Below are 60,948 nucleotides of genomic sequence, written 5' to 3'. Positions count from 1 at the left end.
GCATGACAAGAAAGACATCTTGACCTCCTCCTAGAGCCTATCTTGGCTTGCTTTCTTGCTCTCTGAGGTTTCTCTCAACCTCAGCAACTTTAAGATGCATAGCCTTCAACTCCCAGAATTTAGTTTTCCTTTGGTTCAATTCTGTTTGATTCTTGGGGACTGGCTGCACAGGTTTCTGCAATTTTCTTGGCAAGGTTTTTTATAGGTAGTTTGCCCTTGCCTCCTTTCCAGGGCTCTGAGATGGGGCTAGAGCTCATGGTGTCCCACTTTCTAGCCTGATACTTTAACCATTGCACCAAACTGGCTGAGAAACGCTGCTGTAGAGTAAATATTGCTGAATTATGGACCTACTTTGCAAGTACAGCTTGCAATGGCCATTTTCTCCAAATTCAAAATCTCATTCATTTTGCTTAATTTTTAAGCTCAGCAATGTTATTCATTGAATTTATTTTTAGATTTTTTTGCTAAATGGAATAAAATGCTTAGCAGCTAGCTGAAACCATCTTTGTCCTATCAGTTTCCAACTGTGGCCCAGGATTCAGATGGCTGATAGTGACTTAAAGGACAAAGACTGGTTGGAAAAAGTTTACCACTCCCATTCATTTTTTTTCTTCCAAAAAAGGATTTATCAGTCAATAGCCATTAAGAAGGGTCTAGCTCTCCATGGCACACTGGAGAATTGGCTGCCAGTCAGAGGCAGCATTGGACTGATTAAATAGAAAGTACTTTCATCTGTTAAACCTCCATGTTGTTAATTTCGAGCCATGGTATTCTGAACATCCCTCAATTCCCAACATACTACTGTGGCTTTAATAATTTACAAAATAATACTAATAATAGAAAATGAGAACAATTGAAATGTTAATAGTTTTAGAATGCCATAGGAACATTGATGTTTCATCTAAATTCAGGCCTTTGTGAGCTTCATATAGAACGAAATAAATTAAAATGCAGAGTAAACTGAAAGAAACTTACCAACACCATATTTCCATCCACTATTTTTCTTTTGATAGTAGTGTGATTGCCATCCCACTTCTGTATGTGAATGAGGGTGTCATTATCCTTTGTTACAAAGCTCTAAAAATACACAGGAGTTTATGGAAAAGATATTTTCTTTCTCCCTCCTTGTTAAATGAATTCCTTCTTTTCCTTCCATACATCCTATTTTTCACTAGCTGACATTTATTTATTTATTGGTATCCCGCCTTTATTATTTTCACAAATAAATCAAGGTTGTGAACATATCCAACACACCTTCCTCCTCCTATTTTCCCTATAACAAGAACCCCTCAGGTGAGTTGGGCTGAGAGAATGACTGGTCCAAAGTCACCCAACGGGCTCTCGTGACTAAGGCATAATTTGAACTCACCATCTCCTGCTTTCTAGCCTTTCTAGTCCACTTAGCCACTAGACTAGACTAACATTCTAGTAATTATCCAGTTATATGGCAAGTTATTCTATCTCTTCTTCTTAAACATGGAAATAAAAACCTAGGAATATTTACCTTGGCCAGCCTGTTATCTATAGTTCTTTCCTCAAACTCTTGGTCCAATTGGAAGGAGATCTCATTAACTGTAAACATAGTTTCTGTTCTGATGGTGATGACATCTTTGTCCATAGTGATAATTATTTTGGGTTTGGCTAGAGCACCCAGTTGTCTCTGGGCAAAGTTTATTCCTACAGAATACAAAAGATGAAACACCATCCAGTATTTTAAAGGCCTTTCTAGAAACAACTCAGGTTAGAAAATGGCAACCTATCATATAGAATAAACAACAGATAAAGTAAAAGTAAATACAATAGAAAATATAAAAACAGATGAATTAAAACGTACTGAAATTAAAATGGAATTACACATTGTGTATTGGTATAGCAAGAGAGAACAAATGCACTCTTTTTTTAAATGGCCAAAGGCTGATGTCGTGATTCTTCTTAGTCCTATTTTTTGCAGGTGAAATACACTTCATTCTTTTACTGTATCTCATAGCATTTGTTCCAGTGTTCGGTAACAGAGACAAATATCAGATATTCCTTTGTATAGGCAAGATCCAAAATCACAAGTTTACTGACTTACTTTGGATCAGTTACTCATTCTCACTCTTTGTCAATCCAACATACTTCAAATGTTTTTATGGAAAAAAATGGGACTATAGTGCATTATATATCCTACTTTTTGCTCCTGGATAAAAAGGAGGCTATAAATCTAACTAACTGGCTGACTCTGAAAATTTAGGTTTTTCCTGCAGTGTGTTTGCTTACCCAGTTCTTTCTTATAGTCATCAAAGTTTTCACTCAAGATTAGTTTCCATGTTCCCAAGAATTGCTGCACCATCGTTTAAATATGTTATAGAAAAAACTGTGAATAGATCTGTGGAGTAAACATGACAGAATGTTCAAGAAAAAAGGAACACTTTGGATGGATTTTCACAATGCTAGTTCTTCATTTCTTTCGGCCAGCTGTATCATGGACTTGTGTGAAGTTATGTTATTTGAATTCCTCCAAGGAACTTCCCAGTTTTGTATTATAATGGACTAGAAGCAGGGAGAAATCAGTCAGGAACTAAGGCCAACACAGGATAGAAAAACGCACTCCATTACTAAGATGTGTAGTACTTCTTAATTTGCAGTTAGCCATTCTTAATGGACAAATAACTATATATTCCATTTCCATTTTTTTTCCAATATATTCCAATGAGCCTATGAGCCTTTACACTCTATTGGTCTGTATTTCCTGAAAGAATCTGACTACCTATGTGGACTGTTTGGTACTGAAGATACTGGCTATAAGCAGAGTGCAAATATATCATTTTTCATTCTAGTTTGCTCAGTAATCCAGGATGGCTGGGGAGCTGTACCAAACCCAAACGTGTTTAGATTCCAGTCATTTTCCCCCAAAACCTTTCATGGCAATACTGATGATTATTTTAATGCTGGCTTCAGATATTTCCCTGCCATTGTGGTGTTTTATTTTATAGCTGTAAATATTTATAGTTCTGCTTTCATCCACATTTAAATATTTTATTATTTATTACTGCCTTGGAAACCTTTGGCTGAAAGGAACCTTAAAGAATGAAATGAAATGAAAATAGTACTTACAGAAGTACTGTTAAAACTTTGGTGACAAAAGAAATAGAAGTACACACCACAGTTTGGTTTTATTCCAGTTTGTTGAAAAAAGTTATAATGGCTTAACATTACGCACAAAGCAGGCTAATGGCTATTTTTAACAGTAGGACTTTCCATTACTTTGGTAGACTCAGGAAGTAAGTTCAATATAAACAGGATATTGCATTGCATTGGTCTCTTATCTGTTAAGGGTCAAATTGGCCTCTTAATCTGAGTCACCTAAGAAGCTGGAATTTAAAGCAAACAGAGATTTCAATAGCCTTCATTTACTTTTAAGAGTTGCATAGCAGGCAGCAATTCAATAATCTTTGCATTTGAGGCAAAGCAATTTTTTCTGGATTTCTAAATAATGTTTATCAGAAATGGAATGTGACTGTCCTAGGCTAAAAAAAACAAGAGGATCCTGAAAAAGTCAAGATAGCAGCTGTAATCCAAGTCCTAACCATTTTTGCACATATTGATGTATGTAGACAGAGAGCTTCAATCATGGATTTGTGGTTCCCATCTTAACTTTAGCCACACCCTGTTGCCATCCTTGCAAAAAGAGAATAGAAAGAAGGAAGAATAACAATATTGGCAAATAAGTGAGTGGAAGCCAGTTCACTAAAAGTGAATCCTCGTTGTTAGTTTGTGTTCTGTGCACTAAAACAAAAAAAATATTAGTCTCCAGCTTATCTTGCAAATCTCACGGTTCTCCTGTTTTGGATAGAGAGATCAAATTTAGGGCCTGTTAAGTTGTGTGTGGACAACTCGTGCCTCCTGGTGAAGAATGCTGTGAATTCCAGCCCTGGGGATTTGTCTTGCCACCCTGTGTTTACCCACGTCTGGACCCTACTCAAGATCTTGTCTGTTGGTGTTTTGGCTGCAATGTCCCTGGAACTGAGGGGAAATTCTGGCAGATCTTGGATGGCTAATATTTGGGCTGCTGGTGTGGGATCTGGTTCTGTGTGGTTTAAAGGAAGTCTGCTTAGACCGTCAGCATGGCCCATTTCCTTGTCCGGCTTGTGCACTAATTTGCACGAGTACGCCGATAGAAAAATGGACCATCGGAGCATTCTGGGTGACAGAATTTGCGGGGTCTGTTTGTCTGTTGTAAACAGGCTTAGTAATGGTTTATGGTCTGTGAAAATGGTGAAATTCCTACCATACAAATAGTCATGGAATTTCTTTAATCCAGCAACTATTGGCAGGACTTCCTTGTCTATTTGGGCATAGTTACGCTCGGCCCCAGACAATGTCCTGGAGTAATATGCAATGGGGACTTGTTTGCCATCCCCCTCTAAATGGCTTAACACAGCCCCCACCCCATAAGGGGATGCATCACATGCAATGCAAATTGGTTTGTTTTCTATGAAATGAGTGATTGTCGCATTGCTTGTTAGCAGATCTTTTAGGGCCTGGAAACTGGTGTCATGTACCTTGGTCCAGTTCCATGTGGTGTGCTTGTCCAGTAGTCTGTGCAAAGGTTCAGCAATGGATGCTTTGTGGGGTAAAAAGGCATGATAGAAATTGAGTAACCCCAGAAAAGCTTGCAGCTCCGCCTTATTTTTAGGCGTGGGAGCCTCCTTGATTGCTTGCACCTTAGATGCTATGGGGTGAACCCCCTGAGCATCAATTCTAAACCCCGAAAATTCTGTTTCTGGCACCCCAATGCTGCACTTTTCCCTTTTGAGCTTGAGGCCAGCAGCACGAAATGTCCCTAAAACTGCCTGCAGTCGTCCTGCCAGAATCTCCTCAGAGTCCCCTGCAATGAGGACATCATCGAAATACGGGCATACCCCTGGTATACCCTTAAGCATTCGCTCCATCACCTCCTGAAAGATGCCTGGAGCTAAACTAACTCCGAACTGCAACCGGTCTACCCGGAACGCCCCCTTGTGGGTTACTATAGTCTGTGCATCGGTGGTCTCTGGGTTGACCAGGAGTTGCAGATAAGCCTGGGCAAGGTCCAGTTTGGCAAAGATAGCGCCTCCCTGGAGTGATGCGAGGATGCTGCTGACCGTGGGCACTGGGTACGCATGCGGGTTTAACGCTTTATTGATTGTGCATTTATAATCAGCGCAGATCCTCACCTCGCCATTTGCTTTGAGTGGGGTCACAATGGGGGTTTCCCACTCAGCTCCCTCGACTGGCTGCAAAACTCCCTGCGCAACTAGCTTGTCGAGTTCCCGCTCAATTTTGTGCTTTAATGCGAATGGAACTCTCCAGGGTTTGATTCGGATGGGCTGGATGTTGGGGTTTAATTTGAACGTGATTGGTGGTCCTGTGTATTTTCCCAGCGTTTCATCGAACACGTCTGCAAATGCCTTGCATACGGACTCGATGCTGAGAACCTGGGTCTGGTGAATTCCGATAATGTGGATTCCCAGCGCTTGAAACCAGTTTAACCCTAACAGTCTGGTCCTTTGTCCCTTGACCACTAGGATGTCCAAGGGCCCCTGGAACTCCCTGTACCGCACAGAAAAGTTAGCCTCCCCCCAGACATCTATTGGGGTGTTCTGAAAATCGGTTAGGGTGATGCTAGATGACCTCAAGGGAACCCGCTGGCTGCTCCACCTGCAAATTAACATATAAGTCTCAAAAGAAATGACAGAGACTGATGAGCTGGAGTCCAGCTCCATTTTACAGGGAACCCCTTGAAGATGCACATCTAGCTTGATTTTGGGGGTGAGGAATTGGTGAGCCCCCGTGTTACAAACTGCCCATCTGCTCTCAGTGTAGCTGATGGGCGCAATACGATTCGGAGCCCCAGTACCTGTCGGCAGGTGAATTTCAGTGTTCACCTCGTGCAGATTGTCACGATTTTGGCTCTGGCAGACGGATGCGATGTGTCCCGTCTTGCCACACGCTCTGCATTTGGCTAACCTGAATTTGCAGGTGGCTCAGTTATGATTTCCTCCGCACGCTGCACATAGTTGTTTAGACCCCCCGCACTTGCATCCGGAGCATTTCTTCTCCTGGCAGGTGGCGGTGGCTGCTGGCTGTTGATCCCTCGGGCTATCCTGCTGCCCCGATGGTTGGTTTGCCTTCAGGTGTAGTGCATCTACCTCTGCCGAAAGTCCATCCTCACTGCTTCCCCCGGATCCACTCGTCTGATGAACAGTGGTGCTCGGGCTGTTGTGGCTGGCTTCGCCCATCTCTGGTTTCTCTTCTAGCTCCCAGGCCAGTACTTCTTCCTGGACTATCTTGAGGGTCAGGCTCAGTTTGGCGAACAATTTCTGCCACAATCTCCGGTCCCTGAGTCCGAAAACGATTTGATCACGCAGCCTATTCTCTAGATTTTCGAAGTTGCATAGACGAGCCACCTGCCGGACTGCGGCTATGAATGCAGATGCCGATTCGCCCAGCTGCTGGTCTCTTTTTACGAACTGATACCACCACGCTACTTCCAACATGTGCAGGTTGAAGTGTTGGTTCAGTTTGGCAATGAGGTCGCCGTAAGTCACAGCACCGATGGCTGTCAGCGAGCACAACCCCACTGCCAGGTTGTAAATGTCCTTTCCGCAAGTACTGAGCAGCGCAGCAACTTTCATGTTCCTGAAGAATTCCAGCTGCCCCACAAACGCTTCCCACTCTTCTGGCTGAGCGATGTTAAAAACAGGAGCCTGACCGACCTGAGCCATTGCGTCCGATCCAGCTGGTCCTGCTTCAACTTCAGGTGAGTTACCTGGCGATGTGGCTGACTGCGGGTGTCTTACCACTAATTGAAACAGGATCCCACCTTCGTTGCCACTGTTAAGTCGGGTTCGCGGATCGATGAGACGCAGGCGTAGGTGTGTGTATAACCTTTATTGGTGGTAGCGTGATCTGAACTGCCAGGCAACGGCTACCTGGGCATGCTTTATACCTGCCCAGCTGAATGCCTGACTAATAGGTTTGAACCCTGGTTTCTCGCTGGCCAGGCGGCCAATCCCTTTAAATCCGGCTTTCCCGCCAAACGTAGTTCCTGCACGGAGCTGTCCAGCTCCGCGCTTCCTGTTGCAGCTGCTACACATGTATGCCAGCCCAGCATACACTACAGGGCCTGTAGTATTTTTTACTGTACTGTACATCCAAAAGAGGTCACAAGGATCTTGGATTTCCAGGACAATGACATTTTACAAAATGAAAAATATAAGAAATGTACATTATCATCACAAACCAAGAATAAATGAAACACCTGTCAAGAAAAGCTATCACTACTCCTTCTTTAAATCTTAAATTGTTCACCAAGATAGTATTTTGACCTTATTTTTAAATCTTTCTTCCTTCTTCCCACCCTTCCCCAAGATAATTGGTATGCTCCTTCAAGGAAGAGCAGAGGCATTCTTAGAGAACATGGCCGTCAAGTGTGAAAGTGCTCTATATACTGTAAATGTTAACTTCCAGCAGGAGATGATGGTGGCCCAGATGTTCTGCTTATAACCTTCTCATGGCATCTAGTCAGCCACTACAGAAGAAGAATACTGTACTGGTTCAAGAAGCCAGTAGTTTGGCCAGCCCAATTCTTAATATTCTCTTAAAAGAAAGGAGATTTCTGATTAGAAAACAAAAACTTGTTGGTGTCTGCTGTATGGAATAATTAAATGCAAATCCACAACAGAAGTGGAAGAAAAAGGGTGACACGTTTTTGTTATCCCTGCACGTCAGTATGACTCAGGTAATCAATTAGCAAAGTTGTTATGAAAGTTTAGGGAGTCTAATCAGAAGTCATGCTTGTCACCCAGGCCAGCAGGGGGTGTCTTTGTATTTGTACAGAAGGAAACAGCTAGGATTACACTTGACAAGTAGAACTAAGGTCAGAATACAGCGTGCAAAAAGGAAGCTAGAGTTCAATTCAGAAAGCTGGCCGACTTGCCTGAAGACATAGAAAAGAAATGTGTGAGTTTGTTTAATAATATCATTGTTGGCATTTCCAAATTTGTCACAATTTTTAAAAAAATCTCAGCAAATGTAATGAGTATATAAATGAAACACTTCATCATGATTCCTAGATCTTTGGGGAATTAACAGATTAAAATTCAAACAAAAATCAAATTTCTTGCTCCAAAAAGATCTGCATACTGTAGGCTGGGAGCACACTATTTTGAACATACGTAGAAATGCAGCAACTTGGATCTATGAGAGGAAAAGAGATCCATAGTTGCTTGGCATTATTATTGGGAAAACCAAATGATTTTAAAATGCATGTAGATTTCAGATTTTTTTCAGAATGCTTCATCGAATAATGTTCATTTTAAGAATGTGGAATGGGAGGAAGCAGAAAAGTCCAAAAATCAGTGTTAATGCTTTACTTGCATAGGTTGCAGTTTCAAGTCAAGTTTAAGATGCATAAATATCTTGACATTTCAAAATATCAAGTTATATCTATGGCATGGAAAAGTACCATTCTTGCAGAGTATTATTCTTACAACTTATAAATATGCTATGAATGAAACCTTGAAATATTTAAATCACAACTGTATATCTATTTATTCAGTGAGTAAGTCCTCAACAAGTGGTCATAATAATAAGCCATTGTAACTTAAGCCTGGAGCAGCTATTAAATCCCCTGCCTCAGAATAACCCTATAAAAAGAAATGTGGATGTGGAATTAAGTCATAATATTAATTTAGTGGAGTCCAACATTGTTTTGTAGTATAAATAAAGTACAGAAAGTAAGATGTTTAGGATTGTGGGGGTTTTGAAATTCAGTCTCCAAGACATTCTTCAGAGCACACAGGAGCATAAATGTAACATTTTTTCTGGAATTCTGTAAAATACCATTTTTTCCTTGGATCATATGGTAGCTGCAGCGGACTGCTATACATTCCTGAGAAAAGATGCAGCTGTTTTGAAGAGTTGCAAACGGGGTATATTTGCACTCTTAATTAATTCTTCCAAGTTATTTGTAGACCTGTTCAATCCTATCAATTATATAATGCAGTTTTAAGATGGGTAATTATTTCAAAGAAAAGAGTTCAAATCTTTCCAACAATACAACAATTGTAACTATCAACTAGAAACTGCAGCCCTCTGGATTTGTATCACAATTCCCAATAGCCCCAGCAAGTATAACCAATGAAAATTGATTCTGGGACCTGTCTTTCAGCAACATAGCTAGGTACATTGAGGTACAGAAACTAACACAAGTTTCTAATTTTTGTGCTGGCTGCTTTGTCCTTAACAAAGTTCTTAACTCCTGAAAAGTACATTTTTCAACAGTTAGGAGAAAAAAGAGCAGGAAAGTACATTGTACTGCAGGGGAAAGCATTATTCTGCCATCCAATAAATAAGATAAGAACAAAGCGATGAAAGAAGCAAGCTTTTATCGTATGTACACATGTGTGTGTGTGTATGTGAGTGTGTGTGTGTGTGCGTGCGTGCACGCATGCACGGGCATCTTGGAATCAATCTTGACTCCTGCTGACTGCCTAGACTAGAGTAGTTCCTGCAGCTTTCCTGGCAAGATTTCACAAGTAGTTTGCCACTGTCTCCTTTCTAGGGCTGAAATGAAATGATTGGCCCAAAGTCACTCAGCTGGCTTTATGTCTAAAGCAGGACTAGAATTCATAGTCTCCTGCTTTCTGTCCAGATGCCATAAATACTACACCCGCCTTGCTCTAACATGTCCACCTATAACTGATATGTAATAAAAATGTTTGGATTATTTGGCAGAAGTAGAAAAATTTTCATTTATACTTTGATGTATGTCTTTCTGCTAAAAAGCAGGGCACTGGAAATCATAACAGCACAAGGTGCCCTCCAATTTTCTCACTGCGGGCTTCTTGACATCATTCATCTGGTTCAGTGATTATGAACCACAAATTGCTGATGACTGAGGCAGAAACAATTCATGGGGCATTAATCTGGAACAATGCATGGCAAGATGATTCATTCATTTAGGAGCTTCAAAGGAAGTCTGCAACAATGTTCCCTTTCCTCCTAATTATTTTTAATTAAAAACAGTGTCAAATACAAAACTACTTTAGCATAAAATCATTGTAGCTAGGAAAATGGAAACACCTGAGTAGGTGTTATGCTTCAAGCCTAAGTCAAAATGGTGGTATTTACTTTCGCCATATATTTCTGTTTTATCAGTGTCTCTAAAATAAAGGTCATTCCTCTTGAAAACTTGTTCAAGATGTACAATACTGCAAGATTCTTAATCTCAGATATTATGGAAACATGAGTCATTATTCCTACGGAAATAATGAACAGGATATGCAGGAGATAGATTTCAAGAACTCTCTTCCTCTGTCTTATTTTGAGGTATTAACAGTAGTTAACTACAATTTGTGTTGGTCAAATATGAATAAGTTCTGGTTTGTGGCAGTAAAAATAAACAAATGTTTTAAACAACAAGTGAAATCCCTCTCCAAGAAGCACACGTTCAGTGATTTCACAGAAAAGTTAAATTAATAAGATTGGTCTGTTTTCTCATACAGTAAATTTTCCCCCAAAATCCACAGTACAACTCAAGATCTATATCACACTAAGCAAGCAAGAATTGGGAATTTGTGGCTCTCCAGGTATTTTCAGGGTGATGATAAAACATCATATGAAAACAGTAAATATAATAGCAGTATAATCAAAGAGAGCAGGAAAAAGCAGTGGTCAGGACAATTTGTTGTTGTTGTTGTTGTTAGTTGCGAAGTCGTGTCCGACCCATCGCGACCCTATGGACAATGTTCCTCCAGGCTTTCCTGTCCTCTACCATCTTCTGGAGTCCATTTAAGCTCACGCCTACTGCTTCAGTGACTCCATCCAGCCACCTCATTCTCTGTCGTCCCCTTCTTCTATTGCCCTCAATCTTTCCCAGCATTAAGCTCTTCTCCAGTGAGTCCTTCCTCCTCATTAGGTGGCCAAAGTATTTGAGTTTTAGCTTCAGGATCTGGCCTTCTAAAGAGCAGTCAGGGTTGATCTCCTCTAGGACTGACCGGTTTGATCGCCTTGCAGTCCAAGGGACTCGCAGGAGTCTTCTCCAGCACCAGAGTTCAAAGGCCTCAATTCTTTTGCGCTCAGCCTTTCTTATGGTCCAACTTTCACTGCCATACATTGCAACTGGGAAGACCATAGCCTTGACTATACGCACTTTTGTTGACAGGGTGATGTCTCTGCTTTTTAGTGTGCTGTCTAGATTTGCCATGGCTTTCCTCCCGAGGAGCAAGCGTCTTTTAATTTCTTGACTACAGTCCCCATCTGCAGTGATCTTGGAGCCCAGGAAAATAAAATCTGTCACTACCTCCATTTCTTCCCCATCTATTTGCCAGGAATTGAGAGGGCCGGATGCCATGATCTTGGTTTTCTTAATGTTTAGTTTCAACCCAACTTTTGCACTCTCCTTCTTCACTCGCAACAAGAGACTCTTCAGTTCCTCTTCACTTTCTGCCATTAGAGTGGTATCATCTGCATATCTTAGGTTGTTGATATTTCTTCCGGCAATCTTAATTCCAACTTTTGATTCATCTAGCCCTGCCTTTCTCATGATGTGCTCTGCATATAAGTTAAATAGGCAAGGCGACAGTATACAGCCTTGCCGGACTCCTTTCCCAATTTTGAACCAATCAGTGGTTCCGTGTCCAGTTCTCACTGTTGCTTCTTGGCCCGCATATAGGTTTCTCAAGAGACAAATAAGATGTTCTGGTACTCCCATCTCTTTAAGAACTTGCCACAGTTTGTTATGATCCACACAATCAAAGGCTTTAGCATAGTCAATGAAGCAGAAGTAGATGTTTTTCTGGAACTCTCTAGCTTTCTCCATGATCCAGCGTATGTTGGCTATTTGATCTCTAGTTCCTCTGCCTCTTCGAAATCCTGCCTGTACTTCTGGTAGTTCTCGATCCACATACTGCTGGAGTCTAGCTTGTAGGATTTTAAGCATAACTTTACTAGCATGAGAAATGAGTGCAATGGTGCGATAGTTTGAACATTCTTTGGCACTGCCTTTCTTTGGAATTGGAATGTAAACTGATCTTTTCCAATCCTGTGGCCACTGTTGAGTTTTCCAAATTTGCTGGCAAATTGAGTGTAGCACTTTTACTGCATCGTCTTTTAAGATTTTGAATAGCTCAGCTGGAATACTGTCACCTCCACTAGCTTTGTTGTTGCTCAGCTTTTCTAAGGCCCACTTCACTTCACATTCTAGGATGTCTGGCTCGAGGTCAGTGACCACCTCATTGTGATTATCAGGGACATTAAGCTCATTCTTGTATAGTTCTTCTGTGTAATTTTGCCATCTCTTCTTAATCTCTTCTGCCTCTGTTAGGTCCCTGCCATTTTGGTCCTTTATCATGCCCATTTTTGCATTGAACGTTCCCTTCATCTCCCCAATTTTCTTGAAAAGATCTCTGGTCCTCCCTATTCTATTGTTTTCTTCTATTTCTTTGCACTGTTCATTTAAGAAGGCATTCTTATCTCTTCTAGCTATTCTCTGGAATTCTGCATTCAATTGGGCGTATCTTTCTTTTTCTCTCTTGCCTTTTGCTTCCCTCCTTTCCTCAGCTATTTGCAAAGCTTCCTCAGACAGCCATTTTGCTTTCTTGCATTTCTTTTTCTTTGGGATGGTTTTGGTTGCTACCTCTTGTACAATGTTGCGAACCTCTGTCCATAGTTCTTCAGGCATCCTGTCTATCAGATCTAATTCCTTAAATCTATTTGTCACCTCTACTGTATATTCAACAGGGATATGATTTAATTCATACCTGATTGGCCTGGTGCTTTTCCCTACTTTCTTCAGTTTAAGCCTAAACTTTGCAACGAGAAGCTCATGGTCTGAGCCACAGTCAGCTCCTGGTCTTGTTTTTACTGACTGTATAGAGCTTCTCCATCTTTGGCTGCAGAGCATATAGTCAATCTGATTTCTGTGTTGACCGTCTGGTGATGTCCATGTGTAGAGCCGTCTCTTGGGTTGTTGGAAAAGAGTGTTTGCTATGACCATCGTATTCTCTTGACAAAATTCTATCAGCCTGTGCCCTGCTTCATTTTGTACTCCAAGGCCAAACTTGCCTGTTATTCCGGTTATCTTTTGGCTTCCTACTTTAGCATTCCAATCCCCCATGATGATAAGGACATCATTTTTTGGTGTTAGTTCTATAAGGTGCTGTAGGGCTTCATAGAACCGGTCAATTTCATCCTCTTCAGCACCGGTGGTTGGAGCATAGACTTGGACTACTGTGATATTGAATGGTTTGCCTTGGATTCGAACTGAGATCATTCTGTCATTTTGAGGATTGTATCCCAGTATTGCTTTTCCTACTCTTTTATTGACTATGAAGGCTACTCCATTTCTTCTGAGGGATTCTTGCCCGCAGTAGTATACCTGATGGTCACCTGAATTAAATTCACCCATTCCTGTCCATTTTAGTTCGCTGATACCTAAGATGTCGATGTTCAATCTTGTCATCTCTTGTTTGACCACATCCAGCTTGCCTTGATTCATGGATCTTACATTCCAGGTTCCTATGGAGAAAAAATCTTTACAGCATCGGACTTTCCTTTCACCACCAGACATATCCACAGCTGAGCGTCCTTTCGGCTTTGGCCCAGTCGCTTCATTCTTTCTGGCGCTACTAGTACTAGCCCTCTGCTCTTCCCCAGTAGCATATTGGACGCCTTCCGACCTGAGGGGCTCATCTTCCAGCGTCATATCGTTTTGCCTTTTGGTACTGTCCATAGGGTTTTCATGGCAAAGATACTGGAGTGGGTTGCCATTTCCTTCTCCAGTGGATCACGTTTTGTCAGAACTCTCTGCTATGACCTGTCCGTCTTGGGTGGCCCTGCACGGCATAGCTCATAGCTTCATTGAATTACGCAAGCCCCTTCGCCACGACAAGGCAGTAATCCATGAAGGGGTCAGGACAATTACATCAATTAAAATGTCTGGGAAAATGAAAATGTTCCAAAACAGCTTCATCAGCGATAAGATGCATCTCCATCAATTGGTGTGCCTATTACCAGGGATTTAGGAAGCAGCCTTATTCACTTATATTTCTTACATTTATATGATATGCAATGAGAAGCCCTGTTTGCTGGATCTCCACTCCCTCAGCATATCTGCTTATCATACCCCAGTTAGGTAGAGTAAGCATGCTCCAGGTCCCTTCCCTGAAATGTTAGCATCTAATTCAAAAGTATACCTTTTCCATGGCTGCTCCTATGCACATCCTATCCCAGGCAATCCGGTAGCCCCCCCCCACCCCTCCCCCCAGCCTTTTAGCTTTCCAGAAAGCCCTTAAGACCTGGCTTTTTATCTAGGTGTTAGGGTAGAGTGAGGGTGCTTCTGGTTAGTTGTTGGTGCATCCCAAGTACCCAAGTAGATGGCAAAGGCATTGAGTTTTGGTTGTTTTACAGCTTTATGGGTTTTATAGCTTGGGGGAGTTGTTGTAGTTGTGAGCAGCCAGAATTGTTTTAAGATGGGTGGCAATACAATATTTTAAATAAATAAAAAAGTGATTCAGTTTTTTTATGCATAGAAGCAGTGTGCTTAGACATTCATGGTGCACACAGTGGCTACAATCTGGCATTGTCTTAAGGAGGGTTGTCTTGCAAGATGGAGATAGGCTTGTCTGTTATATTCCTTCCTAACATATACCTACAGCTATCTTAGCTGAGTTGCAAAATTCACCATCACTAAATTTGGGTTTTTAATTTTTGCTGCCATTTGCTGCCATCCAGATTGTTGCAATCTAGATATGATGTCAGGAGTTTTGTCAGAATATTCACATTTAATAAGAGGTGTTGATAATGAATAATAGGATAAGTAGTTTCTATTCAATTGTAGCTCAAAAATGAAATCTTGCTTCCCTTGTAGGGGAAAAAAAGCAAGCAATAGTTCAAGCTAGGATCCCGAAAGGGGAAAAAAATCATGAACAAAGTTCATTTCTTTTCTAAAAATAAATATGTTTTCATGAATATATTTCCAAAAATTGTATTTTTACTAAAGGTCAGCCTGACTTGGAATTCTACACATGCTGTCCCATCACATCTGGAAGGGACAAATTTGATTTAGGATTTCATGACATTTTATGCAAAAGTGAACTTTTGATATTCATGTTTTAGTAATCACATAAAATGTAATTCACAAATCAATAGAATTAAACTGAATCTTCAAAATAATAAAGACACTGAAACATTTATTTTAGAAAGGGGTATGAGAACATAATTGGCAGGAAGGCATTCCATATGAACCCTACACATATTAGCAGAAATCCACATAAATCCTCCTAGGTATGCATGATCAAATATTTGTAATTTCCAGGGATATTCACCAGATCTTTAAAAAGCTTATTGAGCTTGAGCTAAAACATATGGCTCTATCCTGGTATGTCTTTATGGCGATACAATAGGAAAGGAATTAAAAACAACTCTACAATTTCCAAGGTGATTGGAGCAATGTATTGTATTTGGGATATAACTCCTGAAGCAAGCAAACAAGTTCCCCTTTCTTCATTGGATGCTTTAAATTTGTAAACAATAAAAATATGCCTGTGAAATAAATTTTGTCAAAACCAAATGCCCCACATCAGCAGTTATGATGCCTGTAACTGTATCGAAACTAAATAAATATTTTTTTAAGTTAGCATTAAGGGCACTTAGGGCTCATGAATTAAAGAATTGGAACACATCAAAGCTTGCAGTTCTTCAAAATATTAAAGCTGCTTTTGTGGATATTTAATTAAATTGGATTCATTTCAACTGTGGTGGACATCCCAAATTTTAAAGGATTTAAAGGATTAATATCTGTTGGTGATCTAAAAAATTTGAGGGGTCATTGACTCATGATTTGGCCCTGTGAATCACTAAAATCTAGAGTAATCACTAAAAATTTAGAGTAATATTTTAATATACATAGATTGTTTGTGGCACCGATTTCAATACGTTGTAATCTTCCTCCATTTTTTAGTTTTTTGTTTGTTTAGTTTTTCATTTATTTTATTTTCTAGTGCTTCGTGTATTTTTCCTATTTCTTTCTGTAAAACCTAGAATGTATTGTACTTCCAAATAGGCACATACAGCTTTTATTTATGCTTATTTAACAATGCAGAGGCTCAGACTGCGAATGCAATCCTGAAAGAACTTTCTCATGAGTTGGCCATCAATAGTAGTAGCCCAGATACATTCATAAGGAAGTTTAAGTTTGAAGCCTTACTGAGTTGGAAGGGACACTTGAAGTCTTCTAGTCCAGGGGTAGGCAACCTTGGCTCTTTTATGACTGGTGGACTTCAATTCCCAGAATTCCTGAGCCATTCTGGGAGCTGAAGTCCACGAGTCATAAAAGAGCCAAGGTTGCCTACCCCTGTTCTAGTCCAACCCCCTGCTCAAGCAGGAGACCTTTTACCATTCCAGACAAGTGGCTGTCTAGTCTCTTCTTAAAAGTCTCCAGTGATAGAGTACCCACAACCTCTGAAGGCAAGCCATTCCACTGGTTAATTGTTCTGACTGTTAGGAAATTTCTCCTTAGTTCTAGGTTGCTTCTCTCCTTGATTAGTTTCCATCCTTTGTTTCTTGTCTTCTGTTGCTTTGTAAAATAGGTTGATCACCTCTTCTTACAAAAATATCCTGCTTGAAAGAGAGTTTCAGTGATGCAACGCCTACAAATTAAGACATTCTTGCAAAGATTTGTTTCCTAATGTAAGGAATCAACATATGTGTATATTGTTTCTGGAATGTAAGGCAATGCTTAAGAGAGTAGGAAAATATTCTCTAAAATTATTATTTAAAAAACTGACTTAGTAATAATACAATTTTCTCTAATTTGGTGTTATCAACATACCAACCAATGGGGAAATCCATTATAATTGGATTGTAATGCTTTTGGAAAAGTTTGTAATAATTATTTCATTTGTTGGGTTCACAAAACACACTGTGTAAACCATGGCTAACAAACCACAATGACTGTTTATACTAAAACCAAATAAAACCTGAACTAGTATTGTTTCAGAAGAAATGCTTCAAACCTTACCTAAGCACAGCATCTTTCTTCTAGTCATTAAAAAAACCCACTCATTAAAGTGAATGCAACCACACTTTTCTTTCTTCTGAATAAAATGTTAAGCACTTTGTTGTGTCAAACAGTTGACTGAATATCTGTACTCTTTCAGGATTAGGCCAATTTATAATTCACATAAAGATAATTAAAAATACCTACAGCAAATCAAAGGATTCTATTATCACAATCAAGTTAAATAGTGATAGGAAGCATATTTGTTTGACTTGTTCATGGAATTCTGAAAGCTTTAATTTACAAAGAGTTCTCCAAACTTTATGTGGAAATAAATCCCATTGAAGTAAATCCCAGTGGAACTGACAGCTGAACAGACATGCATAGGATTGTGCTATTTATTGTATTGTATTGTATTGTAATTAGAATGTTACAACAAATAGTTAATTGCTAGATCAGTGCAGAGGTCAGTGCTTTTTATGCAGTGGATTAGTCATACCAAGTACAGTATAAGGGGGGGGGGGAGTAGCAGAAATTACTGCTGCTGCTGAAACAAAACATAATAGGTGCTGGTAATACAATGCTTTGTCCTAATGGCTAATAGCACTATGACCCACTAAGAAAAAAAATCTGTTAAATCAGAGCCATTGGTTGCCTTTGTGACTATTGGCTAATAGCAGAAAATCACATGATCAAGGCATCTTTTTAAAGGCATGAGTGAAGTTAGTAACAGAAGTGACTATATTGAGGTTTGCAGGAAGGTGTTTGGAGTGTGTTAGGAGATTTAGTCCTTCACAATGTGTGAGCCATTTTTGGGAACTTGGAAACTAATTTCAAGTGAAAAGTTTGATGACTACATGAAGGAGCTGGGTAAGAATTATTTGTGGGATTTGGTAAAAGCTTTGTTTTTGCTGAAGAATATGTTTATGTAGAATTTTTTTATTATGTAACTAGTGGGCTTGTTTTGTTATAAACTTAAACCCTGTGATAATATAGCTCCTATTTCTGTTTTCTTTATTGTTAATAGTAATGTGGAGGAAAAACTCCTTACAATATGTTAGCTATGCTATATTCCAGAGTAATCCATCTTATATGTCTGTTGAGTAAAATTCATTTGCATTTTATCTGGCTTTCAACTGATTTCTCAATGTGCAAACCTGGTTAATAATATAGCATGGCTTGTCTGTAGAATGTTACCATGTAATTGTTTTATTAAATATTAGAAGAGCATGCAATCATGCTTGGGCTTTTGTGTAGCATTTGTATCCAGCTTATGTACCACAGGAGTGTGAAGGGCTCTTGCTACTTGTTTACTTAAATGTTTATTGTGTGATATTTTCTCAACATACATTGAGAACATTGATACAAATGTTGACAAAGTACTCCAAACATAAAAAGCTCTGATTGGATGCTCCCTTATATGACAGTTTATGGTCCCCCCCCCACCCTCTGGCCAAATTTGAGCAAGGTTTTGTGATGTTTGGCTGTGAGCTTTGAACTGGAGGCAATGCTCTTATCAAGACACGCCCGCTTTAAGTTAATGATACTCAGTGCTTTTTTTGTAAAAGAAAAAGGTGCAGGAACTCACACATGTCGTACAACACACCTTGCCTACCCTACAAGGTTCCATCCAAAAAAGGTGCCAGAACTCCGTTCTGAGCGTTCTATGAGAAAAAAAGCCCTGATGATACTTCAAAGAATTGGCCAGAAGCGTTGCATTGTTTAGCCACCACACCTTTTAAGTAGAATGCTGGCCCCTTCTTTAACTGTAGTGAAAATAATGCATGCAAATAGCCTACTTCCAATATTAATACTATATATATTGGGCGTAGGACTAAAGATATCTCTAAATCTGTTAAACACTCTTTTCTTGGACCACTCAAGTTCAAGGAGGTCCATAGTTTTATCCTGGAACACTTGCTTAGTCTGCAGAAGCTTTACACTTTGTATTCTGGCTAATGGGACCTCTAGCAGTAAGTGATATAGAAGAATTCTGAGACTGCTGTTAACCTGGAATAGACAATATGGCAATAAAGAGGTAGTATTCTGTATCTCTTTACACCCCTCTAGGAATTGTCTGTATTTTTTGCATTTTTCAGCCAGCAGGCTTCACTTAAATGAATCATAGCTCAGTGCTATGTGAGAATTAAGTCACTTTCTCCCTAGGTGTAAAATAGCTTCACGGGGGTCTCAGCTGCTACTGTTAAACAACCTGGGGGACAATCTTCTACTTAAAGTTTTGTAGAGATCAGCAGTTGCAAAGAATATTTATTCAAATGAAATGCAGATCTGGATTATATCAAATTATGTAGAGGAAGGAATTTAGCTTATATAATATTTCAAGATATTATATTTGCCCCCAATATTTTGAAAAGAAAATTCAGTGGAGAAGGGTGTCAATATTTGGTAAATAAGCAATTGAATAAAGTGCTTGTTTAAAAAGAATGGTTACGCTCTGGACAAAAATAGAAAAAGCTGTTCCAACGCCTTAGAATGTAGAACCTCACCTACATTGTCCCATCACCATGGAAGCCCTTTAATGTGTTCCTGCAAGTCAGAACTTGCAATCTATGACAGCCTGGGGTAAATATTACCCTGTATATAAGGAAGGCTTTTAGTGCTCCTCTCATCAGTTTATAGTTTGGTTCATTTAAATATTTATAAATTTATTATTTTTGAGTAATTATAATAGTGATGTTGCCTTAAAGGAAAAGCCACCTTATACTATTTGTTAGCTAGATCAAATGAAATCAGCCTGGACATTTATGAAAACGTATTAAAGCTAATTGATGGAAACTAATTTGGATTTTGTATACAAAATATACCAAATAGTTGGGGGAGAACAGAGATTGGATTGGCCAGTTGCTATATTATTTTCAGCCTAGTTTATTGCAGACAAGAGAGTCACCTAACTCAATTTACTACATAATTCAAGTTGGTCCCCAGATCAAAATCTAGCCCTAAAACCTGTCTCAACTCCAGGTGTATTTTTACATAGTGAAGCTCTAATCAAAGGCAAAACCCATCAAGATAAAAATGACTGTATGAAAGGAACTTGTGTTTAAACTCTTTATTCTCTTATTCCGTAGGGGTTTGGCTATAACCCAGTTTGAATCAAGTCTTTATAAGTAGTTTTTTTTCCCAATTCAGTCTTCAAGGTCAAGGAATTTGTGATAAATTCATAATTTTTGGGTTGATTTATAGGTGTGGGCTTTGCCACTAGGAAAATAGCTGGAGTGGCCAAACCCAATGTAATTATCACCTGCAATGGGGATGTTATAACCATCAAGTCAGAAAGCAGTTTCAAAAACACTGAGATTTCCTTCAAACTAGAAGAAGAATTCGATGAGACCACAGCAGATGACAGAAAAGTAAAGGTGAGTGCCCTTCTTTCCCTGAAATCATTTTGATTGAGTACATTTGGACTATTGAAAAAATATGAACTGTCTTGGAAGGGGGCTATTTGGGAACTTCCTCATTTATAAAATGATGGCTGTGTGGGATGTGAATATCAACTTAATGAATTGGCTAAGAATTTCAAGAAGCTTTAAGTTGGGAAACAAGGCCTTTAAGCTCTTTCGTCCTACAAGATGTTCCTGTTTTGCTGTTTTTAGGGCAGGTGACATCCAAGTCAAACAGTTGGCTGCAACCACATGTTCTTGTTAATTAAGAATATGCAGTCCACTTGGATATCTATTCTAAAGCACTGATGAAAGTAAATTGTAAAGCAATGTTTCTCAACCTTAGCAAATTGAAGATGTGTGAAGCCAGCCATGTAGCATGCCAGTTTCCTGCAGATTAAATTAATGGTTTTAGATGAAAAATTTGGACACTGCATGAGACATAGTGGATGCCAAAAAAGATACGGTAGTCCTTGACTTACAACAGTTCATTCAGTGACTGTTCAAAGTTACAACGGCACTGGAAAAAGTGACTTATGACCATTTTTAGATCAATGCAGCATCCCCATGATCACATAATCAAAATTCAGATGCTTGGCGACTGATTCATATTGCAACAGTTAGAGTGACCCGGTGTAATGTGATAATTTTTGTGACCTTCTAACAAACAAAATCAATGGGGAAGCCTGATTCACTTAACAACTGTATTACTAAACTAATTGCAGGGATTCACTTAACAACTGTGGCAAGAATGATCATAAAATGGAGAAAAACCCACTTAACTGAATTGCTTATCAACAGAAATTTTGGGCTCAATTGTCCTAAGTTGAGGACTATCTATATCCATACATATAGTGAGCCAATTTGGTCTTTTGATTAAGGCCCCAGGCTAGAAGTCTGAGGTCTAGTCCCACCTTAGGCCTGAAAGCCAAAGGACAGTCACACTCTCTCAGCCCAACTCACCTCACAAAGTAGTTGTTTTGGTGGTAAATAAGAGAAAGGAATATTAAGTACAGGTCCTTAACAGTTCATTTAATGACTATCTGAAGTTACAATGCCATTGAAATAAGTGACTCATTACCATTTTTCACATTTACGATCATTGCAGCATCCCCATAGTCATGGGATCAAAATTGGACACTTGGCAACTAGCATGTATTTATGACAGTTGTATAGGATATGTGATCACCTTTTGCAACCTTCTGACAAGGAAAGTCAATGGGGAAGCCAGATTCACTTAACAACTGTGTTATTAACAACCATAGTGATTATTTGGCAACTGTGGTAAGAAAGGTCCTAAAATGGGAAAAACTCACTTAACAAATGTATTGCTCAGCAACAAAAAATTTGGACTCAATTATGGCTGTACATTGAGGATTATACCTGTATGTTCACCTCCTTGAGTTATTTATGGAAAAAGCAAAATAAAAATAACATCAATCCTGCAGATTAGGAAACTAATTCCTAATAAGACTAGAATATGCTTTATTGAGATAGGTTATAGTAACAAAATCTGCTTGTCTTTTACCTTGCTTCCCACTCATACCCCATTAAGACAGAGGAGCCAGCCAAAATCTCTTCCTGATACTTCCCACTTTCCTAGAGTGGAAGGAATACTTCTGTAGCAGCTTCTGAATCTGCTCAAACCATCTACATGGCTTCCTACTTATACAAATAAAATTAGGTATTCCAGGCTATGTTTATGTTGTTTTTGGCTGTGATTATTTTCTTGCAGGTAGCAAAACTTTCACTATGCTAGTGATTTCATTATTTTAGAAAAGCCCTATTGAATACTGATCATTGCCTTACACATTGTGCATAGTTTGAGAACTGTGTTATTTTCCCTAAATTGATTATATGACTATCACATATTTCAAACACAATTTTTGCTGGCTCTTCTTCAGTAGGTTGTAAAACTGACCAGATAATTTTTCTTGGCAGAGTATTGTGACACTAGACAATGGCTCACTCAATCAGGTGCAGAAGTGGGATGGCAAAGAGACAACAATAAAAAGAAAAATAGTGGATGGAAAAATGGTTGTGGTAAGTTCATTTTTGGTTGTAAACATTTGGGATGTTTTTCAGCAATAGAAATCAAAGGTTTATGAGTAAATGTTTTTCAAAGGTGAAAAAGTAAAACAAAGATATTCTATACAAGAAAGATGTCTTATTTTGGTTGGTGAGTCAGAATTCCTTTAAGTTAATAAGCAAGTTAATACAATACCAAGCTATTTTGAAAGTAGAACGGCATATCTTGTGTTACTTTTTTTAAAAGTCATTTAAAGCAAATTTCATTTTGACAGTACTCTTACAGACTCTACAGATTCTCAATCTGAGAATGCAGTCAAATTGGGTCAAATTAAAATAAATTTGCAACAAACATCATTTTTGGTGTAGGATGATTTCACAATGAAGCATGTTTTAAATATTATGACTCACTGGCAGCCCATAGCAATTTCATTGGAAATGAATGCCCCTAGCTGTGGGCAAATGGTGATTGTCATATTTAAACTTTTATACACTTATAATCAGTGCTTTTTTTTTGTAAAAGAAAAAGATGCCGGAACTCACACATGTCACACAACCCACCTTGCCTACTCTACAAGGTTCCATCCAAAAAAGGTGCTGGAACTCCGTTCTGAGCGTTCTGTGACAAAAAAAGCCCTGCTTATAATCTATAATTTTTACAAGAATAGATCAGATTGAAATAGATAGAATAGAATAGATCAGATTGAAAAGTGATATTAAGGGGAGTTGAAAGTAGTTGAAAATCATGCAGCCACAATCTTTAGTGGAACATGCAGGGAAATTCCATGCTTTTGATATTTAAAACCTTTTCCATAGGCACCACCTACATGCTTCCAAAAAGACAAATGAAAAAAAATCCTAGTAGTTTAAATCCTGTCCTGATTGTAACAAAGAAAAGGCATTCTAGTAGACAGTTTCTCACTGACAAGTAATTGTAAATACTCTTCTAACTGGAAAAGGTAATGCCAAACTGCCATGTATGAGCTGTGGCAAGAGCAGTTTCATGAAGATAAGAAGTCATTCAGGTTTCAGGATGAAGTTGGCATGTAGGCACTCGTACAAACAAGAGCAATTGAATTAACTGATCATTTATGTGACAACACCAAGGGAAGGGCCTTAAGCAAATGTGTTTTCAACAAAAATGTCTAAACACGCTGCCAGTAAGGTATTCTGTCGACTTGTGTAATCTCTAAACTGTGGAAACTCAAAGGTATCTTAAAAACTATTGCTTAAATATTCTGAATATTTCTCCACTAACCTTTTCAGTCTTTTATACAAGCATAATTAAAACTATTTAAAAACACAATATTCAGTCTATTGCTAAACAGAAAAGTAAGTCAAATTCTCTTCAAACAAGCCAAAAGAGCAATTTTCAAATACTGGAAATTGTTTTTCTGGCCTTTTTGGAGAGAATTTGTCTAGTGCATATTTCAGTGGTCAAGGATATAAGCACATATAAGCAAACTTAAGTAATCTGAGTCAAATTCTTTTGGATATGATTTTAAATAAAGCACCATTGCCTGGGGTCATGCAATACACTAAGCCAAAATGGACTTAGCATGTTCCATCAATCCAGCTCCTGTTGGCTTCCTTGATAGTCTTGTACTTCATTTGGATAAAGGGAATACTTGATCCACTTACTGAAAATAAGTATTGCTTATATAATAGTAATATTTTTGTACTTTTTTCTTTCTAGGAGTGTGTTATGAACAAAACTGTCTCCACTAGAGTGTATGAGAAAGCATGAAAAATCCATGTTGTACAAATTAGAAGTATCTCGAAACAAAATATGAAGTTTGATTCAGGGAGCAGAGCCTGTTCTTCAGAAGCTGAATTTGACAGGCCAACTCCCAATTACTTTTGTACCTAATTCAAAATATTTTGGTTATTCAATAAAGTGTTTACCTTGAAATGAAAAAATTTCTGACTCAGTTGTGGAAACTGAATAAGGATCATTCCAAACTAGATTTTCAGGTTCTCTTTGTGGGATCAACTAAACCTCATTACTCCTCACTTATTGAAATATTTAAAAACCTGACTGTAGTAGATAATGAAATAGGCTAAAGTGTAATTTCCCTGCCCCACCTATTCTTTTATAGTGTGTACATTGAAAAGTTCATTGTTTCTCTACTGCTGTGTTTGCCATTTTACTAAGTGCAGAAAAATCATTTTTTTTAAAAAAAAATGCTGGAATAACTACAATCCAGGGCTTCTAGTGGGTGGTTTCAGGAATCATCTTTTTAGAAACATAATTTGTTAGAACAAACTTCAAGGATTCTTCCTGAGAATAAATTAATGTCTTTTGAGAAAATAGGAAGGCCAGAAGTTGCTTATTATGCTATTTGGAGCACAGTCCAAGAATTATCCATATTTATTATCTTAAAAAATGTTTAAAGCAGAACTTCTAAAATCTCCAAATTACATTTGAAAGTTATGCTGTGGACTTAGCATAAAGTGATTGCCATAGTAGACATGGCCACCATGACTATATTCATTTACCAGGACATTAGATTGATTCCTAAATTCTCCACCATCCTGGTTTACCGTTCTCTGAGTTGGTACCGTATGCCCACTTCCTAAGAAAGCATTGGCTGGTGTACCTTTTCACTCTTCTCTCCCTGATCTAAGAATGCTTAGGGATTCCAGAAACAGTCAAAAATAAAAGATGAAGTTGGTGTTTAACTTACAGGAATCAGCTTTCCATTCAAGTATTTTGAATATCTCATAGAAAGGGAGGTAGGAAAGGGAACACACCAGGCACCAAGACAAATGCAAGAAAGTTCCCTAAAGGGAAGTCCAAGTGGGGATAGCATTCCATTTTAATATATAAAAAAAATTAAATCATTTTCAAATTATTAGGAAATACACTTTGTAAAGCAACCTATTACTTGGGACAGAAGCCATGCTTCAAATCAAACATATTTATAGTATTACAACAAAATGAGTCGACTTCTTCAGACAACATTATCCATATCAAGTAAGTGTAAATACTAGGAGTTACCCAACAGAAGCAATATTTTTTTAAATACATAAATATATTCATCTTTTAGATGCCTTTCAAGATTTATTAACCCTGAAAACAGTTGTAAACATTTCTGTACAAGAAGGGGTAGATTTTTAGGCAATCACAGCATCTATTAATCAAAGAATTTATCTTTTTTTTGCATCCTTCTGGCTTCCCTTCCAATTACCAGCCCTTAGTTTTTTGTTCTTCGTACTGTATCAGCATAAGTATGGGAAGATTATCATTTAGAACATCATATAAACAACCTAAGATATGCAGATGATGGCAGAAAGTGGCAGAAAGTGAAGAGGAACTAAAAAGCCTGTTGTTGCAAGTGAAGGAGAGTGCAAAAGTTGGGTTGAAACTAAACATAAAAAAACCAAGATCATGGCATCCGGCCCTCTCAATTCCTGGCAAATAGATGGGGAAGAAATGGAGGTAGTGACCGATTCTATTTTTCTGGGCTCCAAGATCACCGCAGACGGAGACTGCAGCCAAGAAATTAAAAGACACTTGCTCCTGGGGAGGAAAGCCATGACAAATCTAGACAGCACACTAAAAAGCAGAGACATCACCCTGCCAACAAAAGTGCGTATAGTCAAGGCTATGGTCTTCCCAGTTGCAATGTATGGCTGTGAAAGCTGGACCATAAGAAAAGCTGAGCACCAAAGAATTGAAGCCTTTGAACTATGGTGTTGGAGAAGACTCATGCGAGTCCCTTGAACTGCAAGACAGTCAAACCGGTCGGTCCTTGAAGAGATCAACCCTGACTGCTCTTTAGAAGGCCAGATCCTGAAGTTGAAACTCAAATACTTTGGCCACCTAATGAAAAGGAAGGACTCACTGCAGAAGAGCCTAATTCTGGGAAAGGTTGAGGGCAAGAGAAGAAGGGGACGGCAGAGAATGAGGTGGCTGGATGGAGTCACTGAAGCAGTAGGCATGAGCCTAAATGAACTCCAGAAGATGGTAGAGGACAGGAAGGCCTGGAGGAATGTTATCCATGGGGTTGGGTTGGGTCCGACATGACTTTACAACTAACAACAACAAATAAACACAAAAAGATGACCTTGACTTAGAGTTTATTTTGCTCAAAGTTTGTTCCATTTAAACATCTGTGTAATCAAGTACTTCTTGACACAGATTGTTGTGAATATGTTGGTTTAGATGTGGGGAGAGACTAGATATCTGGGTTTGTTGCAAAATCTGGTTCCCACATTGCCATCATATACTTTCTCAGCTGATAGGTCCACACTTGCATATTGGCAATACTTAATCAAAGCAGATTCTCATAAGCACCAAGAAACAAGAGGGCAATGATGCTATCACAAAAAAGTTAATGGACACTAGTTTAACATCATGGAGGAATGAGTTGAAATTTGGAAAGAGATTTCTTAAGCTAGCTTCATTTCCAACTACTTTATGCACAAGTTTGGTCTACTGGTTAAGGCACAGGCTAGAAAGCAAGAGACTCTGAGTTCAAGTCCCGTCTTATCCATGAAAGCCATTTAGCTGACTTTGGGCCAATCACTCAGCCCTACTCACCTCACAGGATTTTTGTTGTGGGGAAAATAGGAGGAGGAAGGTGTATTGAATATGTTTGCTGCCTTGAGTTTTTATATATATTCAAAGCCGAAGAGCCAGCGTTTGTCCAAGGATGTCTCCGTGGTCATGTGGCCGGCATGACTAGACGCCAAAGGCGCATGGAACACTGTTACCTTCCCACCGTAGTGGTCCCTATTTTTCTACTTGCATTTTTACGTGCTTTCAAACTGCTAGGTTGGCAGAAGCTGGGATAAGTAACAGGCGCTCACTCTGTTACGCGGCACTCGGGATTTGACCCGCCAAACCTCCGACCTTCTGATCGACAAGCTCAGTGTCCTAATCCACTGAGCCACCACATCTCTCTCTCTATATATATATATATACATATATACATGTGTGTATATATATATATAGTGGCAGCTCATATTTGTGTAAATTTATATATATATAAATATATATAACACAATATAATTTTAATAATTTCTATAAATAATAATGAGATATAAATAAATAATAAAAAACATCTGAAGGCCACCATGCAGAAGAATCTATAGCAGAGTTTCTCACTCTTGACAACTTGAAGAGGTGTACATTTCAACATCCAGAACTTCCAAGCCAGCTTTCTAAGGGTGAGAAACATTGGTATATAGTGTATAGAAAAATCAGATGTATATTTCTTGGTTATATCTGAATTTGATATGGCACATATTTGGACGCAAAACAGGAAAAGTGAATGTCATATCTTGTTCTTTTGCAGATAAAGCTTTCTTAATATTAAGTACATTCTGGACCTTACTTCTGAAACATGAATTTCACACTTTTAGTCATTTTAAAAGATAAAAGACTTGGGAGCAGTATATAGAGAAGGAGTTTGGTATCTTAGTAGATCATAAACTGAATGCAAGCCAAAACCGGTATCACTATTACAAACATACACATACATACTTAATGTCCCATCTTAAGCTATGCTAATAAAAGTAAAGTCCAGAAAAATCCATGTCTTCCAGATCATTGGAAGAGGCAGCTATTATTCTACATTAGTCAGGCTGCTTTGGGGGTCCTGTCACGCGTTAGACATTGTGTCTTACGAATAACGTTGACAAAAAATATATATGCAGAGATAGGTGATTGGGATGACCAGGAAAAGAAATCCACTAAAGAACTTCTAGCTCTAACTTACTTAGCAATGCTTATCACAGTCTTCAAATAATTGAAAAGGTACCATGAAGAAGCTGTTCCCTGATGCTTCCCATAACAAGACTGCAACCAACTTCCTCCCTAAGATGAAGTCAAGAGACTGACTAAGGAGCTTTTGTGCAGAATCCTCCTCCATCTCTTAGGACCATAGAAGGAAGCCTCAGAAGTGAGCTAAAGCAAAATAACATAACTGCTTCACTTTGCTTTTAGAAAGGACGGGACATGTAACTTCACAAAGCATAAAGCTTGTAAAGGATGCTTCTCATATTCCTTCAGTGAAGCAAGACATTGTGCCTTCAAAGTTTTGCATAAGTCTACTAAACATTGGGGTAAACTTCTTAGTAGCAAAGAAGATAAAGTAATGGAATTTCCTTTGGTTGAAATACAGAAGTTAGAAAAGCATCTCTTATAATTCCTACATTCCCAGTTGTACAAAGGGTTCGGCTGAATTCTCTCTAAGGCCATTCTGTGATCTGTGTTATCAGTCTCTTAGATTAATGTACTCCCAGGAGAATGTGTTAATATTATATACAATATAGCACTATACTTTCAACATTCTGAAATATCTTAAGACCTCCTAGTAGGTTGACATTCAGATGATGAACATAGTGCAAGGAATTTTGGAATCAGTTTGTAGTACACAACTTTTTCTATCGTAAGCACTACTTCATCTGTATTTAGTTCCTTAAGGGCTACATTAAATTTATTCCTCATCCTCATAAGACATTGTCATAAGACTCTCCTGAAAATCAAATGCTGTCCTTCCCAAGAGCACTATGTTGCATCTGTACTCCAGCACAATAGTAGCAACCTCACACCCATCACCCTTTCCTTTTTGTATTACTGTGGAGGAGTTCGTGGCAGGCAAATGTTGCTAGTCTTGGTACTAGCATGAATGGTATGGCACAAGGGCCCATTGTTTGGCCTCTGACTTTGCCCTTCAGAATTGGGAGGTACTGAGCACTGCATGTCCTAGTCTGTCTTTAAAAGATGTAGCTGGGCTATTACCATTCATATAATCCATCTGCCTCTTGCTAAGAATTGCTCCTGTTATTGCCCTTCTTCCAAGGACACAACCAGCAAAACTATGTGCAACAAATTTGTGGGAAGCTGGAAACTCATCTCTAGTGAAAATTTTGATGATTACATGAAAGAATTGGGTGAGATTTATCTTGTTGATTTAAATAATGTTGCAGATTATCTGTTGTTGATTTCTTATCAGAGTTTTCCAATTAGATCATAAACGTTTCACTTAATTCTCTTCAAAATAAATGTTAGAAAACATGAGGATTTTAAAATTTCTTCTTTGGAATCTTTTACTTAGCTTTTATTAGATGAATATGCTACTTGTTGTTACTTTCAAATAATTATTCATTATTCATGATGGAATAATGAAAAACGTCATCTGAGTCCATCGAAGCTAGGTAACTAATCAATTTAAATAAATAATCCTAAATTTCCTCATAACCAGTTTTTACTATAAATAAAATTATTCGTTGCACAGAAATTGTAGGCATAACTCTTTCTATTCATTTGCAGAATTACTCCATCAGTGAAAGCTTTTAACTGATGAAGTCAGTCAGATAAATTTGGTTGTTTATTTTGTCCAAAGAAGTATGTTTTTAGGAAGCTTAGTTGCGTCAAATATGAAAGTTTGCTGTTTATGTGTTCAATATGATATATATGTTATATATATATATATAAAACATTTTAACTAAAACTGTATTGTATTGTTTCTGAGCACGAAGTAAAATATGGAAGAAGAGAGAACTATGTGCATTTGTTTTTCTACAGAATGCTAATTTGGTTTGTTGTAAGATATACTTAAGAAGATGTGCTTCCAGACTATTTTTAACCCTATGAAAATACATTTTTGAAAAAAAAATGGAAACTATGTGTGGTGAGGTTACCAGATCTGGGCTGCAAATATCTACATGGCTAATAAATGGCAGCTGAGCATTAGAGTTTCCTATACCTCTTTGCTGCCATCAGATAGTCCTCTGCATTTGTATAGCCACCGTGTACTTTATTTCTACATCATCAAGAAGTACTGTCATACCAAGCAAGCATTCATCTTTGTAAATGATCATCAAACATCAAAGAATGTGGATATCACACTTGGAGGTAATATGCGAAATGCCATAAGTTTCAGCCAGGTACACACACATTGTACACATACAGATGCACACATCTGGTGCAGAAGACTCAGTAACTAAAATCATACCTTGCATGTTGATGTAATGGTAGGCGAAAGTGACCTTATGAGATAGGAGGGATAGCTGCAGACTGCACAACCAGCATATGGACGATGTTTCAGCCCACAAAAGGAGGGAGAGTGTGGGAAATGTTTCAAAAGGGAGCCTCCCTAGTTTTCCAGAGAGTAAAAGTAAAGGAGAAGAGAAATACTTTCAGTATTGCAAGACTCTTTTAATGGGGCAATAAAGCTACAGTTAGTACTCCTGGTTGTGCTTCCTCACAGGACTAAAATTTCATCTGGAAACTGACTCTTCATATGGAGAAGATATCACAGAAAAGCAATTCATCCTGCTTTGGCATCCATTTTTTATTTAGTTAGTTTTATTATTCATATGATGCTACTATTTTAGCTTTTCTCGATCAGGCACTCTATAGACTTATTGGAGCACAATTTCCATTGTCCCCTGCCAGTTGTTCCTTACCATCACTGTGGAATACGGAAATTCTATCCATAGGGAGGGTATTGGGCTATGACTATGTGATTCACAGCAATGCATATTTGTCTTACTAGGAACACAAATAAATGCTGTTATTTAAATACGAACCTGTGATGAGTGCAGGTACATAATAATACTATGGTATCCTCCATCAACTATATTATTTCTTTTATTTCTGCTTTTCAGAGATAATTGATGTAGATAATTGTGTAATCCAACCCCCCCCACACACACATACTCTTTTTGTCAGATAAGTAATGAAGACTGTTTTCTTGCTTTTCCATAGGAGTGGGATTGGCAACTAGGAAACTTGGTAACTTGGCAAAACCTAAAACCATCATCAGCATGAAGGGTGATGAGGTCACAATCAGAACAGAAAGTGCCTTTAAAAATACACAGATCACATTTAAGTTGGGTCAAGAATTTCAAGAAACCACCGCTGATGGCAGGAAAACCAAGGTGAATAAGGTGTTTGGTGTTTGCTTGTTTTTTACATTTTATCTGAGGTATTTTGATGCTCTTAGAAATAGTATGAGAGTTTCAGATTACAGAGGAAATTAATAATGGGTCATTCAGATAACAGTTGATTACCGTCTACCATATTTCCTTAGAGTTAAGTCCTGATGAGAGAAATTCTCATAAAAGTGTTGGATATGTTTAAGATATGTTTCAAAAGAAAAGGAAGAAAAACATCTTGTAATTGAAAGGGTTTGTAACTTCCTTTTTACTACATTAGAGCTGCTATATGTTGGCTGCAAAAATTCAGATGACTACAAGAGGGTTGTAAAGAGGTAGAGAAAACTGACTTTGTTGCCAACTAATGGGTCCCTGGATTTTCCACCTTAGATTAGGCAGACTTACATAAAACTATGGCTTCTATACAAATAGGACAGAATCAAGAAGGGCCCCAAGGATTATACAAACACAAATAATAATTTAAAGGAGACAAAGCAAACAAGGTCCAAACCAAAACAGGCATGTAAGAACTGAGCATAAATCATGTGGAAGAAAAAGCAGAAAAATAGAAAGAGGACCCATCAAGAGGAAAATATACTAGAATATATATTTGTTTGTGATTCAATAGCAGAAAAATAATAGGCATCTTATTTCTAATAAAACTGTAGCCATTTAATATACAGTAGCAAAGCTCAAGATTGCAAGTGACTGCTTATGATGGAACAACACATGCATACGATTCAGAAATAGCAAAATGGATATAGGGAACAACTTGACTGGTGACTTCATGGACTCATCTATATTGTACAAAAGTAGTTTGTCCTGGTTTTTTTCCAGGGTGCATTTTGACTTCTTGATTGCGTCTCTTGCCCTGCTGTCTCTTGGTAGCCCATCACTCAAGTTCTACTTAGCTTTTTCAAGATCAGCCACCATTGTCGGCTAAGTACTGCTATCCATTGTGACAAGCAGGATATATGTGTCTCTTTTTTTCTCTCTCAGCTGATTATTCCTAAGTGTTTGATGATGATGATGATGAAGATAGATGACAGACAGGCAGACAGACAGACAGACAGACAGACAGACAGATAGATAGATAGTCTTTACACATGAGAATGGTTTAATAGTACTTCACATTTTTATTGTACCCAATCTGTGTAAAAATGATAATTTTTAGAATTAATATTTGGATCTACAGACTATTGTAACCTTAGAAAAAGGAGCACTGGTTCAAGTGCAGAAATGGAATGGCAAGGAATCAACAATAAGGAGGAAACTAATTGATGGGAGAATGGTGGTGGTAAGTAGCTCTTCTTAATCAAGAAAACTACAGGATGTTCACATGTTTAATTTATTTATGGTAATCTTAGGAACTTTTGAACAGCAAGGGATATATTTTGATCACAGCTGTATACATGAAAACAGTACACAGAAATCTGTTGAAAACATATGTTTAAAATTAAGGAATAAAAATGTGTGGTTTAACAGGAAGTGCATTTTTATTTGCTCAGAGAATAATTCATGAATGGATGGATTTGAATATATTCTTCCATAGCTGTCCAATTTAAGGCAGATTTTAACTTTGGCGTGATGTTCATCAATTAAACCGTATGTATGGGCCAATTTGATTAAAATCAAGACTAGTTTCAAAGGGCCCAAATGAATAAGGATATTTTCAGCTTTTTACATTAGACAGACATAGCAAAAGAAGAAAATTATATAATGAAATTGTGCATGTGGAGTGGTTAGGGAGATATTTTCTCAAAGTGACAGATATAAATACAGTGAAGCTGAATAGTAAGAAGGTTAAATCAGATTAAAGGAAGTTAACAGAATTTGGTATACCATGATTTAGCAATGGTCAGTAACTGGAATGCTTGTAAAAGGGCAACAAGCAAATGAAAGAAAGATTGTTTGTAGTTATTACACTTGATAGCTGTATAATACTTACAAAACTGGTAAGTTCCTCTGCCTTATCTCCTAAAAAATGTAGTTCAAGAGAACATGGTGTTCTTATCCTGCTTTTTTTGGCTTTCCTGCTGTAGACAGGATTGGTTCATTAGGCTCTTTTTACGTTGTTACTGTAAATTTTTACAACCATCATTCAGAAACTATGCTTCACCCTCTCCTAAAGCTAAATTTAAGACTGCTTCACTTATTCTAGATTAAAATTATACATACATGTGCAAATTGTAGGGAGAATCAGTTTCACATCTTGATCATTAGCATTCAGAGAAAGTTCTAGGCATATGCTCACTTATTTGCTCCTTATTAAATCTTGTGTTCCTTAGAATTAAATAAAAGCATCATGGATTTTGGTATTGACTTTTTATAGACAGCAGTACCATAAGAGATACTGTACACGAAGGCTGGAAAAGAAACCAAAATCAAAACCAATATAAACTTGCTAGCTACAATATTTAAGATAAGCTTTTATTATTCATTTTTAATAAAAAAAATAAAAATATGAATTCCCATCTTACATTTGTATAAATATATTGTATAATAGTGTTGAGGCTAATTGTGTGATTATAACTTGCTTTATATCTCAAATTATGTTCCTCTTTTTAGGAATGCATCATGAAAGGAGCCTTGTGTACAAGAGTTTATGAAAAAATGTGACAAAACGCGAAGTTTATACCAGATGAGACTAGTTCTTCAATCCACATCATTTCCTTGAGTGGCTGAGGAATTGCCATTTCTGTTCACCTTTTCCCTTTTTGCCTTTTACAGGAGAGCAACTAAGCTATAAGTATTCATTTTTAAAAAATTAAGAAAGTAGATCACATTTGAGACTAAACACATACTTACCATTGTATAAATGTGTAATTTCAGTGAGATTAAATGGTTGCATTCAGTCTTCCTGAACATCCCGTTAATGAGTTGTTCTTATTCCATAATGATGCATAGAAAGGGGCATATTTATATTTTCTTTAAATGGCACATTATACAGTCCAGGTGTGCTAATCTTGACAATATAAAATAAAATATTCACTATCTCTTAATGAAAGAGTTTGTTTATTTTCCCCTAAAGCTGTGCTGTGAACCTGAGATCTCACATTAGACTAAAGTAGTTCTCAACTTACTTCAAAATCATTTGAAAGTGTCATCCTTACCATGTACTGCAGATGGGAAACACAGCCAGATAAACTACTTCTGCTTTATTATAAAGCTACATTAATAGGACCTTGCAAGTCTTTTCCTTCTCCCTTCCCTTTACAGCCTAATAACATAGGGACGATCCCTTCTGAGCTTCTTGCTTCACCCACTATGCAGTTGTGGGATACGCTCCCCCTTATCTGACAATTGTCTAGGCAGCATCTCTTCACCCAGTCTCCCAAGGTCATTCCCACATACCTATTACAAAAAGCAGATCGCACTTTTGGGGTTACTTCCCTGATTATCAGCTTCACAGCAGAAAGGGAAGTGAATGTCAGCATGAAAAAAAATGAAAGGCTTCACACTTTTGGGTCTCTGGTCCTACCTACCCATTCTTTCAACTTCATTCAACGTTGGCAGGTAGATTTGGGTGGGGTAGGTGGGTTGGGTAGATGTGTTAAAAAAAATCATGGCAGCTGTGAACATGGACAATATTTTTGATCCCTGAATTCAGATTCCTCTGTCTCAAATCAATTTATTCTTCTTTAGCTTGGTACCTTCTCGGTGTGTTGGAATAAAGTTCCAATTTACAATACCTCTAATGCATCTGGAAGTGAGCAGATTAAGTAAAGTTTTTAAGGAATATAACATTCAATGATAAAAAGTTTTCTTACACTTAATCAGAAGCAATGTTTTTCCTCTCAGAATTCAACCTATACATGAGGAGATGTTTAGTTCTGCTGCTCATAGCCTTAAAAGTTTTACTTCATTTTGTTTGTTCATACCTAAATTAGAGAGAGAGAAACGCAACTGCTCAGCTCTGCAACAGATCTGCCTGGCACTTTCTCTATAGAAAAATAACCATTAGCAGCTGTGTCATGGGAAGTAAGAGTTTTTCCAGAACAGGAAAAGTGCAACTGTGCTGATAGCACAGAAAATAAATAAATAAATAGATGAGGTAGATGGTACATCCTATTGATGAATAGGCAGCATGCAATCAAATTCTAAGCCTTTGTCTTAGCAGGGGCTCAGGTGGGTGGAGAGGCCCTGAAACTGCTCCAATCTTTCTAAAAATGATCAGACCACACCCTGTGCTTCAATTTAATATAATTTAGGCATGCTAGACACAACTGAATATACCTCTATGATAGAATTCCAGCCACTTGTCCTTATACCATTTCTTTTCTCCATCCAATTCAGCTAGTAACCTGAATGGATCATATTTTGTTTATGATTGTCTCGTAACATTGTCCCTTTTCACAGATGTGTCAGATTACTGTATTATAATAAAACCCAGGCATTGTTCTCATACTCTGCTAAGTAGGAATTATGCACCCTTATACTGCTATTAAAAATAAGATAAGAATACTGTAATGATTAATAATCAGAAGTGAGTATTACAATCAGATTATATTGAAGGCAACAATATAAGAAAAACAAGTATAGAAATGTTTCCTCAAGTTTGTTTCTCTAGCTAATATTACTTATTTTAACCGTTAACAGATTACTAAGTTCAAAACTGGAAATATTTTACAGCATTTGCTATTTGGTTACTTATACTAGAGAAGTTACAGTTCATACCATGTTCAGACATCATACTTACTTTAAAACTTCAATTAGCTATGTTTATACATTATGTTAAACCATAATATAAAAACCTTGGTGCACATATAATACTAAGCCAAAATCATGGCTTAATAAGGCTTATTAGCATGGTTATTCTTCACCCTGATGCCCTCCAAATGTGTTCACAAGATTTCCTGGAAATCTGCATATCTAGAAGATGCTAGGATGGAGAATGCTGGCTTAGCAGAGTATGAAAACAAGGCCTGGGCTTCTGACAGTTGTCTGTGAAAGGGGACAATGTTATGAGACATTTATAAGCAGAGGTTGATCCATTCAGATTCTCATTAAAGACTAAATATCTACTGTGGTCTTCTCGTAGTCACAGTTGTTGATGTTTTTCTTCCATAAGAACAGTATGTAGGAGATTTTTTTTAATTGATTGTATGATTGCTGTTGTTAGTTGCGAAGTTGTGTCCGACCCATTGTGACCCCATGGACAACATTCCTCCAGGCCTTCCTGTCCTCTACCATCTTCTGGAGTCCATTTAAGCTCACACCTACTGCTTCAGTGACTCCATCCAGCCACCTCATTCTCTGTCGTTCCATTCTTCTATTGCCCTCAATCTTTCCCAGCATTAGGCTCTTCTCCAGTATGGTTGTAATCATTATTAATTTAGACTTAGTAGATTTGAATGCACTATAAATATAGCACCCTGTAAATATTGAAATAATATCAAACAACTGCAGTGAGAGACACCATTTTGCTGATGTCCTGCTTGTGATCCTTCTGGGTGTGTCTGGCTGGACATGCTGAGATACAAAACTCAAAACAGATAGCCTTTAGCTTAATAGGATGGTTTGTTCACATGATTTTGTTCTCTTGGATGGCACAGTACAATTGCAACTTTAGCATTGGTGAAATTCTTCATGAATTTATTTGACATAAATTTGTAATATACTCCAGACAGTAGGCTGAGGGATATCTGAGGGAACACCTCCTGCCGGCATCAAGCTCCCTTCGTCCAGTGCGCTCCCACAAGGAGGGTCTTCTCAGGGTGCCGCTGGTAAAAGATTGCTGGCGGATAACACCCAGGAGGAGGGCCTTCTCTGTGGGTGCACCGGCCCTTTGGAACCACCTGCCCGTGGAGCTTAGGACTGCCCCCGACCTCCGTTCATTCCGCCGGGACCTGAAGACCTGGCTCTTCAAGCTCTCTGGCCCAGGCTGAGAATTTTAATTTTAATTTTAACTGGGGTTTTTATTTGTTCAGGGATTGATATAATTTTTTAATTGTTTTTAACTCTTGTATTGTTCATTTTAATCACCCTGTAAACCGCCCTGAGTCCTTCAGGAAAGGGCGGTATATAAATATAATAAAATAAATAAATAAATAAATATTACAACTACACTCATATATTCTATTACCCCATAAGTGATCTGTTGGCATTTTGATAGTTTAATACATTCTGCAGACCTAGACACTGTTATGTCATGATGTATGTTAAGATAAACAGTGGTGACTTTGCACTAAAAATAAACCTGGCCACTCAGAGATATGAATAAAAGTGTGTAGATTGTACAGTGAAGTATGTCTACTTTCACAATGACACTCAGATCCACAACTGATACCTTCTAATTGGGTTTTCATTTGACAAAGTGGTTAAAAATTACAGCATTTAGATATCTTTGACAACTCATGGTATTAATCCCCATGTTTATCAAGAAGGAAATGGCGTATCTTGCTACTTAAGAAGCCCTGCACTGGGCAATAGGCCATTGTACCTCAGATGGAAAAATAATTTCCTGAAAATAATACTAACAAAATTTAGATTAAAGTTCAAAACATCATTAGAAAATAAGGCAGCACTAAAGATTTTGCACAACGTAGCTTGTATCACTAAATTGCACTAGGTTTTGGATTATATCAATCTTTCAACATACTTTCCCATATGTTTTTTTTTCTGGTAACAATATAAAACATTTATTTAAGGAAATGAAAAGCTCAGGGGACTTTGAGCAGAATAGCCAAGCTGCATTTGTTAGATGAAGAATCTGATTCAGAGCCAAGCAATTTGACCCTAAAAGTTGTTTCCATATGTGGACAAATATCATGCAGACTACTTTGAGTTAGTTTTTATTTTCTTTAAAAGGGAAAAAGAGAAATACAGATACATTTGTCAGCAGTTGACAATATGTGGACGCTGTCTTTTAGTTTTCACTTAAAAAAATATGTCAGAAGTAAGGAAAATTCACAAAGGTGATCAAAACTTAAGCAATCATTTTCAGTGTAAACAATATTGTCATGGTTTAAATGTTTTAAGAAAAATGCTGGGTTATCTTGAGAATAGCCATGATGGAAATCACCATTTCAATTCAAATAATCATGCTTAAAATCACTATATGAGTTTGAATAATCATGATTTAAATCACTAATTCAGTCCAAAATGATTCCTACTTTATTTTATATAAAGCAATACAACATTACAAAGCTAAAAATGTTAATGGCCTTGCGAATGGGGATGGGAGCTCTGTGATCCTCAAACTGTTGTTGAACCAAAGCTATCAAGTAAAATATGACCTTTAAAGGAAGATGCTGGGAAATGTAGTTCACCAACATCTGAAAGGTCACAGGACTCCCCATCCTTTTTTTTAACATCTGGTTTTGTTCTACACTAGAATATTATACCTTTCCCGAGCATCTCCATCATTTAACTGAATGAAATTAAGTGTTACTACTGGTCCTCTTCAAATCTGCTATTGAGTGTGACAATGTGATCTTCTACTATAGCCTTCTACAAGCTTGGAATCTTCCAAATGCATGAACTTCATCTTCCTGAATACCTGAAGACGACCAATACAGAGATTTTTAGGCTCTGAAGCCTACATATCTGAATATTATAAAGGCTGCTTTGAATTGAAAAGTGTAATATGTGGCTTGGGACCAAATCTGACAACATGTCCCACTCCATTTGTTTTTACAGTGGACAGGATACAGAGATGATAGTGAACATTCCTACTTTTCACTTATGCTTTTTGAGCTCTTTTATTATAGGCAAGCTACCCTCACTGGGAGGAATATGGCCAGTTTCTGGTTTTTAAGGTGAAAGTTGAATTTGCTGTGCAGGAAATTAGAGTCAAAGCTCTATATTTTTCACATTTTTGTTAAGCATCTGGGGAAAGGGTCACGCATTAACAAGAGTTAAGATTGAGAAATAATGTGGTCTGAGAATGCCTACTGAGATCCAGAGTCTGGTAACAACTGAAGAACTGAATAGCTTGTATGGCTTACAACAGATACATTAAAGCTAGGAATTAAATTAGAAATTGTATAAAACTCTACTTATTGAATAAGCAGTGCAGTAAACCTGGTTTTAAAAAATGAAGATCCCAGAAAGGATTAGTTTGTCAGAGCTCAGATTTTCATAAGATAATAAAGTTTTTTCCCCACTTCTACCTTGTACAAGTTTTCTTGTGGCAACATCTCTTTCCTGCCATGTCCACATGCGGGAAAGTGTCATTATTTTGTTAAGCAACTAATACAAACCTAACTCTTCCTTAGTTTTATGGAGTTTAAAGCAATGTTTTTCCCCACGAGTCAAAAAAATCCAATACATCCCTGACTTAAAACCATAATTGAGCCCAAAATTTCTGGTGCTGAGACAAGTGAATTTTGCCCCATTTTACAACCTTTCTTGCCACTGTTGGTAAGTGAATCACTGCAGTTGTTAAATTAGTAACATGGTTATTAAGTGAATCTAGCTTCCTCATTGACTTGTCAGAAGGCCCCAAAAGGTGATCACATGACCCCGAGACACTGTAACCGTCATAAATATGAGTCAGTTGCCAAGCATCTGAATTTTGATCACATGACTATGGGGATGATGCAATTGTTGTAAGTGTGAAAAACGGTCATAAGTCACTTTTTTCAGTGCAGTTGTAACTTCGAAAGGTCACTAAATGAACTATTGTAAGTTGAGGACTACCTGCAGCAGCCACAAGCCACAAAATCTGAGGTAAAATCAGATGATTAAGAATGAGCTGGAACAGAGCAGGGCTTATTGGCTATTTGAAACGATAAGAACATGTTCTCTCCCTTTCTTGTTCAGCTTCATCTGCTGTTGCTTCCCAGATATCTGAATAGTACACAATTTGCCAGTGGTCTAACACACCTGCACAGAGGACTACCTGTATCCAAGGAGTTTGTTTGTTTATATATCATATTTAGAGACTACCCTTTCCCCTAACAAATTTGTTGTTGACAATATTATTTCCATTGCTATTCATAGCACTATTACTTAAAGTAGTATTTATTAAATTATTTCCGTATCATAAATGTTTGAGGGTTGATGAACAATCTGAAACTTCATGAAGGGGTGGATAAGTGGAAGAATTTGGAAACCTCTGCCACTGAAGCCCCATTACCGTAGATTCCGGCGTATAAGACTACTTTTTAACCCATGAAAATCTTGTCAAAAGTCAGGGGTCGTCTTATACGCCGGGTGCTGAAACTTTAGGGACAGGGCTGGCTGGAAAACCTGGAGCGGATCTTCCATTTAGTCTGCGCAGGGAAAGCGGGACCAATTGGAGTAGAAGCTGCAGTCTGTGATTTTTTACAGGCTGGGGTCTGGGCTTCTTTCCTTCTAAAGTTGAAGAGCAACTGTAGGCAGGTGGGGAATGCAAGAGCAATTTGAAAGGCAGGTGGGGAATGCATAGCCAGAGCAGCAGCTTAGCTCTAAGGACACATTTAACTCAGGAACTGGGTGGGCTGGCTGGAAAACCTGGAGTGGATCTCCCATTTGGTCTTTTTTTTAAATCCCATTTATATCCCACCCTTCTCCGAAGACTCAGGGCGGCTTAGAATTTAAAGCACAAATCAATGTGCTTAGCAATAGCCTTCATTCTATGTACATGCCTGCCTATTAGAGCTTTCACACACACCCCACAAGCAGCATTATTACAAAGTCAGCTTATTGCTCCCAACAATCTGAGTCCTCATTTTACCTACCTCGGAATGATGGAAGGCTGACTCAACCTTGAGCCTGGTGGGATGAGAACCTGCACTAATTGCAGGCAGCTGGGGTTACTTAAGGCTCTGCGCAGGGAAAGCTTTAGAGTGAATTAGGAAAAGTGAAAAAGTGAATTAGGAAAATAGGAAAAGGGTTGCTGGAATTGGGTACGTGTAGTTTAATGAAGAGAAGGGTGAGGGGTGACACGATAGCAGTGATCCAATATCTCAGGGGCTGCCACAAAGAAGAGGGAGCCAAGCTATTCTCCAAAGCACCTGAAAGCAGGACAAGAAGCAATGGATGGAAACTAGTCAAGGAGAGAAGCAACCTAGAACTAAGGAGAAACTTCCTGACAGTTAGAACAATTAACCAGTGGAACAACCTGCCTCCAGAAGTGGTGAATGCTCCAACACTGGAAGTTTTTAAGAAGAGACTGGACAGCCATTTGTCTGAAATGGTATAGGGTTTCCTGCCTTAGCAGGGGGTTGGACTAGATGACCTCCAAGGTCCCTTCCAACTTATTATTATTATTATTATTATTATTATTATTATTATTATTATTATTATTATTATTATTATTATTAATATTATTATTATTATTATTATTATTATTATTATTATTATTATTTTAAGTTTAATCCACTTGCACTGTTTTATGTTTACATGTTTGATGACAAACAGACTTATGTTTATAAATGACAGTTTTCCTACTAAGTACCTGCATGTCATAAGCATTTGAATTAAAATTACCATATTAAAATCAAATCTGATGTTTTTTAATTTTTATTTGGTGTGCGTTGGAAGAGGGGTAGTCTTATACGGCGAGTATAGCCCAAACCCTATAATTTAACAGGAAATGTAGGGGGTCATCTTATACGCCCAGTTGTCTTATACGCCGGAAAATACGGTAACTTTTTTGAAAAGGAAAACTAGTAGGAAGGCTTGAAATATGGTTGCCAAAATGATAATAAACTCCATATCAATAGCACAAAGGCATCCCACCTCATTATACAAAAATAAAGTTCTGCTAATAATACTTGATTTATCTTCACTCCATACAAAGCCCTTACACAGCTTTTTAGGCCTCCTTCAGATCTCATTAATCATGATCTCACATGACCAAAAAGGCTCAGGGCTGCTCATTGACATGACTGGAGTATAAAGGCAAGAGAGAGTTTTCAGAGGGTTGAGATAATAATTGAATGTTTGAATTCCTAACATATCTGAAGGTCAGCATGATTTCTCTCAACTCCCTCTTCAGAGATATTCTAGGGCATTATCAGCCATGACTCCCCCACACACCACAGGAAGAAGAAGAAGAAAAGGAAGTCGCTGAGATGGTCTTTTGTAAGCAACATGAGTTTACATTTTCCAGTGGATGCAAGATCAGTGGTGTGAATAACTGTAAGACTCAGTGAACCAATGTTTTAGTTTTCCATTTTTTGCTATTATCAACCATCTTTACTTTAATATTAAGAAGATATTCCTAGTGTAAAAGAATACCCCTTTAAAATGAAAATCATATAAATTGAACTGGGTGTTATTAAATATTATTAGTGCAGCTGCTAAAGAAATACAGGCGTTTGGGCACACAACCCGCCTGGATTTCAGTTATAAATAGTCTCAGATAAAATAGCCCACACTAAAGGAATGGGTGCATTATGCTCTAAAAATATCAAGATACCAAGTTGTCTACCTCTGCAGTACTATGTAAAATAGTTGTAATATCAATTTGGAGGATAACGACTAGAGCAAAACATTGTTAAAAATAGCTTTTCAAAGGAAAACTCAGCAATTATCATGCAGGGGAAAAATCAACATTCAGAAAAACTTTCAAGCTTCAACTTGAAAGTGGCCCACTAAGCATTAAGGAAATCTAAAGACATGATTTAACAGGAATTGTTGTAAGCATCCTAAATGATATGTGAAGGACATAACAATACACAGCAACAATATAACAATACTGTATCTAAGTAATAATAAAGGTGTACATATATACATAAATAACTGAAATGATAAAATACATCTTATCAGGTTTGGGCAAGAAAAAGAAGTTTGGAGAGATGAAAAGCATGGAAGATACAATACAAAAGATATGACAAAACTCTTGGTGTTACTAGAGGTTTATTCATGGTAGGTCTTTCATAAGGAAGGGTGAACTGTGGGGTCCTTGGAGTTTGGTTGTTTTTTCACATCACCAATGCTAGAATAGCCCAATCAAGGAACTACAAACTCAGATAAACAATAAACCAACAGTAAAAAGGTAAAGGTAAAGGTTCCTCCGCACATGCGTGCTAGTCATTTCCAACTCTAGGGGCCGGTGCTCATCTCTGTTTCAAAGCCAAAGAGCTTAATCAAGGATACTCCCTTGTGTTCATTTTTTAAATGAACACAAGCTAATCTTTAAAGAAAAAGAAAGGAAAACAAATATATATACAAAGAATGTTTTCTAACTTCTTCTTCCAATGTTATAAAGCACACTTACATTTGACTCTTGGTTTAAGACTATAATAAAATGTCCATTTTTGCCCCAAAAAAAGAAGAGGGGAAAGAAAAAGTATTACTTTAAAATTTTTGACAAATCCATATGTCAAAATTCAATTTTTTCCCATCTTCTGCAGAAGGTCCACAAAAGGTCCACTTCCAATTACAGATGAATTTTCTCTCACAAGGACTGTTACCTCAGCCCCTCGTTGTCAGTTCTGTCACTTTTATTAACCACTCATCTATTGTGGGTATTGTAAGATCTTTCCAAATGCTGAACATATGGAAGTCATGCTGCTCTTATCATACATAACAATTAAACACCATGTGATTTTTCCATTATAATTCCATCCATAAATCCTCCCAAAAAGTTTATGCTCTGAATTTTATTTATTAAATTTATTGGCTGCCCATCTTATCACATGGTAACCCTGTTAGGTATTGTTTTTATGCAAGTTACTTGCCCTGGCAGTGTTGGTGGGAGTATTTTTGGTGGAAAAAAAGAAAAAGAGCTTTATATGACAAAATACATTAAAGTTTGGGGGAAGGTTCCTGTGTTGGAATAATTATCCAAGCAAATGACTTCCTGAATTTGAAGATCTATTTCACATTATTTAAAAGCTGACAGACTCCTTCACTGAAAACTGTTAAGCAGAATCCGCACAGTCACTTATAGGCAGTCTTTAAACAGGATCTACTACTTTATCCCTAAGAATCCTAAGATCCCCAGTAGGAGCTGAAAACAAAGTACTATAAATGGCTTAGTAAAGGGTCCAACATGATCACATTTGGGTATGATGCTGGTGAGTGAGCATGAGATGTAACTGTTCACATTTGCTGCTTTGATTGATATAACTCTTGTGTCTGCCCTTTCTATCCTCTGCCCCCCAACCACTTTTCATGGCTACAAAGAGCTGATATTCTTTAATTTAAGGTTTAGTTTTAGAAGCATGCACTGCCAGCAGGAAAGAAAGAGATCACAAACTATGGTGATGTGAAAATATTTTTATATCAAAATAACTTTATTCTGAAACCTTCCCATTAATATAGGAAGTTAGTCTCCGCAAATGGCAGAGACTAGAAACTATGTTGCAAACAAAGGTAAATACATCATTACAAAGGATTGCTAAATTGCATTTCTGCAATTAATAGCCAAACTGAAAATAATTAAATCAAGGAAAATAACAAACGAGGAAAATCCTTTATACCAATATCCTTGGGCCCAGAATTAAGTCATCCAGACTTAACCCACACATCAAAGAAGATCTGCAAGCACAAGTTAATTAAAACATTTGCCCCACTAGAGTTACGTATTCACCAAATTACAAAATCACATAAGGTACATATACACTCACCTTACACCCCTACAAAGACTATCTTCCTTATAAATAATTCTGCTCTCTATACCCCCATTTGTAGCTATCTTTGAGAGCAGATTCCTTGCTCTTGAAAATAAAATACATCCTTTCCACACAGCATGTTTGGCATCTTTCTTGTGAAACCCCAGCTCAGGTCAGGAGCCCAAATTCTCTTGACAGTAAAATTAGGTTTAGGTTTTAGGTTTTAGGTTTTATTTGATTTGTATACCGCCCTTCTCCCTAGGGACTCAGGGCGGTTCACAGGGCATATATAAATAACGATACAAAAGTTAAAAGGAGATTAAACCAGTGCCCAGTTAAAAAAACAATAATACAATACTAGAAACAACAATTTAAAAACCCATAATCCCCCATCAGGCCAGACCAGCTAATTCAAATAAGTGGGTCTTCAGGCCGCGACGGAAGGTTCGGAGGTCTGATGTCATCCGGAGCTCCACCGGCAGTTGGTTCCATAATGCCGGAGCGCCCACAGAGAAGGCCCTCCCCCTGGGGGCCACCAGTCGGCATTCCCTGACCGGAGGCACCCTGAGGAGGCCCTCTCGGTGGGAACGCACAGGGAGGAGGGGAGTTGACGCCGGCAGCAGGTGGTCCCTGAGGTAACCCGGACCCATGCCATGTAAGGACTTAAAGATCATGACCAAGACCTTAATACATCAAGTGGAATGTTTAGTCCTAATGTAACCAGCCACAGCAATATTTCTAGCCAGGAAAGTTGAAATGGAGGTAGCTAGAGAGTGCAAGTGGAAGCAGATATGTTTCACACTAAACCACAGTATGATATAGCAAGCACTCAGTCATTTAAGGTTATCTTTTATTCTGTGAGCATCCCAATTCATTATTTGAATTGTACTGGAGATTCTGACATCATTACCAGCAGTTTTTCCCCTAGGTTAGCTACTACATGTATTTTCTACTTTCTTCTCCTATGTAGATCTACTTTTCAGAAGAGGCATCTCTCTCCATCTTGACATGCTATTAGAAAATGGTATAGGAGGAGGAGTGCTATTGTGCTATTAAAAAACTTGAAGTAGCGTTATAATTTGGCTAACATTCGTTCGTTTCGCCAGGACCTAAAAACTTGGCTATTTGATTTAGCCAGCCTGGACTGAGGGGTTTTAATGGTTTTAAATTTTAAATTTTAAACTGTTTTGGGGCTATTAATTTAATTTTATTTTAATTTGTACATTGCACTGTTTTAATTTGCCCTGTAAACCACCCTGAGTCCTTCAGGAAAAGGGCGGTATATAAATTGAAACAAACAAACAAATAAATAAATAAACAAATAAATAAATAAATAAACATTAAAGAGAGTAATAAAGAGAAATGGGATTGTGGATTCATTACTTTTTGCTGTTATCTATTCAGTAATAAGGCAAAGCTCTCCTTTTTCTTCTTTGCATCTGAATGATATAATATGAACAAGAATAAATTAAAAATTTAAAAGCCTCAGTTAGCATATGTTTCAATTAATTTCCTAGCCTACAAAAAATATCCATCTCATACAGTATACCTAGGGCTTTTTTTTGTTATAGAATGCACCAGAACAGAGTTCTGGCACCTTTTTGCGACGGATTTTCCACAGTTGTGTATTTTTCCTATTGTTTCCCTTCCTATCCTCGTTTGTTTTTGAAAATGCCCCGCTGGCGGTATGGTGCAAACAGGGTCCCCTCCGGTGCTGTCTGCCTCCTCTAGGAGGAGCCATGCATTGCCGGAGCACCACAGCCAGAGCGTGGCTTGATTGGCTGGGTCTGTTGTGACTCAGGGCCAGCCTGTGGGTCCGGCAGCCGGCTCAGATGTCTCGGATGACTCAGATGAGGGGGAGGAGGAGTGTGTGGAAGACGAACCGGATGATGATGGCTTGGAGGCTTCGCAGAGCCCCCAGCCGGGGCCCTCTTCTCAGCTGCGTGAGCCCGATAGTGCGGAGGATGATGACCCACAGCTGGTCCTGTTCAAGGACGCCCGACGCAGGAGGCAGTCGAGCAGGACCAAACAGAGAAAGGCTGTGGGACTCCTCGGGAGGAGGCACAGGGAGGCCACGCCCTGAACTCTAAATAAAAGGAGTGTTTGGGGAAGGGCTGGTTGCTGAAAGCAACCCTTCCATTTGAGGATTCAAGTTCCAGTGTTTTTGTTTCTTGTTCTGTTATTTGAGTAATAAATCTTGGCAGACGCTTTCCAGCCTTAGACGCTCTCCAGTCTCTACTGTTTGAACAGGGGTTTGCCTTATTGCAAGGCCGGTAGCAGGCTGGTTCAGAACAGGGTCGGACCATGTGGTGTGGAAGCCAATGGTGGCAGTGGTAGATACATAAACATGGAGGCCATCTTTCATGAGAGGGTGAGTGAGCCTTTTGCCTTTCCTTACAGAAGGTGGGATGTGAGGTTAAAAAGAGGCGAAACGAGAGGAAAGAAAGGTGGCTGGTGTAGAAGCTTGCCCAACAGCGAAACTTTGCTGTTTTGGTTCCTTGGGTAGTTCAAAGGCTGGGATGTCTACGAAAATCTCTTTTTAGTCTTTTATACTTTATATTCAAACTGCAGAGGAAAAGTATAAGAATAAAGCCAATGTCGTGATTTGGAGTTATTATTATTAATAATAATATATATTAATTATGTATTGGTCAGGTATAAAGGTAGACCTACAGTATAAGGTTTAATCAGATCTATTTATTAAATTGGGTTTAAATAAAAGGTAAATTAAAAGTAATTTGTTCACTGACGAAGTATCAACTTTAATTTGTTTCAAGTCAATATTCATATTAAACTCCAAATGTAAATTTTTCCACCTTGTTTGACAACTTCTTAAAAACAATTTAATCTTTTACAAGCAACCAAATTTTGTTTTATTGGGCTGATTTCATTCCACATAGAAAGCTGACATTTCCATTCATTAAACTTAATGGGTATGCCAGTGGTAAATGTCCCAAAAGATTAATAAAATGCCTTCTTGTAATTTAAAGCCACACTGTTCATGGTAACATTAATAGTATTAACTTACCTTGAACAAAATCCTAATCTTTTAGATACACTAAAAATTGAAGGATTTTTTTTCTACTACAAAGGTAAACCTTGTAGGGTAGGCAAGGTAGGTTTTATGACGTGTGTGAGTTCCGGCACTTTTTTTTTACAAAAAAAGTACTGAGTATACCTAGTTTGTGGATATTCAAAGACTCATAATAGGAAAATAGGAAACTAATTACTATTGAAATTGCTGTTGTAGTGTCATTATAGTGTTTGCTGTGTCTCCACTTCCTATAGTGAGAAAACAGTTGGAAACAGCAGCTGCTCTTAAGCAAGATTTTCTAATATATAAAAACCTCATGTCTCCTAATTGTACATGTTATCATTAAAAAACATTATCTGTTTTTCAGTCCTTCAGGTTTCATACCCTAAGGCCATACTCCTGCTTTACTTTTACATATCTAATCAGAGAACTTACATGAAAGCAGCACATCTAGACATAGTAATAGTTAAAGCTAATTTAAATATTTTATTTTCGACTATAAAGCCTGTTTTCAAAAAACAAGTGACAGAATCCTACATTCTGTGCATGATGTTGGAAAGCCCGGACTAAACTCTACTGATTAAAATCATGTATTAATTTGTCCGTCTCTCCTTCTACCCACCATGCAATCTGCTAAAAATAATGTCGCAGTGGTATATGCAGTTCCAATTAGTTTATTTAATTCATCTTATTCCTTAATAGAGTAGATGATCAGTTCTGAACTGGAAGATCATTACACAGCTGACTCTCAGGGCTCACCTTCATTTTGCAACTCATTTTTAGTAAAAAAAAAAAAAAAGATGAGGAAAATTCCCTCCTGAGACATAAGTTCAGTCATATATTACAGAAGGTCACCTTTTCCTCATTTTTTTTTTGAAATGACAGAAATCCAATGGAGGTCCATCTGTCATCTCAAAAATCTCTCTTGACTTTCGTCAGCTTAGTTCAGGGGTAGGCAACCTCGGCTCTTTTATGACTCATGGACTTCAACTGCCGGTAGAGCTCCGGACGGCATCAGACCTCCGAACTTTCCGTCGTGGCCTGAAGACCCACCTATTTGAAATGGCTGGTCTGGCCTGACGGGGGATTATGGGTTTTAATTTGTTGTTTTAGATTTGTATTACTGTTTTAATTGGGCATGGGTTTAATCTTTTTTAATTTTTGTATTGTCTTTTTTATATATGCCCTGTGAACCGCCCTGAGTCCCTACCAAGGAGAAGGGCGGTATACAAATTAAATAAAACTTAAACTTAAACTTAAACTTAAACTCCCAGAATTCCTGAGTCAGCTATGCTATCTGCTATGTGGGAACCATTCCTTGCTAATTGTTTTCATTTCTAAGCCCTCCTTCACTATACATTTTTTCTTCATTCTCTATTCACCATTTGAAAGTTTTTATTATGCATTTTATAAGCTAGAGTGGAAATACAAATATGAAAATCATAATGCTAATGACAAATGAATATTTGTACAGCAATTAAAAAAACCAGGAGCAAAAGCTCAATTTTTTTATACAAAGATGTCTGAGTAGTTTTGCTTGGCAGACAGTAATAAAAAGTGGTTTGACATTCCTAAGGCCAAAGACCACACAGCTAAAAAATCAACCATGTCCAGTCCTTTCTTTGCTTTTGCCTAATGGACAGATTCTTGCTAAACTAAAGCTATAAGCTTCTAACCTACTAGATATATACAGAGAGATTCTAAACTGAATTACCCTGAACTTCTTCCACCCTACCCCACCCAGCTCAGGATTGTGCAGTTTCTTAATCTGGGTCTCTTTCTGGAAAAACTCTGTGTTGCCAAAACTATCCCTCCCTCCATTTCTCCAGGTGCACATTCCATTACAGCCAAGCTTCTTGGATAGAAGCAAAACGTTTTGTTCTTCTTTCTCAAAGAAAAAGACACAGTCCAGTTGCCTTTTGAAAAAGCATCTTTGAGACTACCTCTAGGATGTTTCTTCAAATTCCCAGTCTTGTTTTTAACCCTGGAATTTCCCGGCTGTCTTTTGTCTTAGTACTAACCAGGTCTAACCAGACTGGCCCTAAGGTGGACACTTCCTTATGGGAATACCCCTTCCCCCCCACACACACACAAACAAAAAAAGTAAGCAGCCTGCTTTGGAGCTGGCACTGGATATGCGGATGAGCCTGTGACTGGCAGATTCTTTTCTCCTGATAGTTGATGAAATGCTGAACAGGGAGGAAAGCAAATTGAGGACTCAACAAATTGCTTTGCCCAGTGCATGCTGAACATACAAAACCGGGACTGCAGCATTTGGCCATGACTCAGAACAGAGACTGATACTGCAGGAAGCAAATTTCATGTCAGTATAATTATTGCTGACTCAAATGGCTATCAGATGGACAGCCCTGTTACTAAGCAGGGAAAAGGTCCAAAACTAAAGTTATACTTTGTAGGCTGGTCATGTAAAACAGGATCATCTGGCCTGCAATGGTATGTTCAGAGCTGCTATATAGGATATAGTTATGTCCTATTTGGCAAAATTGCATTGGTAAAACAACATCACAGTGTAATGCCATGAGCAGTTTTCCTCTACTAGCAGCATGGTGAACTTCTCTCCTCCCCTGGAGCTGGAAAACTAATTTAACTACGCTTACATCCTATTATTAGTTTTTATTATTAGTTACTGGTTTCATAAAACAAAACATTTTATTATTCTATTTAGCTGCAGAAATAATAATGTTAATCTATTATGCTTTATGTTTGGGCATTAATCTTTCAATTAAAAACCTATTTCTAATGAATTAAGAAAAAATACATTGTATCACATGGTTGTACTATTATTTAACAAACGGTAATATTCAGGACATTAAGCCATAAAACAGAGTCATATCAGAATCCTGGCAATCTTAATATAGTGGAGGACAATGCGTAATTTTTCAGATGCAATTGGACTACAATTCTCTCAATATTAACAATTTTCTCTGAGTTGCTGTGGAGCCAAAAGTTCATTCAATGCCTATGCTCATTTGAATGACAATGAAGCATATACTTAAATCTAAGTCAATGGAATTTACAAAATCTTCATTTTAATTGACTCATGCCCTAAGTACACATTGCTCCAAAGACAATAATTTAGTTTTGGATGAAAAAATAAATGCAAAGAAGTGTATCGAATACAGAACAATAAGTTTGATGAGTCATGGCCTGAAAATATTCCTGAGACTAATTCACACAAGAATATACAACAAAATTGAGGAGCGTCTAGGTAACACACAATTTGGTTTCAGAAACAATCTTGGTACACGAGATGCACTATTCAGCACTCAAGTTCTTCGCAGAAATACAAAGAGGGGTCAGACAGGGATGTATTCTGTCTCCATGTTGTTCAATACCTACTCTGAGTCAATCTTCAATGACACTGGAGTATATCAGTGCAGGCATCAAAGTAAACAGTGTTTGGATCAACAATTTAAGATATGCTGACGACACAGTCCTGCTTGCCAGTAAGCATAAAGACCTTCAGCTCCTCATCAACAGAGTCATAGAAATATCTGAAAAATATGGCTCTGGAGATTTTAAATAAATAATATCTGTATTCTGTATCCAAGAAAATAAGTGTAATCTTCCTGTTATCACGGTGGAGAATCGAGATTCCACTTTTATGATGGCCAAAACATCATTATGCCCTGATGAGGTGCAAGTTAGAAAAAATCCTAAAATAGGGAATCTATTTGTGTAGACCCCTTTGACTGCACATGATTGGGGGAGATAGAGAATTTCCCATGGATAGAAATCTTCCATTGAGAGATTCATTGAGATCAGGGACACAGTTTATTTATTTATTTATTATTTGGATTTATATACCGCCCCTCTCCCGAAGGACTCGGGGCGGTGTACAGGGCAATTAAAACTCTATATACAACACATAATATACAAAAATTAAAATAAATTAAACCAAGCCAGTTAATGCTATGGCTGAACAGCTCATATCTACCTCGTGTTATTATGTTAGTAGGAAAGGACCTTACAAAAACTCAGCTCTGCTCTAAAATTTTCAGTTGCTAATGTATCTGTCAGATAGATCACTACAGATAACTCTCAAACTGTAGAGCATTCTATTGCATTTGATTGGATCAAATCATGTCAGAAATTGAGTGAGAAATTTGGCCCTAGAGTATTACTACATACCTTACTGACATCAGTACCATTTTGGTTTTTTAGTTTTTTCAATTCATTTGTTTGGAAATCATTAATTTAAACTCACCCTGAAAAACTACAATAGGAAATAATTAGCTTAATAAGCTTTCACTTTCAAACACCTTGAAGAAACATTCGTGTGGCTTACCTCTGTCTGGGCCAAATATTTAAAAAATTAGAAAAATCTCCAATGTTCTGCTGTTATTCAAGGGAATCCGTGCCCTGAATACCACATATCTCTGAAATATCTCCTGGCTCAAGAATTTGGGGAACATAGAACAGAATGTTAAGTAATCCATAAACTTCTGCACAGTAGTGAGAGGTCAGCACAAGTAAGAATTTGTGAAAGTAGTTAAAAGCTGAAACAGCAAAAAAGATATGCTGAAAGCAGGAAAAAGCATAAGAGGACTAGGTGGGTAGAAGTTTGGAAACTTTACAAATATCAAACCTACATTTTCAAAGGCAGCACATGTTTAGGAATTCAATTTCTATTACAGTTCAGAAAGAAATACTAGTGGCTTTCATTCATCATTCATTCAAATCTGCACTGCTTGAAAAAGCATGCATAAGTGCATGTGCAAGTGGGCAGAACAAGCTCTCTTTCATATTTCTTAAATGGACTTTATAATTGTTGAACTTGCATTTAAGCGAATCAGTGCAGTCTAGCTGGCTCAAAAGAATGAAGGTTTTTGATTGATCAAGAAGGCAAGAACAAACAGAACTACACCTATTTGTAACTCTACCCTATTTATTTTTACTTTGCTTGCCCAACTGAATTTTAGTCATTTATGAAAAATCCACTAACCTCCCTTCTCATCAATTCATAGCTCCAACCAGCTCAAAAGGTAAAATGGTGGTAGCATAATGCCTCAGCTCAATTGTGCCTTTCTCTTTCAAAAAAAATAAATAATAATCTGATAACTTTGGTGAAAGAAGTGAACTGGGCAGTATTGTCTGGAGAGGATTACTATCACAGGCTTTACGGATTAAGCATAGAGATAAAATTTTCCATGCCTTACCTAAAACCTCAAAGACAGGTCAGAAACTACCTAGTAACTTTTATGACTACTACATTCAGATGTTTCAGATCTGTAAAAAGTGTAAGATCTCAAATACTGCAGATTTGGATTAGTTACAGCAAAACACATCTGTGATATACATCTCTCTTGAAGCAGTAGAGACCAAACAGTCTGCTAGGACTGATCCTGATCCTGATCCTCCCATTCCAGCCACAACAGGCTCCAGACACTGAGAGAAGACATTGCTTGGGTGACCAGAGGTTGAAATATGCAGTTGGGAATCATCAGTACTCTGATAATACCTAGCCCCATGTTGCCAGATGAGCTCTCTTAGCAGCTTTCTTAGAGATTAAACAGGAGAAGGAGTGAGTCAAACCTACAGCACCCCACAAAGCATGGGCCCTAGATTAAACCTCTCTCCCTATCAACCGCCATCTAATGGAAAGGAAGGCCACCACAACACTGCCTACCACTTTCCTCATGCTCCTCCAGAAGGATAGCATGAAAATTAAAGTTTAACATTGAAGATTACAAAAAACATGTTTGTCCTTGTATCACCAATTATTTCTGGCGGGTTTTGTTACTTTGGAAAACAGATTTTACAGATCACTCAAGGGCTAAGTGTTATGCTTTGCCAGGAAGAAGCCATGCATCTCTGCAATACATATAGAGAGAGGGACACTACATACACATATACGTATGCATATGCATATACATATAGATGTGTATGTATATGTGTACACACACACTAACATATGTTCCTACCATATAAAACATCTGCATTTGTCAGGTATCTGATAGGGAGGGAGGGAGGGAGGGAGGGAGGGAGGGAGGAAGGAAGGAAGGAAGGAAGGAAGGAAGGAAGGAAGGAAGGAAGGAAGGAAGGAAGGAAGGAAGGAAGGAAGGAAGGAAGGAAAGCTAGAGGCTTGGCTATCTATACTGATTCAAGATCTAGAAAAGTAGATCACAATATGGACAAAGAGAATAGGATTGTCATAAAAATATAATGAGTTGAATATGGTTTGGATAAAAATACTGATAATGAATGGAGAATGAATCCAATCAGGTTCCTAGCACACTGGAGGTGTTAAATTAGTGTTGCAAGGCCATCTGTTAGGATGTCCAATTCTTTCCTGGTCAACGTAGCCTAAACTTTGAAACTATGCAAGGTTGGACCTAATAGGTACTTTCCAAAGAATGCCATAGCTGTAGATTAGACTGAAATATCCAAAAACATCCTGGAAGAAGGCAATAGCAAACCATGTGGGTATTGCTGCTAACAAATGTATGGATGTGGAACTCATCAGAGGTTGAGCTCAGCTTCAAAAAGACTATACAGTACATTTACAGGAAAAGGGAGGCTGGCAATTAGCACCTCCTCCAATAAGAACATAAAAGATCGGCTATATTATTAGTTCCAAAGAATATAGTTATTATGTATGGGTTTTGTTGTTTTTAACCTAAGATTTTCCTAATAAGCTCTTCAACCATTTGTTTCTAGTTAGTCAACTGATCTTATTTCCTGAATGATTACTCTTTGTGGCTAATGAGGAATACAATTCTATCATTTACATACAAAATTGGATAGAAATCTGCAATTACTGTATTCAACTGTATCAGTTGGAAATTCACAACCAAATATGGTTGGTGGAGCAGTAGGCTAATGCCTCCTTAAGTAACACTAGCTGCCTGCAATTAGTTCAGGTTCGCATCCCACCAGGCTCAAGGTTGACTCAGCCTTCCATCCTTCCGAGGTAGGTAAAATGAGGACCCAGATTGTTGGGGGCAATTAAGCTGACTTTGTAATAATGCCGCTTGGGGGGGGCGAAAGCCCTAATAAGCAGGCATATACATAGAATGAAGGCTACTGCTAAGCTTGTAAGCCGCCCTGAGTCTTCGGAGAAGGGCGGGATATAAATGGAATTAAAATAAATAAATAAAAAATAAATATGGTTGTAGAAGAGTTTTATCAAATTATTGATAGTTGGAAATCATTAAAGCATAGAAAAATGATTTTTTTTTGTTCCAGCTATAAAAAAAAAGAAATAACTGGCACAGACTGTGTATTTAAGGATTCTTCCTATATCTAGGTATGGTATCTTTAGATGGAGAATTTTTTCAAAATTTTATTTTAAATTTTTTGAACATTAAATATCATTTCAGCTGTAATATGATAGTCCCAACTAAAGAGGGGGCAGAGAGTGGTTGTGATATTCTTTGTAAATCTCTACTTCTCTGACATAAAAAGACTTGGCCAAAATATACTTAATATGCCCTGGGAAGAGAGAGAAAGAAGGAGGGAGACAGGGCGGTAGAGAGAGAAGGAGAGAGAGGGAAAGAAAGAGGGAGGGAAGGAGAGAGAGAGAGAGAGTTGCAGAGGTAACAGGGACCTTAGAGTTCTTTTCCAACTTCCTCCTCATACATGACAATTTCCTTCCCATACTTCCTTCCTACAGATAAAAATAATAGCCAAATCATAGCTATGAGTTGCAAAAATTGACATTTTCAGAAAAAAACCTCTTTCAGTCCTTGAGGTATGGCATGAATCCCAATTATTGTTTTTATGTTGGTACATGTGCTTTTGTAGGTTTTTGGTATTCGCTCTTGAATTTTCCTTTGTAAAGCAGGAGAATGGGAAACGTCATATACTATTCCCTCCTTTCTTGTTGGGACTTTGGGACAACTTTTGTCTTCAACCAGCGGAATTGCTTTGTAAGTACACCACTCTACCTCTTGAGAGACATGCCTATCTCATGTATCTCTCAAACGCTGCAGAATAATCTTATAAGAATATGGGTAAATACATTTTCTCTGTAACAGGAATGAGTTGCCAGCAGCCCCGTGCCATCCTTTCTTTCTTGCCCTCAGAGCCATGATTTGTGAGAACTGGCAACATTTTCAGAAAAAAACACCTTTCAGCCATTGAAAGGAGGGCATGAACAATAATATTTTTTTAAGTTGTTATATGTGCTTTTGTAGGGTTTTTTTGCATTTGCTCTTGAATTTTCCCTTGTAAAGTAAAGCTATAAACAAACAAACAATTTTTTTATCCTTATGAACCTCTTTCAGATTTGCCTCTTTCAAGTTTGTCCTTTACTTTCTCCAAGAAAATATGATTGTTGTATATAGTCTAGAACGCTTCTAGATATTCCCTGTAGATTCTCTAGTATTAGATCAAATTTTGATGTTGAGTAATCCTGACCCCTAGTGGATCCAAGGGAAATCCATATAGCATTTTGAAGAATAAAGAGGCAGAAAAGGAAATAAAGACGTAAGAAAAACATTAAAGAAAGCATTAAGAACATCAGCATTGTAGACTTTTTGGGTCATTATATGATGATCTATGCTGAGTTCGTTCCCCTCTCTCCTTACCTATCTATCCATTTATATACATCATGTTTGTAGCTCTTGAGCAAGTATTAAGGTAAAGGTAAAGGTTCCCCCACACATGGGCCGGTGCTCATCTCCGTTTCAAAGCCGAAGAGCCAGCGCTTGTCCAAGGACATCTCTGTGGTCATGTGGCCGGCATGACTAGACGCCAAAGGCGCACGAAACGCTGTTACCTTCCCACCATAGTGGTCCCTATTTTTCTACTTCCCAACTCACAGTGACAACAAACCTCCATCTTATTACACCATGTGAACTAATTGCCCCACACACTGGCCTCGCAAGTCACATTAAACTTTAATTTCCTCCCTGCCTTATAAAATACCTTGGTGGTGCACTGAAGCTCAAGTTTATTAGAACATTTGCTCATTGGAAGATTTAGGACATTTGATTAAACAGCAATTAAATGCTTTAAGCTAATTATTCCTACCAAAGCTTATTTATTTATTTATTTATTTTATTTAGATTTATATACCGCCCTTTCCCGAAGGACTCAGGGCGGTTTACAGGGCATTTAAAACAGTCAATACAAACGTTAAAACAAATTAAAAGAGATTAAATAGAACCCTGAGAAAATTAAAACCCAGTTAAAATTAAAATTAAAAATATTCTCAGCCTGGGCCAGAGAGCTCGAAGAGCCAGGTCTTCAGGTCCCGGCGGAATGAACGGAGGTTGGGGGCAGTCCTCAGCTCCACTGGCAGCTGGTTCCACAGGGCAGGCGCACCCACTGAGAAGGCCCTACCCCTGGGTGTTACCCGCCGGCAGTCTTTAACCGGTGGCACCCTGAGGAGACCCTCCCTGTGGGAGCGCACTGGACGAAGGGAACTTGATGCTGGCAGCTTCTCCTGTATTCCCAACTGGGTGGAAGCTCTTAATCGATAGGGGTTGCTTTTTAAGTAAATTTGATCAGATCTGGTTTGAATTTAAATGGAGAGTCCTCAGGAGATCCCAGACTATCTACTTCCATCTGAATTTCCTTTGAACAAAAATCAAAAGAAAATTCAGAATTGAGTAATACCAATCAAAATAACATACTTTATTTTGGATTAAATATTTTTAGAAACAGGAACTAACTATCTCCAGATATAAACAGGAATTTTGCCACTAATTGAGCATTTGTGTCTGCGCCTGTGTGTATGCTTGTGTCCTTTTCACATGGTATGTGGATACAGAACAGGAAAGTCCAGGGGGATAAGTAAGTTGTGATGCAGTCCAATCCCTGATCTCTTTTATGGGACACATCTAAAAAAGAATGGGACTCAATCCCACGTTGTGCTCACCATCTTGGTTTTTTTTCCCCATCCCCATGGATACCCAAATGCAAAAAGTGGGGGGAGGGGTCAACTTTTTTTATGCAAAGCCTTTCGGGGAAGCATTAGACATACTTTCTCCTCTGTGTATTAATTTTGATCAGGTCACTAAACATTTTCATGTCCAAGAAAACAGACAAATGGATTGTAGAACAAATCAATCCAAAATTCTCACTTGAGGTAGGAATGACCAGGCTCAAATGAAATTATTTCGGATACATTCTATAAATACCTAGTTCTCTTTAAAAAAAAAACACCTCTGCAATGCTAAGAAAGAAGCCAAAGAGGACAACCAGCAGCAAAGTGGAGGGACTCTGTTACAGTGACAATGGGAAAAGCTGAAACACCAGAAGAGCTGAGCCATTGGAAGGGCTAAAGGACCAGTTTACAGGCAGATTATCATGGAGACAATCTATTACGTGGTGGCTAAAAGTTGTTACCAATAACTTGATGGCCCAATCAATCAATCCCAGTTCATTTACAATACAATAAAGTACAATCTATATGTGAAGCAAAAAGGTAATACTTCACTGAAGTATCTAACTTAACTTCAATCACCTAGTGGATAAGACATGAAAAACTATATAGTTGAGAGCTGTTGCACAATTCATTGTGACAATACCATTGCAGTGAATTTTTAGCAAAGCTCCCATTTCAAAGCATAAAATATCCATAACATAATATATAATCTATCCTTACATGAGTATAAGTTCAAAGGATTTTATACAAGCCTTGGTAAACTATCCTTGTCCCATTATGAAGATATTTAGGAAAACAGCTATTTCAAATGAGGTCTATGTAAATATGGTAAAATCTATGAAATGACGTTGGTCCCAATCCAAGACAAATATCCTTGCTTTCTCTAAATGCTTCCACAGCCCAAAACTATACTTATTGGATGTTATTGAAAAAACCCCCATGAATGATGGTTACGTGTCAAGTGTAAGGACAAAAAAATACTTAGCCTGACTTCCTTTCTTGGAACAACTGCAAAAGCAATTTACATTTTCCTAAGAATTTTTTTTTTAAAATAGAGAGACATAAGCAGTTAAGTGTTTTGACAGCCACCCGTTCCTTTCTGCCAGAAAGGCAAGACAAGGTCATCTATTTCCCATACACATATCTTGCTTTTGTTGTATCTATTATCTTTCTGTTTTGTACAAGTGTGTTTTCCCCTTGGTTGTGGAACAACTTTGCTTTCACTATTTTCAGGCTTCTTATTTTAATTTTATCTCTCTACAGCTGCCTGATTACAATATTTTGACAAATGGTGGTTCATAGTAGACAGTCTGAGATTAGAGTTACAAGAGGCCCCATGGAGAAATTGTGAGGCAAGGTCACGGCTGCAGTTCTGTTCAACATTCCAAATATACAAAGTTCTATAGTAGCATTCAAAGTCAAGAAGGGTAAGATAACATGGAGTTATCAAGTCTATGTGGAGAAAGAGATTTGCAACTAGTTAGACAAGGCACAGCTGCAGAGGGATAAGCTGACAGAGAAAGTGCTATAGCAGCTACATGGTCTCAGAAGCTTTTACTGCAGAAGATCCCATCTTCCACCCAACATTGTTGACATGACTCAGCCCAGATTATACTGGCCTATCGAGATGTAATAGCTTAATCAGAGAATTATTTAAACTATTATTCATAGTAATGTAGCATTCTTCATTCCTCTCCTCTTTAATTTTCAATGCAACAGCAACAATTATTTGTCTGGAATGTATAGGGTCTCCTGTTTGAGCAGGGGGTTGGACTAGAAAATCTCCAAGGTCCCTTCCAATCCTGTTATTCTATGTTCTATCTCACTAATGGGATATTTAGGTTTCTGGGATCTCAGTCATTTGATTGTGGCATTAGGCATTATGGTTGAAATTAGGTTTGCCTTCTATCTCACCTGGATATTTTTCTGCCTTTTTCAGATTAAACATATTCATAAGATGGTAATGACTAGCAGGGTAGACAGGAAGAGGACATATCATTTCTAATCCTCTCTTTGCCATGACCTATGATGGGTGCGTCATTACCGCTAAATAAAAGTGTATCATTGCTATAGGCTTACATATTATGAGATCCCTTTGTTCTGTTTAGTGTTTGTACTTTCATGCCTTCTCTTTCCCCCTGGAAAAATCTTCACCAATCAGGAAAAGTAGCGTCGTGTCCTTTATATTTCCATTTAAACCGATTTTATTCCAGCAGCTGTTCTTTTCCTGCATTCAGTTAATATTGATATTATTTTGCAATTGAAAATGCAGGCCACCAAAACTTAGCCTAACCTGTAGTGGGAAGGGGAAGGGAAAAGAAAAAGAAAAAGGGAAAGGAAAAGGAAAAGGAAAAACATCCTGAATGGAAAAAGCGTTGAAACTACTGAAGGAAATCAGTGTTTGGATAAGTGATTTATTAGGTTTGGCAGCTTTCTTTGGCTAGTATATCAAACAAGCATCTATTAGTATTTTAACAGAATCAGTAAGTTCTATTCCTGCTGCAGTCTGGAGACGTTTCCATAACAATAATATTCACAAAGGAACTGTGACAACATTTCTGCGTTCTAATAAACAAAGTCTGCATTTTTGTGAAAATGTCCAAATTATACGCAGGGTGGTTTTATATATATAAATAAATGTGTCTAATTTTAACTGACACCGGATTTAGGGTCTGCTAATGCTAGAATAAATATTTAAATGCGGGAGTGAGATTTCCTGTTAATTCTATATCTAGTTATGGGCATGAAAAATTCCCAAAGACCTAAGCACAAACTGAATTATTTAATAAAATGACTATAAATGAATATTTTTACTACTACTATAAGTAGTAAACAATTTATCCAGTTCTAGAAACATAATTACCCCCCTTTTGTCTAATTTTGGTTGGGAGCTTAGATTAAGTCTTTGTTTAATTTGCAATTGCTAATATCTGGGATACCCACATTTGTAGACAAAGTCTAGTTTACACTCAGGTTCTTTAGAATGTTATGAGAGCTAAACTGCTGCAGCTAAATAGCTAATTGAATTCCCCAGCATTTTTCTGCCAAACTTTAAACCTCCCTCAGTAAAGCTATAGGGCAGACTCCTCAGCACCAGCATCTACTTTCTGAGATAGCTGCCTCTGTGGGACCATGGTAGCTACATGTGGATGGGAATTGCTCCTCAATTAGTTTGATGAAGTGATGGGAAGACTATGGCTATATGAAGACACATTCTTGGT

General features: G+C 37.9%; 3 protein-coding genes across 3 annotated transcripts; 2 read left to right on the top strand and 1 right to left on the bottom strand.

Moving 5' to 3' along the window:
• Positions 1 to 653: 653 nt before the first annotated feature.
• On the bottom strand, positions 654 to 2,332 carry LOC308666716 (myelin P2 protein-like; the record flags this gene model as incomplete). The annotated part of the gene is made up of 4 exons (XM_081325611.1): positions 654 to 707; positions 976 to 1,077; positions 1,505 to 1,677; positions 2,260 to 2,332. 4 exons carry the CDS (start codon positions 2,330 to 2,332, stop codon positions 654 to 656), a joined length of 402 nt encoding a protein of 133 aa, XP_081181737.1.
• Positions 2,333 to 17,625: 15,293 nt separating this feature from the next.
• LOC308664928 (fatty acid-binding protein, adipocyte-like) lies at positions 17,626 to 24,358 on the top strand. The gene is made up of 4 exons (XM_081322477.1): positions 17,626 to 17,896; positions 20,231 to 20,403; positions 22,369 to 22,470; positions 24,152 to 24,358. The coding sequence occupies exons 1-4, from the start codon at positions 17,824 to 17,826 to the stop codon at positions 24,200 to 24,202; spliced, it is 399 nt and encodes a 132-aa protein (XP_081178603.1). The 5' UTR covers positions 17,626 to 17,823; the 3' UTR covers positions 24,203 to 24,358.
• Positions 24,359 to 29,238: 4,880 nt separating this feature from the next.
• Positions 29,239 to 34,312, top strand: LOC308664929 (myelin P2 protein-like). Its single transcript, XM_081322478.1, has 4 exons — positions 29,239 to 29,358; positions 31,178 to 31,350; positions 32,543 to 32,644; positions 33,916 to 34,312. The coding sequence occupies exons 1-4, from the start codon at positions 29,286 to 29,288 to the stop codon at positions 33,964 to 33,966; spliced, it is 399 nt and encodes a 132-aa protein (XP_081178604.1). The 5' UTR covers positions 29,239 to 29,285; the 3' UTR covers positions 33,967 to 34,312.
• The last annotated feature ends 26,636 nt before the right edge of the window (positions 34,313 to 60,948 follow it).

This window comes from Vipera berus (assembly GCF_964194415.1).
Source record: "Vipera berus genome assembly, chromosome: 3".
Classification (NCBI taxonomy): domain Eukaryota; kingdom Metazoa; phylum Chordata; class Lepidosauria; order Squamata; family Viperidae; genus Vipera; species Vipera berus.
The sequence above is the reverse complement of the archived record's forward strand: the minus strand, read 5'-3'. Positions and strand labels throughout refer to the sequence as shown.

Coding starts and splice junctions, on each gene's coding strand:
- LOC308664929 (XM_081322478.1), top strand. CDS start 29,286: ATGTGCAACAAATTTGTGGGAAGCTGGAAACTCATCTCTAGTGAAAAT. Junction 29,359..31,177: donor TGATTACATGAAAGAATTGG/GTGAGATTTATC, acceptor GCTTTTCCATAG/GAGTGGGATTGGCAACTAGG. Junction 32,645..33,915: donor TTGATGGGAGAATGGTGGTG/GTAAGTAGCTCT, acceptor TCCTCTTTTTAG/GAATGCATCATGAAAGGAGC.
- LOC308664928 (XM_081322477.1), top strand. CDS start 17,824: ATGTGTGAGCCATTTTTGGGAACTTGGAAACTAATTTCAAGTGAAAAG. Junction 17,897..20,230: donor TGACTACATGAAGGAGCTGG/GTAAGAATTATT, acceptor GTTGATTTATAG/GTGTGGGCTTTGCCACTAGG. Junction 20,404..22,368: donor CAGATGACAGAAAAGTAAAG/GTGAGTGCCCTT, acceptor TTTTCTTGGCAG/AGTATTGTGACACTAGACAA.